At 37.8% G+C, this 72089-nt stretch overlaps 1 protein-coding gene and 1 pseudogene across 8 annotated transcripts; one reads left to right on the top strand and one right to left on the bottom strand.

Moving 5' to 3' along the window:
- Positions 1-21678: 21678 nt before the first annotated feature.
- LOC134489540 (core histone macro-H2A.1) lies at positions 21679-68201 on the bottom strand. Of its 8 annotated transcripts, none has more exons than XM_063292287.1 (9): positions 68100-68201; positions 57824-58024; positions 42005-42111; positions 41501-41698; positions 39141-39248; positions 34629-34728; positions 27304-27393; positions 24744-24918; positions 21679-22363 (listed from the first exon to the last, which is right to left on the bottom strand). In XM_063292287.1, exons 2-9 carry the CDS (start codon positions 57993-57995, stop codon positions 22198-22200), a joined length of 1116 nt encoding a protein of 371 aa, XP_063148357.1. In that variant the 5' UTR covers positions 57996-58024; positions 68100-68201; the 3' UTR covers positions 21679-22197. The 8 variants fall into 8 exon arrangements, 3 of the variants coding, with proteins under 3 accessions (XP_063148357.1, XP_063148359.1, XP_063148358.1); XM_063292289.1 differs by lacking the exon at positions 34629-34728 and adding an exon at positions 31790-31880; XM_063292288.1 differs by having other exon boundaries at positions 68001-68196.
- On the top strand, positions 49469-49641 carry LOC134492634 (U2 spliceosomal RNA; annotated as a pseudogene).
- Positions 68202-72089: the final 3888 nt, after the last annotated feature.

The raw sequence follows: 72089 nt of genomic DNA, 5'->3' as shown, positions 1-72089 counted from the left end.
AAGGCTGAATCTACTGCTATGCTATTCAGATGTCCATTATATACCCAATGGCAGTCGAAACTCATAGTCCCATTTGTCAGTAATTTTAATTGCTCCCAGGATTAGGAGGTTTCTGCTCTTCTTTTATGGCATCAGTCATCAGAAATGTCTAAGAAGGTTGCAAAACTCCTTTTGATAGCCACAGCTTCCAGAAAGGTCTGGTATCTCCTTCTTCCTATTGGGCTTTTTCAGGATGTTCATGTAACCTTATCTTTTTATTTACTGTATCCACTGAATTTCTTTTTTATGACTGGTCTTGGGCCCTAATTAAATAAATAAAACCAACATATTAGCCATTCTGCTGTGTCCTGCTTTAATAAAGGCAGAGGGGCATAACCTGAGGTCCCACAGTTGCATGTGACCCTGGACATCTGGTTCCAAGCTATACTGTGGGACATGGCAGAAGAGAGACAATGGCTATACGTGTGACTAGAGACAAATCATCATATTGACCATGCTGTATTTTAATTAAATATAAAGGAAAGTACAACAAATGCAATTTTGTATTGGCTACTCCCAACCTGGAAATTCCGAAGGCAGGAGTTGTGATGGGAAGACAGATGGGAGCAAAATCTCCTCTCTCCTGCTTTCTTTCCAGTGGCTGTGCTCGGTCAATTCATTTTGCCACACCTCAGTTTCAGTGGAAGAAATGAGCCATTTTGGCAATGGGTGGCGGGTGGGGATGGAATTTAAGCTGAGGAGTGCAGGAAGCTATTAAGAGAAAGGAGAGGACAGGTTCTGCCAGGGTCCCCTTTTGTTATAGGAATGTGGTCCTTTTCCAAGCAGTATTGCCAGAATATGATGGACAAACACCAACTGTCTAATTTGGTCCTAAAATAAGAACAAAACATATTTTTTCATAACGGTGAGTTTCACATAACCCACATGGAACATCAGTGGGCAGTCTATACATTCATACATGTGTTCAAACTAGTGTCAAACTTTCTTTTCTCTGCTGTAAGAAGAATAGAAAATGGAAGGTAAAGGCAAGCAAACTTCACTGGGTATGAAACTTTTGATTCCTTCTCAGTCCTATTATTTAGTGTCAAAAGAAGGCGATATTAAAAACACCGTTTTACCATTTAACATGCAGGGTTTTTTAAAATACAAATAGGATCAATAAATTGTGTTCTGTGTAAATGGAGGCATAGGATTAAGATGCCACTTCTCACACTATATTATGCTTGGGGATCCAAATAATATGAAGTTTATTACAAATAATTTTAAATTACTATTGTTATTATTGATAGAACAATTTAGCATTCCCTAGAGTAAAACTAATATAGATTTGAGGTTCCAAATTATAGCTCCCCACACTTCCTTTGCCCAACAGGTCATCTGTAAATTTCCCCTCCTAGCAACCCCTGCAAGGGAATGTTTCTAAATATAATAATAATAATTTTGATGAGCTGTTATTATTTAACCTTTTCCATATCTGCTATCATTCTGAAGAAACCCTCCTCCTGAAACTTCTTTTCCCACTGGGAAGCAAGAGGAAATCCCTTCTTGATGCCATAATATCATTTCTTCTAAAGCAAATTGCGCCTTCTTAATTACACTAGAAGAGAAAAACTTCAATTTCTTCTTCATATCTGCAGTTATGTCAGAAATTTCTATTTGCCTTTTTTTTGGGTAAAGTGTGTTAAATACAGGCCCATCTATAAAAAAAATGTCTAGTTTGATCCTTACCAGAGCATATTCTGTATGTGATGAGAGAAATTCTAAAAAAAATGTTAGCAAAGGGAGAACAGGGCTTCCAAAAGATAAAGGAAACTATTGAGATTTTACAGGTGACAACTGAAGTTAAGGTGATGAAACTCACCATCTTCAGGATCCAAAAATTGTGGAGCTGTATGTGATGGCAAAACACAATCTGGGATACCTTATTGAGATCCTTCAGTTAGTACTGCTATCTAAAAATGTATCCACATATTTTAAATTGTTAAATGTTAAAATAAAAAAATGTATCCACATATTTTAACTTAAGCATTAAACTAAAAAATATATCTACATATTTTAAAATTACTGACAGTATTAAAAAACATATGGCAGTATTCCTGAAAAATGTGTACTTGCTGATAATAAATTAAAGGAGATTAGCAAGCATAAGTATAATCAAGTTGGGTCTTGAGGTTCAGAAGAGACAGGCGAAATCTGTCATTTACATATACAAAGAAAATCAGAACAGATTGCCAATTAAGAATGACCAGAGTCACATTTAAAGCATAGGTGAAAAGGTCAAAAGTTTTTTAAAGGGAAAATACCGTATCCTAGTCTGATAAAACTTTACCACTCACTGTGTTTCTGTTTACATAATTTCTGTCAGCTTCCATGAAGCTATTCCTTCTCTATTGCGAGAAATGAGCTCATGCCTGAAGCTTCATTAAGAGAAAAGGGCAAATAAACCTTTGGAACGATGCACCAGAGTCCAACACAGCCTAGTTATTTTGTACTTACTGAGCTGTTAGGAGTAATGTTATCACAGTGTGCATTCGGTGGATTTATGGAGGACATGTGCAGATGTGGAGTTTAGACAAGTCGCTAGACTGAACAAACATCAGGCGGAGACAGGAAAGAGGAAAATGATGGAGTTTCATGTGCGCAAAGGAAGACTAATTGCTTGTGGAACAGCTGTGTGGTACTCGAAACTCAAGATTTCAAGTGTCTGCTACAGGCACTGTCTGATGACAAAAGGATACCTCTAAAAATCACTTGCGCCCACTTCACCACAGAGTCTAATTAAGAGGAGACAAACAAGAAATAAATGCAGAAACTCAACCTCCTTGTGGAATATTTAATATTCTGCTAACTGTAAGATGGTTAGGAAAGGGAGAGGTTGCATTCCATGAGACCAAGACACCACAGGCGCAACTCCTTTGCTCTAAGGACTGTCACAGCAAAAAGGGCTTTTGCATTCTCCAACACCATTGGATGCGGCATGCGAAATAGCATAACAAAGCCACATCTCCAGATTATGTCTGCTTGGATTCCGATCCTTTAGGTAACTTCCTCAAGAAAGAATTGTCGTTTTGCCTTCAGCCCACCTAACCAGACGACTTCTTGCAATGTTGTTAGTAAATAGATGTTTTTGTCATTTTTTAAAAAAAAATTCGTAAGCCGTACAAAAATTGCCCTTGTATTCTTAAAAAGTGCATGAGCAGAAAAAGCAACAGTGAATATAAAAAACTGTTGGATTAGAATATAGCAATTTAGAACATAAGGGGCCTATGGCAGGCATGTTACACTTGTCATTCTGATTTCCCCCCCAGAGGTACGTAATGAATTTAGGGGCTCTGCATAGGTTAAATTATAGAGGAGGGGGCATGTAGGCTCTCCCTCAATATCGAGGCACATAATTACTTTTAAATATTAGTATGAAGTGCAAGGAGCTTGTTAATGAATATTCAGACTGTTCATCATCAGGACCCTAACATATTAGATGGGCCAATCATGGTATTTTCTGCAATATATTTCTAGAAATGTTGTGAAATGCTAATAACAACAACACTGGTACTTTTCATTTTTGCGGAATCTGAACCCTGCTGACTATCTTGTCTTCTGGCAAACTGCCTAAACATATTGTGGCATTTCTATGGGAGTTCAGAATAAATGCCCATTCAAAGTTTCTGGTTGGTACCTGGATGGAGGTGGATGGTGAGAAAAAAATGACATATATTAAAAACGAAATGATAGATACTGAAACTCATTAGAACCTAGAGTTAGGGAAATTTAGTATTTTATTGTAGCTAAAGAACATCCAACTCTGTCTTGGACTGCATTATATACACATACCTGGTAGGGTTTAGGGAGGGGTGGGAACTGTGTAATGGAGAAAACCAATTCCGTTTGTTGTGTTTGTCTCTAGCCCATTTATTCCAAGGCTAACAGTCTGTTGCAATCAGACTGAAGAATCATAGTACTTCTGAATACCATAACATAGATCAATGCATATCACAACATTTTGATGCTAAGCCAATTCATTTTACTCTCCATTTTCTCCTGATTATTACATCCTGCTTTTATGGAAAACATTCATTGACAGTGGTACTACGATTTGGCAAGTTCCTGCTGACGAATACCAGATGAAGTGAAAAAGTAGCTACACCTGTTTCTGGGTTGTACCACTTCAGATTGGAAATGGGGACTCTCAGGGTTGACTTCTTTTCTGTGTAAAAATCTCTGTCAGCACTGAAACCTAGATTTCAAAGAGAAGGCCATAGCCTTTTTCAGGGCATTTGCTGAAGGTGATAAGTAGGTAAATTGAACATCTGACTTGACTTGCTGTACGAAAGAGGCTAGGAATTCTGCAGCACTGTGAGATGTTCAATTACAGTTTTCATAAAAAGTCTCTTAAAACAAATGATTAGTTTAGGAATCAACAGTGCAGCAAAGTTAGAGCTGGTGGGGGGAAGTCTTCTCCGGTTTGGAGTTATGACATGGGCTCCCTCTTCTGTGGGAAGCTATAATTATTGAATAGAGAAGATCTGGCAATTGTCTGGATAAATACGCTTTGAGAATGGATAGTTGTTAATGATGGACCAGGCAACCTTGTTCCTCAGGTTTTCATTTTTCCAAAGAAAGGCCAGTTTGTTTTTTCTGCACATCGTTGCAGCTGTTTTTTCTAAGGCCTTTTGTGTGCACTTTTCTTAATTTATGCATTCTTTGCATACAAATTTCTTGAAAATAATGAGTATTCTATAGAATATTTTCATGTCTGAACACATTTTCCTTATTATTTCCTCCCAATGTGCCCATTTCCAGATTTGGAAAACCAAATCAACCTGATTTTACATTTGGGATTGAAGCCTTGAATTGAATTTGCTTGGTTTTCCTAACTGATCTAAATAATTGAATTGGAGCAGATATATTGCCTAATATATGTTGAGAGTGAGGCTTCCAGATCAAGTCATATGCCTTCTAGTGAGGTTTATGCTCTAGCAGCTTTCCAAGAGAGGAATGTAATAGTCTCTTTTTTCAATATTATTGTCATCAGCTCACTCAATGACATCTCAGAGCTATGGGTTTTTCCATCAACACATGTCAAACTCCACATCTCATTCGTATCTGATTGAATGGTTTAGAGTCCACAGATCCTTATACCATCATATTTTGTTAATCTCCAAGATGCCATATAAAACTCTTTGTGAGTTTTGTTGCAAATACCACTATCCTTCAGGAAATGTTTACATCAGGCCATGTTATTTTGTCCAGTTTCCAACCATGGAGGAGATTTTGGTGCCTGCAAAATGCCTATAGGATACAAAGTGGTGGACAGCTCATGATTTCCTTCTAGCTGTGTGAATAAGATTGTAATTCAAGCCTAGTGGAGCTGTCAACAGTTGTTGACAAATACATTACAATAAAGTTCGGTTAAGTGAAAATGTACTTAACATTAATCCACACCTTGCCCGATATTTGTCTTTTGCATTGGAAAGAATGTGCCAGCAGGGATGACTATAATTTCTGACAACATTCTGAGAACCTCCTCAAGGTGGAAATTTGCAAATAGAGCTACTGTAGTAAGTAATGAGAAGCTGCAGGGCTTTCAATTATCCCACATAGCCTGTCTCTTTGCAACTTGACTGACAGCTAATTATGCTGGTGCCATTTTTTGGCAGTAGAATTTAATCTCCCAGATGGAAAGCAAATCAATCTGCCCATCCACTGCAGCTGAGGCATACTTTGGCTCAACTTTAATTTATTCTCCTAAGCCTAAGAAGCCTAGTCATTTCAAGGTACAGAAATATCAAATTTCCTGTGTTAACCAAGTTGGCAGAAAAACACATGCGGCAGAGCTGGGATTTCATAGGCTACACTTGGAGATGTTGTCACTATTCGTTTGCTATTAGAAAACAGCAAATATCATCTCGCCTTGATTCCTATTTGTGAGATCCAGCCAAAAGCAAAGACATTTATGAACCAGTTGCTAGTGAAAATGGTTAAACATGAGCTGCGAAGGCATTAAGTTGGATTCTATGGAGGAATGAACTAAATCTCTGAAGAACAAAACACAGAAAGGAACTTGTGGCAATTTTCAAGTTTTTTACCCATCGTGCACCAGCCTCGTTCCCTATGGGGTTCAGAGCAGGGATGTAAATACAATCCTTCTACTTACCTGCACTCTTCAGGCCTATCAATTATGCTGCTGTTGCTTTTGGGTTGCAGTTCCAGCTTTAGGTATTAGGGCTGTCTGCAAAGGACATACAGAATAAAGTATAAGGCTAGTTAGTGCAGAGAGAAATACTGATTCTTGAACGTTACTAACATCCAGACTAACATGATCACATTCCTCTCTCAGAAATAAAAAGTGTTCTCGACTTGCACGGTCTGAAAAAAAGGACACAGTTTATGCTCATCGAAGCAATTAAGTTCTGCAGTATAATATATTCATAGTACAGAGTTTGATGATGAGTTATCCCCATCAGGCAAAGTGGGCTCTGCCAAATTCAGGATATTACCAGGAGTGTGATGTCTTGAGATTCACAGGGTTCCTGACATTTACCAGCTGGAAAATCTCATTTATCTACAAGAGCCAGCCTATAATTTCTCTTTAGCAATAAGATTGCTATCTCCCAACCTGTTCACTTCTACACGGATAGGACTGTGCCTCTTCCTACACTCAGCCATCTAGTTCTGCTCACCCAGTGACTGCCCGATCCATTCACACACATTCTTAATCACCTCCTTGTCTAAACCATTAGATCAGTGTTTCTTCAAGGGTGGTCCAAAGACCCCTGGGGTCCCCCCAAGACCCTCTTAGGGGTCTGCAATATCAAAATTATTAGCCAGATATAGAAGATATTTGCAAAAATTTAAAACAATGTCACTGTTTTCATTATTTTTTATTTGCTAAAAATATAGGTTTTTTCATGAGAAATATTTTATTTATGTTAATATATAATGGGTTTAATATTGTTATTTTTACATGATTCAATAAATAAATATTCTATGAATGTGTCAATTTTAATTTTTAATGTAGTAAATATTGATAAATATAACCCATACCAAACAAAAAGAGCTTTTTGGGGCTCCTCCATAATTTTTAAAAATGGGAAGGATCCTGAGAGCAAAGACTTTAAGAAACACTACATTAGATAAACCTTTTCTATGAGTCCATCAGCTTCACAAATACTGAACAGCTATATTGGTTTTTTTGGGCCTCATAAATTTTCTTCCTGTACTTTTAGCTTTTATTAAGTAGACACTATGAGGAAAAAAATGCAAGCACTCAGGGCCTAACATTGCACAAGTAACAGTTCAAAGGGCATTGCCACAGATGATGCCTCAGTATTAATGATGTGGTTCCCTCTTCCCATATTGATGATGATGCTATCCATTCAATCATGTCTGATTCTTGGCAATTCTATGGACCTGCTGTCTCCACTTTTTCCAATCTTGTATACTTTCTTTTAGTTGTTTAATGCTCCGGCTGGTGTCGACTTTGATGGTGTCTAGCCATCATGTTTTTTGGCAGTCTCATTTCACTTTACCACTGACCATTCCAAGCATAACTGCCTTTCCAGTGAGTTAGATTGCATGACTTGGCTGAGATAAGTAAGGCAGATTTTTGAGATTTTGCCCACCAGTGATATGTCTGGTTTTATATGCTCCAATACTTGCTTATTTGTCACCTTTGCTGACCAAGGAATGCTCAGGAACCTTCTCCAACACCACAGCTCAAACAAGTCGATTTTCCTCCTGTCTAGTTTTTTCATGGTCCAACTTTCTCAACCTTAGGTAGCTATGGGGAACACAATAGTGTGGACTAATCTGCATTTAGTTGCCAGGCAGATGTCCTTGCTTTTCCATACTTGATTCATGCTCATCATTGCTGTGTGACCCAGTGCAATTCAACACTGTTTCTGGACTGCACTCACTGCCTGAGATAGTGTAGACTTTTGATAGAGTTACATGAACAAGTGATTTCCATTCACCTTTTTTATTCACTGAATTGCAAAATACAATATTGTAGAGGAGGTAAGAGATGATCTTGCAGAAGGAATTCAACAGCGGTTAAGTAAACACCAGCTGAGCCCTGAAAAGGAGGAGAGAATGAGGAAAAACTCAAGATTGCTCTGCTTTGATTCTCTTTGGTATAAGAGTATAGAGAGAGAAACTACTGTGTGTTGTACTTATTATAAAAGATAAAGGTTTCCTTTGACATTAAGTCCAGTCGTGTCCGACTCTAGGGGGTGGTGCTCATCTCCATTTCAAAGCCAAAGAGCCGGCGTTTGTCCGTAGACACTTCCGTGGTCATGTGGTCGGCATGACTAAACAGAACACCGTTACCTGCCCGCTGAAGTGGTACCTATTAATCTACTCACATTTGCATGTTTTCGAACTGCTAGGTTGGCAGGAGCTGGGACTAGCAACGGGCGCTCACCCTGTCACATGGATTTGAACCACCGACCTTCCGATCGGCAAGCTCAGCAGCTCAGCAGTTTAACCTGCAGCGCCACCACGTCCCTTCGTACTTATTATACCCTGCAACAAAAAAGTAGAATTACAGAATTTGTGGAGTGTATTTCCTGACCTGGCTTACTTTGAAGGGATGACAAAACTCTGTATGGGAGGAATTGGAGGAAGTTTTATACTTCAAGAAGACATTCACCCATCTCCAAAGAGTTGTCTGCCTTACATTTTGAAAAAAATTAAGAGAGTCACTCTTTCTAATGAACAAGCCATATCAGTTCTCAATTCACAGAATCTACAAAGGACATCAAACAACTACATAGTGCTTTGGAACCCTGTGATTTGAGTTGTTTTGAAGTACATCCCTTCTTCAGTTCATGAATCTGTTCACTTTGGAGGATTCAGTCAAGGCTTCATCAAGTCAGACCACTTTTTTGAAGTTTGGCACAGCCCTATTGGTTTTAATTCTGTAAAGCTTTGAATGTGGTATGTGCCAAATGTTCTCTCTATGCTAATAAATAATACAGAAATAAAATGAAAGGTATTAAGGGGAGGAGAAAATATCTATTCATAAAACTCACAAATAATAACACTGGTGTGTGTGTGTGTGTGTGTAATGATGGTGGGCCTCAGTGCATTTGGGTTACTAATGTTTTGGAAACAAGATTTAGAACAATGATGAGAAGGCAAATGATCTGGTGCAAGAAAGATTTATTAACCAGCAGAATTCCAAGGTTCCCAATGCACTGAAACATAAATTGTCTTTTCAGGGGAAAATGTCTCAATGAATAAACAAATCAATACTCTATTCTGATTGAATTAAATTTTGCTCAGCACACTCCTTGAGAATCAATGGACTCATTCAGCAATTATAAAAAAAATAAGCATTCCATTCAAGTCATGAAGAAGCTGATCTCCCCATGCTCGGCTAACACAAGTTCGGAACACATTGAGGAAATTTAGAAACCACCTTCTTAATACTTTTTCATGCATTAGTTGTTTTTGTCTTCTTGACAGAGGTTCCACAATTCAAAACATCTCTCTTTGCATCTGTAACAGCTGGAAATTTGTGGTTTTCTTTACAAAAGAAATACAAGGTTCTCAAGAGCAAATGCAGTTGTTTCCTCTTGCAGAATATAAAGTTCTGGTATAATATACAATATTTGTTTTAAGCAAAAATACCAAGAGTCTCCAACATTTGAACCAGGACTGAGGACATCAAAATTCAAGCCCTTTTTCAGTGAGTAACTTTATACCAGTCACTGTATCTTTTTTTAAAAAATTATTTAAAATTTATTTTAAAACATTTAAGGAACCAGATAATTGACTACATAAAAGGAAAAAGAAGAAATATTAAAAAGAACATAGTAGACAGAAAATAACATCTTAGTAAATAAACACCAAATTTACAATTGTCATAAAATTTAAAATTCATTATTTCATTGATTAAATAATTAATTGAGCATAGAAAGCTAGACTCATTATATCATTTTAATAAATAATTAAAATCACTAGAAAACTCTAAACATTAATATCACCAGTATTTATCATTATTCATAAAATAAATGCACATCTTTTTGAAAAGACAATAATAATAAATGTATTACTAATAATAAATAATAAAGAAGAATCAGTGAAAACAATATGACGTTCTAAATTCCATCCCACTGTACCTGACTGGTGATTATATCAAAGTATTTATAAACATTAAAATTGCTTCTGGTTACTATCTTTACATCAGACATTTCCCCCTTATTTAGACTGTAGTCTAAATATCTCAATTTGCCTTGTTGTGTGATATGTAATATATAGGGAAGCTTTTCTTGCTTAAATTTAGTCAGACCATTAATTTTGTCGTTCCTGCATATTCACCAAGTTTGCTTTCTGAGTCTGATATTGTCAGCAAGCTATTGCTTTTCCAATGTGGGGCCAAATTTGTCCTTGCAGCCATCAGCATATATCTTAATAAATTGTGATATTTTTTGTTTATTTGTTATGGAAAGATTCCTAGTAGAAAAAAAATGGGGCTTTCAATTCATTTTTTAAAAATTGAATAATGCTGTGTATTTCTTTCCAATATTTGCTGATATGTCTAGCAGTAACAGAGGAAAAATTGGACATCCTCATCTGGTACCTTTATTGATTGAAAAGTTCATAATAAGTGTTTCATTAGCTATGATCTTTGCTCTTCACCATATATATATATATATATACATATACATACAGTATACAGTACATATACAGTACATATACATATACATACATGCATAATCCGTTCAGTCGTGTCTGATTCTCAGAGACTGCCTGGATAAGTGCCTGCAGTTTTCTTGGCAAGATTTTTCAGAAGTGATTTGCCCTTGCCTCCTTCCTAGAGCTTAGAGAGAGAGACTGGCCCAAGGTCACCAAGCTGGCTTTGTGCCTAAGGTGGGACTAGAACTCACGGTCTCCTGGTTTCTAGCCTGATGCCTTAACCACTACACCAAACTGGCTCTATATGCTTTTAACTCAAGCTTTAAATTCTTCTCTGGGATTTATTTTATTCAATACTGCAAGTAGAAATGGCCATTCCAAACTCTCAAGGGCTTTTCTGCATCCAGAAAAATTATTGCTACCTGTTTCCATCTTCTTCTTCATATAATCTGTTGCATTTCTTGTACATCCACTGTTGCCCTTTTTGTTCCTCTTGGGAATATAACCTGTCTGATGCGTATGTACAGTATTATATCCAGAACATACTTCTTTAAGTGTTCCGCTAATATTGTAGTGAAAATTTCATAATCAACACTCAGTAGGGAGATTGGCCTATGTGACTGTGGTTTCTCCAGATAGTTCCCTTCTTTATGAACCAAAGTTATATTTCCTTCTTCCTGTCTACGTGGTATTGTCTTTGTCTCTGGGATTTCATTCATTGTGTTTGTCAGCAGTTCTAATAGTTCATCCTCCAGGTCTTTATGATATTGACCTATAAGCCCATCTGGGCCTGGTGCCTTCCCAAGCTTAATTTTGTTTTATTGCCTATCTGGTTTTTGAATAGTTACAGATTTACTTAATATTTGCCTATGATCTTCATTTATTTCTTTGACCGCAGAGTCCTTGATATATTTATTTAAGACTATACACAAGGATGGAAATTACAGAAGAACCTGCAGATGTTTTTTAGAAATTAAATGCAAAGGCTCATATTGATGTAGCAGGTTTCATACGAAGATAAATAAGGTGGTAAAAGGTCTTGAAGAAAAGCCAAGAAATAAATATTTTGAAAAAGTATCATGAAAAAGTATAATGATCATAAGAACAAAATATGTGCCATGTTGGTTACCATGAGAAATACTTATGTGAAGACTGGAACACTTGGCCATTCACTCAGTTACGACTCATAAGCTTTTGCTTATAAATCTATTTAATGAAGCACAGCATTCAGTACAGAGAAAAAATTGCAAATGGAATTTCCCGCAGATTTCTACATTTTAAAATCACAGTAACTTCAAATTCCCCCCCACTTAGGGGGAATACCCCTCTTAGGTATGTGCCCCTCCTTCAAGTGCTAGCATCTGGCTGTAACGGTTCTTCCTAGATGACCTTGGTGCAAGGAGCAGCTAGCCCAAACAAGATGATTCCCACTCCAACCATGCTCCCCCTCCCTGCTGGTTGACTCGCAAGTTGACACGGGTTTCTGGAAGATAGATGCAAGTCCAATAAAATGTTCTGTGAACATTTAATCAGGGAGCCTGACAGTTTATTTCACTGGGGAGAATAAAAAACAACTCACCCAGGAACCTGAATATCAGGCAGAGGGGTGTCCAAGCATCAGTATGATAAGAAACTCTTCCTTTTAAGCCATCTTTTTGTTCCTACAAAAGTCCACTTCACAGAAAAGCAAATGAATGAGAAGTAATTTGTTGAAGCTCCAGCAAAGGATCGTTACCTTGTCACGGTGCTGGAGCTTAAGCACCTCAATGATGCCATGAGCTAAACCGTGAAGGGCCACCCAAGACGGGAAGGTCATGACAGAGAGGTCAGACTAAATGCGATCCCTGGGGAAGGTAATGGCAACCCACCCCAATATTCTTGCCGTGAAAACTCAAAGGATCAGTACAACCAGAGATATGTTGGTATACCATCGGAAGATGAGACCCCCAGGTTGGAAGATGGTCAAAATGCTACTGGGGAGGAACAGAGGATGAGCTCAACTAGCCCCAGATGTGATGACGCAGCTAGCTCAAAGCTGAAAGGACGGCTAGCGGCCGACGGTGCTGGTGGTGAACGGCAAATCTGATGTTCTAAGGATCAACACACCATTGGAACCTGGAATGTAAGATCTATGAGCCAGGGCAAATTGGGTGTGGTTATTGGCGAGATGTCAAGATTGAAGATAGTCAGTGAACTGAAATGGACTGGAATGGGCTGCTTCACATCAGGTGACCACCAGATCTACTACTGTGGACAAGAGGACCACAGAAGAAATGGAGTAGCCTTCATAATTAATAGTAAAGTGGCTAAAGCAGTGGTTGGATAAAATCCAAAAAACAATAGAATGATCTCAATTCAAATTCAGGGTAAGCCATTTAACATCACAGTGATCCAAATATATGCCCCAACCACAGATGCTGAAGAAGCTGAAGTAGATCATTTCTATGAGGATCTGCAGCACCTACTGGACAATATGCCAAAAACAGATGTTATTTTCATTACAGGAGACTGGAATGCTAAGGTGGGTAGTCAAATGACACCTGAAATTACAGGTAAGCATGGCTTGGGAGAACAAAATGAAGTGGGACATAGGCTGATAGAATTTTGCCACGACAGCTCACTATGCATAACAAACACTCTCTTCCAACAACCTAAGAGATGGCTTTCTACATGGACTTCACCAGATGGACAACACTGAAATCAGATTGACTACATCCTTTGCAGCTAAAGGTGGTGGACATCTATACAGTTGGCAAAAACAAGACCTGGAGCTGATTGTAGTTCAGATCATGAACTTCTTATTGCACAATTTAGGATCAGACTAAAGAGATTAGGGAAGACCCACAGATCAGTTAGATATGAGTTCACTAATATTCCTAAGGAATATGCAGTGGAGGTGAAGAATAGATTTAAGGGACTGGATTTAATAGATAGGGTCCCGGAAGAACTATGGCAGAAATTCGCAACACTGTTCAGGAGGTGGCAACAAAATACATCCCAAAGAAAGAGAAAACCAAAAAGGCAAAATGGCTGTGCTGAGACACTAGAAATAGCCCAAGAAAGAAGGAAAGCAAAAGGCAACAGTGATAGGGGAGATATGCCCAATTAAATGCAAAATTCCAGAGGTTAGCCAGAAGAGATAAGGAATTATTTTTAAACAAGCAATGCGCGGAAGTGGAAGAAGACAATAGAATAGGAAGGACAAGAGACCTCTTCCAGAGAATTAGAAACATTGGAAGTAAATTCCAGGCAAAAATGGGTATGATCAAAAACAAAGATGGCAAGGACCTAACAGAAGAAGAAGAGATCAAGAAAAGATGGCAAGAATATATGGAAGACCTGTATAGGAAGGATAACAATATCGGGCATAGCTTTGACAGTGTGGTCAGTGAGATAGAGCCAGACATCCTGAAGAGTGAGGTTGAATGGTCCTTAAGAAGCATTGCTAATAACAAGGCAGCAGGAGATGACGGTATCCCAGCTGAACTGTTCAAAATCTTGCAAGATGATGCTGTCAAGGTGATGTATGCCATATGCCAGCAAATTTGGAAAACACAAGAATGGCCATCAGATTGGAAAACTTATATCCCCATACCAAAAAAGGGAAACACTAAAGAATGTTCAAACTATCGAACAGTGGCACTCATTTCACATGCCAGTAAGGTAATGCTGAAGATCCTGCAAGGTAGACTTCAGCAATTCATGGAGCGAGAATTGCCAGATGTACAAGCTGGGTTTAGAAAAGGCAGAGGAACTAGGGACCAAATTGCCAATATCCGCTGGATAATGGAAAGAGCCAGGGAGTTTCAGAAAAACATCCATTTCTGTTTTATTGACTATTCTAAAGCCTTTGACTGTGTGGACCATAACGAATTGTGGCAAGTTCTTAGCAGTATGGGGATACCAAGTCATCTTGTCTGCCTTCTGAGGAATCTGTGTAATGACCAAGTAGCAACGGTAAGAACAGACCATGGAACAACTGACTGGTTTAAGATTGGGAAAGGAGTGGGGCAGGGTTGTATACTCTCACCCTACCTATTCAGCTTGTACACAGAACACATCATGTGACGTGCTGGGCTTGATGAATCCAAGGTTGGGGTTAAAATCACTGGAAAAAAACATTAACAATCTCCAATATGCAGATGATACCACCTTGATGGCTGAAAGCGAAGAGGAACTGAGGAGCCTTATGACGAAGGTGAAAGAAGAAAGTGCAACAACTGGGATGCAGTTAAACCTCAAAAAGCCAAGCTTATGGCAACCAGCTTGATTGATAACTGGCAAATAGAGGGAGAAAATGTAGAAGCAGTGACAGACTTTGTATTTCTAGGTGCAAAGTTTATTGCAGATGCTGACTGCAGCTAGGAAATCAGATGATGTTTAATTCTTGGGAGGAGAGCAGTGACAAATCTCGATAAAATAGTTAAGAGCAGAGACATCATACTGACAGCAAAGGTCTGCATAGTTAAAGCAATGGTATTCCCAGTAGTAACATGGCTGTGGGAGCTGAACCATAAGGAAGGCTGAGAGAACGAAGATAGATGCTTTGGAACTGTGATGTTGGAGGAAAATTCTGAGAGTGCCTTGGACTGCAAGAAGATCAAACCAGTCCATACTCCAGGAAATAAAGCCAGACTGCTCACTTGAGGGAATAATAGAGGCAAAACTAAAGCACTTTGGCCACATAATGAGAAGACAGGACACCCTGGAGAAGATGCTGATGCTAGGGAAAGTGGAAGGCAAAAGGAAGAGGGGCCGATCAAGGGCAAGATGGATGGATGATATCCTAGAGGTGACGGACTCGACCTTGGGGGAGCTGGGGGTGGCGACGACCGACAGGAAGCTCTGGTGTGGGCTGGTCCAAGAAGTCATGAAGAGTCAGAAGCGACTGAACGAATAAGTGAGAATATACACAAGTAGTCCAACTGCCTGAATACAAAACACAGGTGTAGTATGAGACCCCAAACATAAACTTGCTTGTTTGAACTCTCATTATTTTTATTCCTGATGTCTCCAGGATAAGGAATCCAGCAATTCAGAATACCTTCATCTCCTCTGCCCCAGAACATGAGTGTGTAGCCTTCCCATTATCTGAGAGCTTAGACAAGGATTCCTCCATACTTCTTCTGCAGTTTCTCAGGCATGTAGGAGCCTAATCTTAGGAAGGGACAAGGATTTTTTAGTCATAGAGGTCATCAGCAACCAGGGTGGAGCTGAGGCATTACTTGGACTTTACAGCCTATGTAAGACCTCAGCTGATCACAGATAAGTGATGGAACAACAGCTCTATTTCTGAATGATAACACACTCTATAAAGTTTCTGCAGTAAATTCTCCAAGGCCCTGGTTCTACTGAATCTGCATTGTGTCTTCAATTATCTGTAAGTCATCAAGCCTTAGTTGGCTTCTTCAGTGTCCTCAGCAAGGCCAAGACACCTTATTGAGAAGCAGCCCTGAATGAACCATTAAGCAAAATAAGCATGTGCTTAGGGCACCAAGGGAAGGGGGGCAGCACAGCTATCATGCCCTTAGCTCTTTCACAGTCACACTTGACTTTAGTTTTCACCACTTACTGAGTGTTAATGTCTTGTCAGTCAAACAATGGAAAGGGTGAGGGGCACCACTGTTGGGCTGTGCTTAGGGCATCAGTTGGCCTTAATCTGGCCCTGTTGAGGAGCATGTTGTCCTCAAATTCTGTGGACATAAAAGAACTAAACACCCAGATAGTCCTGCCTTCAGTACCCAGTATCCATAAGTAAGACTGCACTACAATAGTATACTCCCTATCTGATTTGTAAACATCTTGTGTGGGGAAATATAGTGTCTTTGCTATTGGGAGTAAAATGTAGTCACAATAATCCTCCATGTATATGCATAATTCTCCCTTAAAATCATTTAACTTAGCAAGTATCATTATATCTGATGTTTATGACTCTGTTAAACAGCCTTTTTTTGTGAATATCCTCATCCACTTTTTCCTTACCATGAATGTTTACATATTCTGTCCCTACTTCCTAATCTGTTGTCAGATCTACTTTGAAGGGCTGTACTATTATTATTGTAAAGATGTTGTAACAGAATCTTGGAAGTCTGAATGTGCTTCCCTTCCCCCTCCCTTTATCTTCATGAGCACTAATAAGTGTCTTGCCTGAGATGTTTTCTCAGGTTACATTCCTGCTCCAGACTCAGTCCTCTTTTATCTGTCCTCTGTCTTGGTAGTGGCTCTTCCTTCTGTCCCTCAAGGCCATTCCCTCTGTCCTTGACACCTGTATTTTATGTAGAAAGTTGGACTCCTCATAGGAAAGTTGCATCTGCTTCTTAATAATTTTGCTTGCCACTTTCAGTCCTAGAGTTTCTTTCTTAAAATTGTACTTACAATTGTACATGTTATTTTAAGTGTGGTCACATGAAAAGAAAACAACTCTGATAGTTTTATGGTCAATATTTTTTTAAGGATCTCTAACATATAATTTGCTCTGTTTACATCAACTGCATATTGGATTAATATTTTCACTGAGCTATCTAGCCTGCAAGTTCAGTCAACGAAGTAAGGGATGTGCCTATCAGTAGTGCATAACCAAAAAGGCATCTTTTCAACCTGGGCTTTCTTTGCACCATTTCTAACTCTAGACAAGGGAAGAAGGGGGACACTTTTGCCACTGATCCAGGACTGTTGATCAGGATTGAAGTCCTCTAGCACAGGGGTCCCCAATCCCCGGGCCACAGACTGGTACCGGTCCATGGCCTGCTAGGAATAGGGCCGCACAGCAGGAGGCAAACGGTGGGCGAGCGAGCGAGTGAAGCTTCATCCGCTGGCATTGCCGCCTGAGCTCTGCCTCCTGTCAGATCAGTGGCGGCAGTAGATTCCGAAACCATCCCCCACCCCGGTCCGTGGAAAAATTGTCTTCCACGAAACTGGTCCCTGGTGCCAAAAAGTGCAGGGGGAAAAGAAGCAAAATTGTAGACCATAAATAAGAAATATATATAAATACAAAACAATTTTGCTGCTTTTATATACCTATTGTCCATCCTCCATATTTCCTGGAACTAATTAGAAACAAATTTAGAGCAGATCAAATAAAATTGATCTTTGGCAATTTAACTAAGCCTTTTATTGTTTGAATAATGCATACATTTGTAATTCATCAAATGCCATTCTTTTTTCAAGAACTATCAGTCTCACAATTTCTTCATTAGAAAGAAGAAAAAGCTGGTGGGACAGACAAAGTGCCATAATAATCAAGGATAATAGGAACTAGTGCACTTGATAGGATTTTAAAACTTAAAGTATATGAGAAAGAATATCTTGTCATGATTTTACAATGAAAGTAGTCACAGAAGCAAAGCTTTGAAGTTATTTTATTAATTATTTTTGTTAAATTGGTGCATTAGATTGAAAACAAGAACAAAAGATTTACAGGATAGTGTCCTTACTGGAACCCACAAAATTGTAAATTAGTCAGCCAGGTTTATTCAATTCTTCTTCAGGATGGACTAAAAATACTCCCCAAAGGAAAAATAAAATGCAATGTAATGATTTAATTTTAGAAACATAGGAAATGTAATTGCAGAATTGAAATAACATTTTCCTCTTTTCATAACATATTAAATTCTGTGAATAGAATTTGAAATATGAAGGCATTGTTGTCTGCATTTCATATGTATTCTGGCTCTGAAAAAAAGATGCTTTGATTTTGCTTACAATTTCATAGAAGAGGAATCCTGTTGTTATCTTCTTTGTTCTTACAAAAACTCATTCTCCTACTCAAGCACCTGAATATATCAAAATGGATATTGATACCCTTGCTTACTGTGCAAAAACTTTGTAGCCTGCTGAGGCACAGCTTCTGGGTATTCAGCCCAACACGTGGGACATTGAACATACAAAGGCAATGCCTGAATGGGGCTAAAATCACAGTAATAAATCTGCTTGGATTCTCCCAGTTGATTCTCAATCACTGGGTGATTGGTGGTGGGGGGCAGTTTTCAGTGATGTGATCTGGTCATAAATCTGTTTGAATGGGCTTGTATGTTATTAGTGTGTTGCCTATAACATAGTAGAAGGTGGGATATGTGGAAAAACATCCTGAGCTTTTACCATGACTGATAAAGGAATGTAAAAACAGCAGACCACCTTTCTCTTGAGTGTAACAGTCAACTGAATAATCTTGCAACCACAAGGCTTCTAGAGCTAATGCAAACTTCATTTTTATCCTTCTGTAGCTATTAAGCCCAATACGTTGATTTTACATGCACAAACTACTTCATTACTTCATTGGGCTGGGTGTGGCCTGTGCCAGTTGGACTTCTAGTGTTTGTGCAGACACTAGCAGATAATTCCTACCTCATGTACTTTCCCACTAGTATAAGGTTGGATACAATCCAAGAATATAAGGCTTGTTTTTACTAGATCCAACCAACACGTCTGACTCAGCATCTCATCTCCAACCTCAATAGGACAAACGCCTCTGCTTAGTAACAACATTTGCAGGGGAAGGCTTTCACCTCTTTTTTATGGTAGCATCTATTATGAGAATTATGTTGAATCCATTAGCCTCTTCAGCTAATAGGTGTTAAGAAAGCAATCCTTCGTTAATTTCCACAACTATTTCCTTTTAAAACTATCTAAAAGAGCAGCCATAAAGAAATCTAAATCCTGTAGGCCTTGTGTAAGGCAATTCTCTTGAGCATATTGCAAATCCTCTTAACTAGGTGGCCCCAGGTGTTATTGTGGACTGCCATTCTCCTACTCTCCTACAGAAACTGTGGCAACATCTTGATCATCTTGATTTCTTTTCAAGATGATCTTGAAATGCTTTTGCTTTCTTTGGCATAGGGTGAGGGTTAAAAATAGGAGTGGCCAAGGTGGTACACCTTGGCTTGAGTTTTATTTATTTGGTAAATTTATATAGCTGCCCATCTCACATACGCAACTTTGGGCAGTGTACAAAGTTAAAGCAGCGAGTTGAAGCTCGCTGACAAGCCCCATTTCATAAATGGTGAAGAGGATGGAAACCCCACAATTTCTATTCAGAAAGATATCCCCACAGCCCTCTCATTCTTGCTACTTGTGATCTCTAAGTATTGGTGTAAACTGGTGGAAGCCCACCCCTGAAAGCTATGCCCTCACCCCTAACTACACAAAAGGTTTGATTCAACTGCATTAGCTGTCGGTGTGCGTGAGAGAAATAGCGCATGCATATCCCTGTCAAGAGATGGAACTCAGTACAAGTTTCTGGACATACAGGTATTTTTAACTTGAGCCAAATGTCTGTTTCAAAACATATTCTCAATATCCTCACAGCCATTGTAAAAACAGAAATACGTGTATCTATCAATATTTTATTCAGGGTGAGGGATATTATAAACTATATTTTGTTCTTTATTGTATTTGAATTGCACAATGAGGCTGGGCTGAAGGAAGAACATTTGTTTTTCATTTACTGGCTGAAAATGATGCAAGATGGCATCCAGTCATTTCACAATTCTGACATCCAATATTATGGTGGTTTCAAATTCTCACACCCACAGCATTTTCTTCGCAAATAGCATACAAGGCATCTAATTCTCCATTTGTGTTTGGGAGATTGCAGATATAATGTTCATATGAAAGCTACTGACAAACTAAATTTGGCTTCTTATAGGAAATATTCCAAAGCAGTAATTGATGTTTTCCAGATTCTTACAATCCCTCTAGTGACATCTAGTGGAGTTTACAGGATCAAATACAGCACATATAAACACATTATGCTAGCAAATAATCTTCTACTTTTAAATATATATTTTAACATATATTGGCTTTTTGACTCTTTTACAAGGAGTAATATAATTAAAATCTCAGTTAATTTGAGCCACTATTTTCTGTATTTCATGGGAAAGTTTGCACAATCTTTTTATATAGCCAAAGTTAAAAGGCAATTGTCAAGAATTATTTTGTAGGCGTAAGACAACCTGGGCCACTCTGAGCATTAGTGCTTTCTTGTCAAAAGAAGGGCACTATCCTACCATTATACTAAACTGGCTAGGCAGGCTACAGGTTATAAAAGCTACAGATCCCCAATCCTGATCTATGGCTGGATCCAGTTTTTAAGTAGCTCCACTGAAATGAACAGAAATTTTAGTTAGGCATGTGTCTACAGATTGGATTCAAAGTTACTTGTACGTGGAGAAGACTCATAACAAGCAAAGGAATTTTAATTAGTTAGACCAACTAGTCATACTAAATTCAATCATTCTAAATAGAAAAGGGCTAGATTCCATTCTATATTGTTTTTATTCAATTTCACTGCATTTCAGAATAAGCAAGAGCCAAATAAGTTCAGGCCATCTGACTCCCAAATGGCTTAAATTGCTAATATACTGTTAATTTGACGTTATGAATAATAGGCTATAATTTTGTGATAATAAAAACAAATGCTGTATTTGTAGAGTACCAGTTACCGGGGACAAATAATAGGGCACCACTATTTCCAGTGTAAAGTTTTAAAGATATAGCTGATTATTGCATGAGTTGGAAAGAATTGGACTAGGTAGTCTTGTGTGACACCTAGAACCAGTTCATTAACTCTGCTGTGGATATCCCAGAAGCAACTGGGTGGCCATTCTGGAAGGATGCTTGATTAGATGGACACTTCATCCAAATTATCCTGCTTTGCTTCAGAATCTGGAGCGCATCTAATGGGCTCTTCTTTCAGAATTCACACCAGCCCAAGGACTCTCTTTTGAAGCAAGAGACAGGGAAAACAGAGGAAAAGTGGTCTTGATGTCTGTGTGTGTGTGTGTGTAAATCAAGATGATGGCCGTAACAGCATGATCAAAACCCTGTCCCTTTTTACATGTGTCACACATGCATTATCCTGGCAGGGTTGAAGATGTGATCCCTCAGCACAAAGCTCCCATATTTCCATGAAGTATGAGAATATGAGGACTTCACTGAAACGTAAGTGTATCGTTCAATCATTAATGGTTCAGTGACATCCAAACAGACAGCTTCATATTTATCTATGGCTTACAAATCATTAACTCAGACAACACCAAGACCATTTCAAACATTTTACTAAATCAATTCACACAAATTCCAAATTGCAAATATAATTAAGGGCAACAGGGTTCTTTTCTCCTTGGATTCATCATTAAGACATGAAATCAACACAAATCAGATATGTAGCATTTTTCCCTTCTTTAAAAAGATGAGAAAGGAATGCCACTTGATAAAAGCACCACAACACTGTTACAAAATAGGATCTGCCAGTTTCTTCCACAAATAAAAGACTATGTACTGCTAACAACTTTCCAATCAATCCATACTTCATTAAAATAAAACTATAAAATCTCCTAGATTACACTAAATTCAGACAATGCCTGGAATACAGTGCATTAAACAGCAGTAATGTCAACTATCAGTGCCAACATAAAACATTTTTAAAAGTTAAAAAAAAAAGGCCCATCTTTATTCCCTAGACGAATGAAATTTAAAATAAGGGGCTCTCTGTTTCACAATGAGGAATTTAAGGAGAGGGGACCGGGCAAGGAGGCAAGTATCATTCGCTTTCTAGACTTAGTTGGCATCTAACTTGGCCATTTCTTGCACATAAATCCCTATACTCTCACTATCAAAGAGAACAAAATAGACTGTCTTGATTGAAGAGGACATCGTTGATACGAAATAGCTGGAAATGGCTTTCAGGATCAGCTGAGCAGCAGTCTGCTTTGGGAAACCATTCCTATTCATAGAATTTTGGAGAGAAAAGACAATTAAAATTCACTTAATAAAAGCTGAAGGAGGCATAGGAATCTCACTGAATGTAAAAAAAAAAATGGCACAACATCCTAATGAGGCTTGCAACAAAACGTAGTTTCCTAGTTCCAAAGGTCCTGTCAATGAGTTCACTATGAATTCCTGAATCTACATGCTTGGGAGTACTACCACTGAAATCTCTGAGTAGTCATGTATAGGTATGTGCTATGCATCTTGCAGAACCTTGAAGGAAGAATATATGGAATGAGATTTAAAAGGAAATGAGGGGACCATGGTTTTTTTTTCACTTATCTGAAGAGCAGAAACAAAGAAAGAATGCAAGAATGCCAATTAATGGCAGCCCTTTCCTTCTTGACAAGCCCTATCTTCTCTTTGCAGGCTGGCTTCTTAAAGCACCACGGCCAGCACAGCAGGCATCAATAACAACCAAACCTAAGCTATGGAAGAGCATGTGAAATCATGGCTCAGTTCTGCTTAGGCAGCAATGTATAATCAGTGGACCCCTGGAGCTTTATGTTCAGTCCTCCCAAAACTACTCCAAAGACTCCCATTGAATTATAATCTTAAATGTGACAGAAGGGGAAAAATATTACATACAAAGTAAACTTTAATTAATTGCATTTAATGTCATTTTAAATTGAACATGTGAATTGATTTAAAAGAAATTATTTTTTTGCTGGACTTATTTTGGGGATTGTGGGATTCATGTCACTATCCTCTTGGCCTAAAAGTGTTGTGTACCACTATGCTATCATGTTGAATTCACAGTTGGAAATAACTCACATAATTTTTAGCATATTTTCAGGGCATGCCTAACTAACCAAGTGACTGCAATCCTGAGGAACAAGCAGAAAAGAAAGGGGACTCTTGATCAGCTCCAATAAGAATAGCTGAATAAGGCTAGCTTTAAAGGACTCTGAAGATACCGTCTGAAGCTAACATTTAAAAAACTGTACTTGTTGCTTTAGAGATGAGTATATAGAACTTAAAACTTTTTAATGCCATCCTACAGATTTGGTTTGCTGAAGTTGGACATCATAGAGCGTCTGGCGTAAGGATTATATATTGCCCACTGTGCCTCCTCCCACTTCCCCTCTTTTCTTGAAATACACACAGATGCACACACACATATAATGAATCACCCCATGTAAACTCATGTTTTATCCATAAAATTGGACAGAACTGTTTATATAGATTTAATGAGTAGTGTCTGCTTGACAGATGTCTGTCTTGGAACAGCTGCGTACATGTGTTGGCTCTGAGATAAATTCTGGTCTTAAAAACTTAATGTTTTAAGATTTTTATTTACCATTCTTCAGACTTGTTGAACTGAACTGACAGGATGAGCATGTTATTCTTTACAGGAACCCATTTTCACTTAGAATGTCAATCTGATTCAAATACTAGTAAACTCCCCTCTACATACAGTACACAAACAGCTGCACTCAAGGTAACTTTATTGAATGGGAAATACTTATTTTTGTCCTGCTTTATTTAAAAATGTTAAGACCTTCCTGTCCCTGGTCATTTGGGACAATTTCTTAAAATGTAATACTTCAAGAGAATGAGAGCAGTAACTCCATTCATCAAGGAAGTTGTATAATACTGTTTTGTAGACAATTTACCTGCAAAAATGCTTTTCATAATATTGGCTCCTCTAACTGCACAGTTTCCTAAAATTTAGTAACTCTAGCCATGGCTAAAAAGGTATGTTACCAAGGGTACATGTTTAACCTCACTAGAGATTGTGGACAGAAATGAATGGAATCATTATTGCTAAATACTGCTAAAAATAAAAAGAGCACTGCTGGGCCATCCAGCTTAATTGTCTCACACAGTGACTGTTCAGAAGCATGGAGAGGCGATAAGCCAGTATTAAAGAGTAGTGTATAGTAAATTGCAACATGAAAACTGCAAGGATTTAATCATTTTGCAACATAGCATTTATTGAGCCACAGCAGCAACTATAATACAGTATTTTAGGATCATCATAGCTATGACACATTTTTATGGATTTAGGTTTCATAGAAGAGAAAAATACCTTACAGCTCTATGTTTGAAAATTATAAGTAAGGACTTCATCTTAAAAGAACAGAAGGAAATGGTTGCTTAATATAATCCACAGTGATTATCAGTAAGAAGCATGCAAAATTGTCAGGGATCGTGTTTGACACTAAACCATGGTTTGTTGAATATCATAGAGACCTGGGTAATCTATTGTGCTACAACACAATCCTTGGATTACAAACCACAATTTTACTAAGCCACATCAAAGAATCACTTTATTGCCTAGCATGTTGTGTGAATGTACATTTGGAGACAAACTAGATGAAGTCCAGGTTTACCTGCCACTTCCAATGGAAGGAAATGCAATTGACTTCAGCTTCTTTTCATCTGCCAGTGCTAAGCAGTTTTTCACTGTCTTTTCCAACAGCTCCTCACATTTGTCTGAACCCCAAATGGGGCTATTGCAATGGATCACAAATTTTGCTGGCAATCCATGTCCTGAACTGACAACAGCTGGTTGAAGAAAAAAGAGGGTATTTAATATTTTGGAAAATGCAATTAGAACAGTATAATTCAGCAGTGAAGGATACATATAGTTTTTTACTCCAAATGGAACACTTATCCTGTATACTGAATGTGACTACATTTATACACAATGGCTAAGTTTGGACATAGGATTAAACCATGATTTACTGCTGGGGTGAGCAACCATGTCCTATACTCTACATACCAAAACATTCTTTGGGCCTCTTTCTATAAATCATGTTTATTACATTTCAAAAATGACAATGCAATTACCTGCCATTGTAAGTAGAAAAATAACACTGTAAGCTTTCTTTTGGGCACCCACAATATTAAATTCTTGAATAGAAATAAAAGCCCACCCCCTCTTCAATGACATAATCATGTCACCGCTCCCCTCAAAATGGTGTTCAGCCACTGCTCCTTTCCCCCCCGCAAAATATAGTGCAGCCTCCTGAATACTAAAACTTTGCCCAACCCTGGCATAGTGTCTCATGAGGCTTTCTACTCTCCTTTCATCTTCCAATATACCTTTTAGAAGACTAAACACTTTTGTTGTATTTTCAGCTGACAACAGTTATTCATTATATCAGAACCCCAAACTGTGGTTAGATTTAACCTTCCCTACCAGTGTGCCTCCAGATATATTGGAAATGAAAACCCCATAATTTCCAGCATACCCATGTGAGCTTGGGAATTGGGTTATGTATAGTACAAACAAATCTAGAAGGAATCAGGTTAAGGAAGTCTCATTTAGAGAGGGAAATCAACTTAAAACAATAGTTTATAGTTGAAGCTTTCCCCCTAAACCATAGTTATGAATGAAGGCTATGCAGTGCTTCAGATCTGAAAGCAAAAAGATGTTTTGGAGTATGTGTACCATTTCCTGGGATTGTGTAGCAATATCACACAATCTTGGGGAAAGATGTGTTTCAGTGCCCTCTGAAACACTGTTGAATCCAAACTGCTACACAGCCCTCTTATGCACAGCCACATGTTCAGTGGTGGTTAAATGAGGGTGGAAGCAAATTTTCCAACATTTTCCTTGTGGCCATGTTGGATGGAACGATGGCATGGAGAAGAGGCTGAGCACAAGACCTGTGACAAAATGACAGCTGTGTGTTACAGCAAATCCTATTCATGCACCCATTTGTAACTACACTGACTTTTGAACAGATGGGGAATCCCAGTCAGTGGTGATACATTGATCACTATGTTGTCTAAAAAACCACATTGACTGAAAATCCCTTAAATAACAAACTGAAAGATTTCCTGGAAATCCTAACTTAATGTGGCTACTGCTTTATCCTTTAGTTAGTCGCAGTATTAATATGAATAGCAAAACCTTTCTGATTTGTACAGTATGTGAAATTTGGTTGCTACCAAAACCTCAAGTTAAGGTTGACTTAAATAATATTGTTTTGAATTTTCTGGTGGTCTGCAATGTTTCTTACTTTTCTAGTGCTATGCAATCCTTTTTAGGTTCATGGTGAACTGCTGCATACCTCATCTCAGATGTTGTTTTGTGATATTCATATTTCAATCTTGTCAATGAAAGGAGGAAATCCAAGTAAGCAAGCAAGCAAGCAATTTCTAAGCACCATTTTGCTTTTATGTATATCATAACATATGATCAATACAATGTATGTACGAGCTACAGCTAATATTTGCGTGGCAGGGGTAGACATTTGTATGTTTGAGATACTGTTCCTTTACTCTGGGAAATAGAATGGGCTAATAGAATAAAATAATGCACTGCATTAAGAGTTAAGGGGGAATACTTGGAATCACACTGATGAGTTACTCTCTCTCTACGTTCAAGAAACTTCATTGGTCATACTCACATGAGCAAATCAGTTGTGAAATACAAATTAAAATACAAATACAAATTCACACTGATTTTCCCCCTCAGTGGCATAACGCTTACCATTAATACATAGGTAATACTTTAATCAGCAAGCCTCTATGAATGTTCCTAATAGGAAGCTCTACTTTTTTTTTATGTTTTAACTTTGATTACCTAGGATTCTATGCTCCTCCAATCATTCACACTTCCACATACAGTAGACCTGCATAGGACTATGTGGCTCTAAACGTATTTTTTTTTAATTTTACAAATTTAGCATTTTGAATTAGTGCATATACTACTGGTGATTTAAAACTGAATGTGTGCATAGTTTATTTTCTTTCTCCTGTTTCCCCCTTGTTTTATTATTTTCAGTGTGGTGTTAATGCCTTCTTATAAACCCAGGTCAGAAGGCCTTTTTGACAGAATCCTGATTTGAGGACATTCCTGATTTTCAAAAAAAAATTCAGCTAAATTGAACTTAAGTCATGGATAAAATGTTCCCCATTTTTCAAGGATTTAAACTGCACCTCCTGCTGTGTCCAATGGCCCGTTCTTTTTGCGAAGTTCAACAACAGCCTCCAGGAATTCTTTTCCACCCCTCTTCTCCAACGTGCTCCCTGTGCAAGAACAGAGCAGTGACTGTTCCACATCCAACAGAGCATTTATCACTTCAGGTGGCTATACATTGCAGATTTCTCTGAGCAAAAAATAGGGTAGGGGGGACTGCAAAGTAAGATCTAAACCTTTGGGGACTGGTCCATAAGTAACAATTCCCTCTTGATTTCCATCTTTTTAAAAATTCACCCTCCCACATGATTTATCCTGATGCAATTTGCAATGCCAACCAGCAGGGCAGTGACATTTCTTGCTGCTGCTTCCATAGAACCAGAGAGTAGACATGTCTTCTAGAAAACGGGCAAATGCAATGGGACTTGACTGTTGTACCGACGCTTTCCCATGGAGGGCAATGTCCCCCTTTCTGTTACAGACTGCTTTAAAGACAAAGTTGCCATAAGAAGAACTTGAAACTCACCTCATCTTCATCCCTGACCCCAACAGGTGGCCCCCGGGAGTGTAACAGTCTTGTGAGTGCAACTGGCTGCTTTACTTGACAACTGCCCGGCTTGTTGAACCACCTTTAACCAAGAGGAAGAGCCTCAGAAATAAGGAGATTTTCTAGGGTGCATCCTTCCCTCCACTGAATTGCTTCACTACAGCTACAGAAGTGTAACAAATGCTGCTCAGGTCAGGAAGGGAGCTGCATCATTTCAATTACTGAGGTTTGCGCAAAGGCAGTCCACCATGAACTGGTTTAGATCTTATTTTGCAGCTTTACTTTGATACAGAGGAAACAGAACGTAGCTGAAAAAGGTTCATTCCTAATGAAGCACCCAAATCACATTGCATTTTGTTTTATGATTATACAAGGAGCGAGGCAAAGAAACAGTGACAGTGATACTTGATTAATTCCGGATTAAAGAAGTAACTTTGTAAATTGATCTTTGCAGCCTAATCATAAACATATTTACCTAGTAAGTAACTCAGGCTTATTTCAAGAGAATTCATAAGGATACTTAGGCGCAATGCCTCAGGCTGCAACCTTTACCGAACTCAGCAAAGCTTACTCCCAGGTAAACATGTAAAGGGTCAGGCTTTTAGTATTGAAGGTCACAATATTCTGCAAAATGAATTCACTCAAGTGATACGGAGGAGGGAGCTGCAATTTCTAATGGAAGTCCACATATTATATGCTCATTGAAAAATACTTCTCAACTTGGTAGTACGTATCCAAACCAAGTATCAGAACTACTGGAAATCTATTATGCTGTCTTCGACATCACAGCCTAATCTGAGAAGATAATTTTATTTTGCCTGGCTGGGGAATCCTGGGAGTTGAAGTCCACACATCTTAAAGTTGCCCAGGTTGAAAAACACTGATTTAATACATGTATATCCTGCCTTCCTTCCATCATGGAGGCATTAAGGAGGGTCCCAGGTGGTTTTCCCTCCAAGCATGGACCAAATCCAGACCTGCCTCATCATGCATCCTCAGTTCCTCAAATACTGGCCTGGGGGAGTAGCAAAACCAAGGTATTGAATGAAAAAAAAATCTAAATTACTCATGCAATTTTAAAATATGAATTATACAGTAGTGGTTAATTAGTCCACAGCCCATAGGCTGCTTGTGGCTCCTGATCCTTTTTTTTGGGGGGGAGGGCTGCTTCTCTGCTCCTTAGAAATTACACTGCTAAACTACAGTGGGACACTCCAGATCAACCGAGACCTGATTTCCCAGCAATTTTTGCATTAGAAACAGGGACTGCACATCATACGGAAGGCAGTGTTTCTCTCACGCTGGCTGGGAAATTCTGGGAGTTGAAGTCGACACATCTTAAAGTTGCCGAGGTTGAGAAACACTGTCGTAAGGCATCTGTTTTGCATGTGAAAGGTCCCATGTGTTCTCCCTAATATCTGAAAAGAAGGGAGAGCCTAAGATCTGAAATGTGTGAAACGGCTGTCAGTCAATGCACAGAATACTAAATGAAATGCCCTGACTCAGCCTAAGACCATTTCAATAAACTTGACAGAAATATTTCTGGGAACAGTCACCATCAGGACGTCTGACTAATACATGATCCCAGTGCTTGTAAAGGAACTATGTAACTTCCCCAAAGATGGCTGAAAATATTCCTAGAAAAATGCTATACTGGCCAAATACGAACATTCAGCAGGCATTGGTTTCAAAAGTCTGAAATGAGTTTGAGGAAAATATATCTTCACTTTTGTTTCACTACTTTAAGAGGGTAGCTTGCTGATTCGAGGAATGTAGAGAGGGCTTTTATCTATTTCCTAAGGCAATTTTCACACACAAGTATTGCCAATTAAGGCTGGGCTGACAAGGTCTTTTAAATTATCATTCAAAAATCTTGCATGGGTCTATATTTTCATTTTGATATGACTTTAAAGTATACGAGCAATTTTTAGTATTGATGAACATATTATAATTGTCCTACAGAAATGTTAACTTGTACTTAAGGAATGAAATGCTCTCTTCATTTTAAATTAGAAGGGGGTCTTCCTGTTATTGTCATGTTCTGCAGCTTTCAGCTGAGTGGCTCTTTGCTCATCACAAGCATAGATATATGTGTTACTCCCATAGAATAATGTCACTATTTCATGCTGTCAAAGCAGGCATTGGTATAATGGTGACAACAGCAGATGCCTATAAAATTTGTGAAATATTTCCCCAACACACACTGCGGTTAGAAAGGTCTTTATATAAATAAAAGTTAATCATTTGAAGCTAAGCATGTATGCACTTCCATTCTTTCTTCCAGCAGCCACAAGCAATTAGAAGACCATATGATACTGAATGAAACAATCCAGGTCTTCCTCTCCCAAATCAAGTATCAAATCAAACACAAGCATGTCTTGCTATTTTTAGAAATTATGGGTTTTTAAAGTCAAAATAAAGGACATGTTGCATACATAAATTTTCCCACTAATTTCAATGGAAATAAACATAGCTAATTTAGACGGAATCAAACAATTACTTTAAAAATGTAGGAGGATTTCTGATCTATGATATTCCATGTGAAATTGCACAAAAGCTAGTTTTGGCAATTTCTCCTATGTCCTTAGAATATACAGGGAAAAAATAGGTGGATATAGTAACTTTATGAAAATTTACATGGTTCTCAAAATTGCAACTGATAAATTACAGGGATAAAACTTTTCCAAATATAACCAAAGTTATATTCCTTGTATCTTCTGAATAATCAGGTACCTATATATCAGGTGGCTATATATTGAAAATGTAGGTAGAAATACCATATGGCCTTTGAACTTTTTGATGGACTTTTATTTTTAAAGATTTTATTTGCCTCACTGAAAGGGCATCCCTGGTTAGCTTGTCATATATTTTCTAAAGTAATAGCTTCAGGTATTAAAGCATTAGAATACCTGGTAGTAAATGTGTTGCTTATGATAAAATTGTTAACATAGTTGAGTTAAGGAGAACATACTGTTATTAGCATTCAAAAACCAATCTTATTGTATTTTGGTCTGACAGTGGTTCCTGGCCTTGTGGGGGGCCGAGTCTTACATCATTGTAACTTGCTATGCTATGAATCCTTGCCTCCCAAATATTGTTACTTTAATATTAAGGGTCCCTTAATATTATAACACATCTGTAGGCTGTCAATCCATGCTTCTCACAGACTCACCTTTCCAACCATACTTCCAAAATCCTTCCCTCTTCAGTCCCCCACCCACCAAACATCGATTGGACAAAGGTACCTTGTATTATGATGCTTTGATGGTATTACTCAATCCTCACAATTACTAATGATTAATATTTGTATTGGAGAAAACCTATCTATGTGGTCTCTAAGAGTTGACATCAACTTGATGGCATATAATCAAACAATCAAAATTGGATTTAAGCCTGTGAAATTAACATTCTCTCAAAGAATTACACTTTGGTGAGATGCCTCTGTTAAATGGTGCCTCTGTTAGTGTTCCACAGATAGCTCTAGTTTCTAGGACAGGGAAGTCTCTCAAGCAGTATGCTCAGAGACTTAACTCCTTCTTACTAGACAACGAGGCAAAATCACTGTTTATGTAATAGAGGTAAAGGTGCAACCTCTCATGAATTAACTACTAGTAACTACAGGAACACATCTGGATAATTTTCTTGCCACTGCTTTTTTCAATAACTCTTTTTTTAAACTTGCCAGTTTATTCTAGAGAACTGAGGACTTCCGATGGTCTCACATCCATGCACCAACCATGACTGACCATGCTTAGCTTTTTTTCAAGATCAGTCAAGGTTGCTTTGCATTGATCAAAAAGCCTTTTTCACTTAACCATTTGGAATTTGCTCCAGTTGGAATTGAGGTGGACTGCTGGAAGTGAGAAAAGAATGCAGCTCTGCAGAGCAGGGACAAGGTTGCTGCTGCTGATTGGTCATGCATACACACACAAAGTCTGCAGCGCTGAACTCTCCATTACCTACTTCACCACCGATGTAGAAGTCAGAATTTGTCGGGTGAACGACAGCATCACTGTCGATTGTGGCAATGTCAGCCTGAACAACTTGCAACTACAACAGGTAAACAAATGTGTATCAACCATGTTGGTCAAAGACCTAGAACAGGATCTACATTTATGCACATACCAACATCCTTCTTTATCCTACCTTTTGGGCTCCAAAATATGTGCAATAAACCATCACAATAAAGCCTAAAATCTGTGTACAGGTGTATGCTGAGAAAAGGGGGAATGAAAGGAGAAGGTAGAGAAACATCAAATACATAACTTTTAGTACTTGACCAATAGGTCAAAGACACTGCAGTTCAGGAAGCAAGTATAAAGAACAGCTAGCATCTTCTTTTGCAGAACCTGTAAAAACGTAATCTTAAAGAACATGATGATAACACCATCCAATCTGGATCATCAAATTCAACAAAGCAACCGGTTTCTCCATTCTGATAGACTGTCTTTGCAATATTCCTTGATTTTTATTTCTCTCTAACGATGTATAATCATGTTGGGAATATTTATGCACTTTAAGGCCCAGAGAAATCAATGTGTAAATTAACTTCCCAGAGGTTACTGATAGCATTTTCAGTTTGCAATACTGTATTTACTTACTGAAGATTTAACCTCACTGACAGGGGCAGAGATAAATTCCGAATGGCAAGTGGGGAAGGAATGAAGTGAAAGATAGCTTTTTGCTTTGAAAGCTCTTTGGGTTCATGCTGGTCAGAAGAAGCAATGGTAGTGGAGATGCATGCAGTAGATATGTTAGTCTGAGCAAAATTCTTCTTAAATTCTCCCTCTGAAACTAATAGTGGGAAAACTATATGACCCAATGCTGGGTCTTTGAAGGATGTAGATATTTTGCAAACAATGGATTATAAGCTGCCTCTACTCTAGAGGTCCCACTGGTAGATTTATGACTAAGGAATTGAAGATCTAAGGATGAATATATGTAGAGATTTGAGCATAATGTTTGTTCCATTACTTCTAAATAAACAGAAGAATAGGATTTAGTTATTATTGTATGGAACTCACCATAATATTTGTTTCTTTAATGAGGAAAAAGTGCTAATTTTATAATTTAAGTCCCAAAACATGTTACTTTTATATTTTAATCATTTATGTTTAATTTTACTATGCATCTTGTTAGCTTATTTTTTAAAGAATAAAAAGAAAATTATTTTTTTCATCCCTTCCTTCTGCAAATTAATATACATGGTAGTATTCAAAAAAATGCTTATGTAATTGAAATTAAATTCACATTTTCATTAAAAAATTATTAAATCAGGATATACAATAAAATGCAACTTGATTATCCCTGGCACTGAATGTGAAGTGGCTTTTTTAGAAATCACAAATAGCAAGGCTTTAAGAACTATCTCAATGCTGTGAAACTGAGTGCTCCAACCAAATAATGCAATCTCTCATCCAAGATGGAAAATGTAGTTGAAGGAGTTATTCATAAAACATCTGGATCAAGGCAAACAACCTAGTATTTCCACTTTAACCAGCTCGATTGATACCTGGCAAATAGAGGGAGAAAATGTAGAAGCAATGAAAGACTTTGTATTCCTAGGTGCAAAGATTCTGACTGCAGTCAGGAAATCAGAAGACGCTTAATCCTTGGAGAAGAGCAATGACAAATCTCGATAAAATAGTTAAGAGCAGAGACATCACACTGACAACAAAGGCCCGCATAGTTAAAGCAATGGTGTTCCCTGTAGTAACATATGGCTGCGAGAGCTGGACCATAAGGAAGGCTGAGCGAAGGAAGATCGATGCTTTTGAACTGTGGTGTTGGAGGAAAATTCTGAGAGTGCCTTGGACTGCAAGAAGATCAAACCAGTCCATCCTCCAGGAAATAAAGCCAGACTGCTCACTTGAGGGAATGATATTAAAGGCAAAACTGAAATACTTTGGCCACATAATGAGAAGACAGGACACCCTGGAGAAGATGCTGATGCTAGGGAGAGTGGAGGGCAAAAGGAAGAGGGGCCGACCAAGGGCAAGATGGATGGATGATATTCTAGAGGTGACGGACTCGTCCCTGGGGGAGCTGGGGGTGTTGACGACCGACAGGAAGCTCTGGCGTGGGCTGGTCCATGAAGTCACGAAGAGTTGGAAGCGACTAAACGAATAAACAACAAAAAAACTACAATTAACCTAGACGATTTTAACATTAAAATAGCTATTGTATAACTGATAAGAAAGTTGACTGGAAAAAAAAGGAGGAGGAAAAAATGCTTATAGTGCAATCTCGCTCATGTGTATGCAGAAGCAATTCCCACTGGATTCAATGGTATTTGCTCCCATGTAAGTCTGTGTAGGATCCTTACATCCTTAACTATCTCTACCCATTTCTGTCTTTACCTGAAACAGTGAAAACAGACAACTGAAATCAGAATGGAGAAACTGCTCAGTTGGAAGGCAACTTGATGATATAAAGAGCTATTTCAGTCCTCCAAGAATTTATATGCAAAATATTCCCAAGGGAACCAACAGTCACTCTGATTATTATGGAACAACATTTAAATGATTTCAGAGTTACTCAGAGAGTCATTTTCATGCAAGTATTACCTGGAGAATGCTACACATATTAATAATCTTTCCACTATGTATTTTGAGAACTAAAGATCCACTCCTGTACCTTCTTACCTGCAGTAAGTCCCCGTGAAATCAAATGGGATTTATATCTGATGAACATGCATAGAGTTGCACGATAAAATATTAAATTTATTACACGAAAATAATCTGCAAATTCCATAATTTTCATGTGACTGTTAGTTAGAGCCACCCATTCCCCATTTACCTAGATCATCTTTAAGGTCAATGTCAGCATTGGTGGGATTGATAATGGCCTCCACTTCGAAGCCGGCTAAATTACTGATTTCACTGTGAATTAGGTTCAGCTGAAAAGAAAAGCATGAGGTGGGAAATAACAACAGGACAGTTGGGAAATCACAGAGAAGCTGCAGTAAAGTAAGCTTTGCAACACAGATGAGGATAGCATCTCTGCAGGCAAATGTGCAAAAATAAACAGCAGGTCATAAAGGAGGTTGTCTATAAATAAACCAACACAGAATACGTTTCAAACCCTAGACACTGACATGACTCTGCACATGGAAAGTCAGAATTTGATAGGACAGAGCTTAGTTTACAAACTGTAATGCCAGATGGGGATGGGGATGGAAAAGCCCAAGGATGCTCAGTTTCTAGGAACTGCTACTGCAACCTGGGACTTGGTACAAGTCAGCCTCATGCAACCTAGGAGCATCCTCTGATCATAATAGCTGGGATTACGCAGGACATCCATTTATACTGATGTAAAAATATCCTTCCTTCAGAATCTTCAGGTTTTATTCTTTGTGATTGGTAGAGAGGTCATTTTTGTTCAAATTTCTGGCAGAGTGCACGAGTATAACTATGTAGTTTTGCAAGGTACAGTAAAAGCGTCCTAAGGCTCCAAACTCAGAGTGATTCCAATTGAAGCCAGCAGGATGTACTTCACAGTAGACATGCATTGTAAACTGCATTGTAAACAAAGCAGAGATGTCCTGGAAGTTTGAATATAATACTTCCATTCTAAAATTTTAACTAAGATGTAAATGTCCCTTTTTAAACAACATCTGAGACATGATAAATTATTCTATTCATTTCTAATATTTTCTGAGGTTTTCCATGTTCTGCTGTTTGAAACTTGTGCTGGGATTGCCAAAAGGAAAAGGGGGGGAGGGAGAGGAAACAAAATCAGACTCATCTAAAAAAGAAATGAAACATTAATGAAAGAAGGGTTCATGCTGTAATATGTATGTATGTATGTATGTAGGAAATTCCTGCTGGCTTACAATCTTAATTATTATTTTAATAATGTCATTTATAACTAAACAATAGGTAAAGTAGTAGACTTGCCTAAAGCAAAAAAAGCATGGAAATGCTAATTCCAGTGATCTCCTCCTGCTTTCTGAACTTCAGTTATATTAACTCACATTATGTCTGAACCAATCCATTGCTTATAGTCCACTGTTTTCAATATACCATAAGTAATAAGCAGATACTGGAAGGCAGCCTATTGCACAAATCCAGCAAGACAAGGATGTTAATTTGCAAATAAATTTCCAATTATGCATTTAGACCCAATAAAAAGGCACAGGAGAAGAATCTGTATTTAGCCCTTAAGAATGTATGCGCAGTGCTTCTGGAGTGTTTGTACACTTAAACTTGTGAACAAGCAGATTGGCTATTTTGTGCAAAACAACTCTCTTTTCTCAGTATCCAGTGGATGCATAAAATTCCCCTGTCTGCCCCCGCAATTATACAGCAGAACATTCTCCTGCTTGCCAAAAGGACTTGTCACGGTTCTGACTGTGACCACGAAAGCATGGCAGATGGCAATACTGTCCCTTAGCCTCCCCCACCATCACAAAAACCATTTTTCTCTTCTACGTTAACACAAATTTATACAGTACATGATAGCTATATGGGTTCACGACTTCATGGATAAGCGTTAGTCTAAACCAGTCTGTACATCGTATAATTCCAATTATATAACAACTGAAAAAAGAGAGCCACTTCTACTGTGGTTGTTATCTGCTGCTACCATTTCAGACGATCGTCTTTCCAAGAGCCAAATGTTTCTTAGACTTCTTGGCTTCCATATATGTTACCAGCAGCTTGTGAAAAGAATACGGTTAGAAACCCAAACTCCTGATAACATGACATTAACAGGATTAAAAGGGCTGAGATTGCGTATGCCCACCGTAACAGAGGAAAGACATCACTTTCAGTTAACCACTATTGATATGTAACATGTACTTTTTTTTTTTTTGCCTCATGCAGACATTTTTAAAAGCTGCACTTCTTTCTAGGGCTTGGCAGTTAAAGAGATAATAAGCGTAATATTAGTCATTATACATTTAAGCCAAATGGTAAGGGAATAAATCTGGAATACTTCTCAAAAAACAGACATTTCATATTATTTGTCTCAGGTTCACCACATTATTTTCCAATAATTGAATTATTTTAATAATATAATATAATATAATATAATATAATATAATATAATATAATATAATATAATATAATAAATATATTTAGATCAGGATTCAAAGAGTTACTTTTGTGGTAACAAACACACAATAATACTTAGAATAGTAGTCAGTATGTCATGGAAAGTTTAGGATTAAACTTTGTAAATATGGCTAAACATATACCCAATGCCTTCCTAGACACAAAGAATTCACTGCTTGAATGTATGGGTCCTTGCTATGATACAGTCTCATATTATGTTGTATTTCTCCACATATCATTATTTATAAACCAGTATTTATTGCTCAACCTTTAGCAAATAGCTCTTAACATTTATGGATGTGTCTTGACATAGCAACTGAATTATCTTCACGCCAGTAGAATAACATGATTAGAAGCTGACTGACACCATATTAATATAAATCACGTTAAAAGGCAACGATTTTCTGTACACAATCTTCTCTATTCCTATGAAAATTTCTCTCTGGAGGTTTCATGTATGTATATCAAACCCTTTTTGCTTAAGGGAAAATCATACTATTTCAATGCAATATAATTAGCCAATGAAATACGACACTATGACAACTCTATTCCACAAATCTATCTACAATTTCTGTAACTAAGTGGGGCACACCTTGATTTTAATCGTTTTCTTGATGTAATTCAGGTTGGAGAAAGTTAGCCCTACCTTTTAAATTCCAAGGGAAATGTGTAGCAACATGTGAACTGTCAAATATGGAGTTTTTAAGTCCACATATGCCTTGAAACACCTAAGAAGTGGCGAGATCAGGTAGGAAGAATGCTTACACATCTCTTGCCCACCAATTCTTCCTTCCTTTGTTGTCCAAAATTCTATCCTCTATATGACTTGGGATTGGCCTAGGCCTGTGGTCTTTGGATTGGTTTTTGGATTGTGGCTGTAGAGAAAAACAGCAGCAGAATCCTCTTGCAATATCCCCCCTTTCCAGCATTATCATTTATCATATAGTAGCACATCTCTTTAAGAAACTGATGTGTGTTTCTTCTATTAATCTTAAATTCTATTCATGTGTCCCAGAGAAAAAAACAAAAATTGCTCAGGATTCCTGACTGCAGTGAAGTTGCTTAAACCCAAACAGTGCTGTTTCATTTCAAACTTTCATGTTCAGTGGAAACAGTAAAGCAGGAGAACATATGGGACCCTGGCACCAAGAGCAGCTTCCTTTCAGCCAAGCCATCTTATTGTCATCACATATTAGTTTGGCCTCTTAGAAGGACAAAGGAGGTTGAATCCAGTTGATTCAAAAACCTCCGTGACCTGTCTCTGGAGTGCTCCAGTTTAGATTGATGAGTTGTAAATCTACTGCTACAGATCTGCTGAGTGTGGGTAATTTGTAGGCTTCTATAGCAAGCAAATACTCCACCACTGGCAGAATTACTCTCTCCCAGTAAGATCATTCCACAAATGTTCATTTGTGACTGGGTACTATATTAAGCCCCCACCCCCTGCCGCCTCTATTTATGCTTGCAATTTATTCCCAGGAAGAGAACCTTAATTGTAAACTTGATTTCTCCCACCTTCCTTCTGTTTCTCTCCTGTGCTAAATTATTGCTAGTCTGGATTACTGAAACCTTTTCCTTACAATTATAGGTGAGGCTTTTTATCTCTATCAAAATCACTACCAAAATTATTCGGTTTTATGAGTCATTTTCTTGGCCAAATGGTGTTTCTCATCAACATCCTTTACTAGACTCTCATTCTTTTATTTCCAACACAAATTCCATGTCCTTAGTTCTTCATGGCGGTACTCTCACTCACTTTTTTCACTTTCTGGCCAGGCTTTGGTTCCTTCTACTCTGCCACAGTCACCCACTTGAAGACCACTTTTTCTTCCTGTCTATTTCTTCTTGGGTCACTCAATAAATATAAGGCAATATGTCTTCCTCTTTCAAATTCCTAGAGACCTACTTTTTCTGAGAGACTTTTGGATTAACAGCCAAATCTTTATTCCCAATTGTAACTAAGTTTTAAGTATACATAACTGTGTTCATTCACATTCATCAATTATTATTCTTACGTCTCCTTTCTGTTTAAATTTCACTCTCCTTGGGAGCAGTGCCTTTTTTTAAAAAAAATCCATTACATTTATATAGTGACGGCATTCTGTACTTAATACTTAATTTAAAATACATGTCAAATATGTTGAGGATATGCAAATGTGTTTATGGACATATATCTCTAGGCCCAATTAAGTACATGTACGTACACACACACAAACACACACACAGAGTATTTTGAATAAATGCACAAACCTACCTTTTGCCCAAGAAATAGACTTTTAGTTGATAAGACAGTGAAACCATCTGTTGGGGTGCCTTCTGTTGTGCTGTCAGCACTTGCTGATTTACTGACTTCTCCCTGTTTCTTTTCACATATAAATCAGTTAACCAATCAGTCTATTAGCAAGTCCAACTTTAAACATAACACAACTAAAATATATATTTATGTAGCAGCTGTATGGCAAGGTGAGTAGATTCCATAGAGGAAAGAAAGTCAGCAAAATCTCAATTTTTTTTAGAATTTATATGCTGAAGCCAGGTCATCCCTCCTACATCATATTTTCAAGAGCAGCATCTATTTACTTGTCGATGAAGATTCTCAGTCATCCAGGTGGAATTATCTGTAGGTTGAGTCATGGCAACTGGATTTCTTTCTTTTTGGTTGAAACGTTTTGCTGCTTCTTCAGACTGAAGAAGCTGCTTGGACAAGCAGCGAAACATTTCAACCAAAAAGAAAGAAATCCAGTTGCCATGACTCAACCTACAGACATCTATTTTCTTGTGCTGAAAAACAAATAGTAATTTGTGTAACAGCACCAAGAATAAGTAGCTTTTTGGACTCTCTCTATGGCTAGGAATGAACCAGCAGGCAAACTAGAATTGAAAATGTAAATCTATTTGGTCCTGTAGACTATCTATATATCTAAATCTATAAAAGAAGTTGAATTATTACCAATGTTTGTACTTGAAAGGCCAATTTAGCTTCTTTTAAAACTGTATATTTTTACATCTGTATAGTAAACTAAATATACATCTTTGACTGGAATTTATAGGCAGATAGAATGCTGAAGAGCCTCAACTTCTAGAACCATTCACATATTTCACATATTCACATATTTACTCTTTAAGTACCCAGATCTAATGTAGATGTCCTCCTGAACCAGAATCATTCAGTACAATTGCCTTTTACATTACATTAAACTGGGGGTGTTTTACCAGTCATCTAGCAAAGTTAATGGGAGTCTCTGACCAACTGTGGCTGACTTTGGAAAACATGAGGAGCCCAACCTATAACTTACTGGGATGCCCACTTCCTCCTCCTCTAGTCTTTAGTTTTATCAGGAACAGGAATCAGAAGTAAACTTTTTTAGATTTATTGCATCTCCTTCAGGGTACTGAAGGTAACTTTGTTATAGGTTCAGGTGCCACTGAACCTATAACAAAATCTAAAAAAATAAATAAAATGTGGGCACTCTCTGATGAGTAGCGCACAGAAGTATCCTGTAGACAATTCAGTATTCTTAAAATAAACCATGGGCAGTTGTCATAGAACTGCTGGTAGAAGAGCTGGTTCTCTAGTAAGTCACACTTATGGCTTAATCGTATTGTCCTAATTATAGTTTATCACATGTCACATGCTGATGAGGGACGACTCTAAATGTTCACTATTACAGGAAAGACAATATCATGATGCAGCATTGTGGCATTTTAATGGATTTTTTTTTCTTAACTAGCAAAGCGTAAAATCTATGATGCAGATTTAGGTATCAGTTGAAGATTTCTGTTTGTATAATCAACATAAAGAGACTTAAATTGAAAGACACTTATTGGAAACTCTGTTAGTTTTCCATTATTGATTATTTAAAAGGAAATAATATTCAAGGAATCAGCTGCCTCAATACCTTGAATAAAATAGATGTGCTTCTTTTCTATGCTCCTTTACCAAGAGTCAAGTGAGAAAATGGAGCGAGTGACCAACAAAATCCCTCACAAAGTCTACCTGCCACAGCCGATGTATTACTCAGAAAGCCTGTTATTATATTCCACTGCCAGTTCCCCTTGATGTTTATATACTAGAAAGTACAGGGTTTTGACCAAGTTCTCAGGAGAATGGGGTGAGCAGTAGAGCCCACTATACTGTCTACATGGCAATTTCTTACATGTACTGAGTAAGGATAGATTAGGGCCTAGCTCAAAATATCAGATCAAACTAGAAACAGATGAAAAATGTATACACTTTAAATTTTTATATAATTCTTATCCAACTCATACTTTCCAAATCTATACATAAATCACAAATTGCTTGTGCACAATGTTTATACATTCCTTATCTTTGGAATACAGTTTGCAGGTCAGGAAATAACCACAAGAATCCATATTAGGGGGAAAATGTACAAATGTACAAAAAGATCACAAACTTGAAAAGGTTTGACGTGCATTTTTTGTCTCAAATTTCCAGTGGAGGTAAAATCCTACTGAAACAAAATCTTAATGAAATTCTCAGATTTGCCTATACTTTAACTTACATTAGTTCTTCTTTGTTTATTTCAGGGCAATGAGAATTATTTCTGAGTAAAAATGCATAGGACTAGATGTAAGGAAAAAATATAACTATACCTTAGACTTTCTTGCTCCTTTCTTTCCACTTGCTTTCTTTGTTGTGGTTTTCTTCTGTGATGGTGACTTTGCTTTTTTAGCTGGGGGTGGAGTGATGATTGCTTCCAATTTTCCTTTTGATCCCCGCTTTTTTGCCAACAGCTCTGGGTGAATATTTGGTAATACACCACCGCTGGCTATGGTGACACCTTTCAACAGCTTAAAGGGAAGCGGAACAAAAAGGTATCTCTGAGAAGTTTTAAAACTTGAAGACACTTTGATTCTGAAGAAAAGGCTAATGAAATACCCAAATTAAGACTTGGGTCCTTACTTAGTGATGAGGCTCTGTGCCAATTTCAGACTTAACAACTGTTGATCTATTTTCCACTGATATAATTAAACTGAATCAATTTCAAATTATTTAACAGATCCTGAGTTATACATTTAGATAGAATAAGCAGGAATTTTAAAAAGAAAGAATTAATAATAATCCCTGACCCTTAAAATAATGGAATGTATTTTCACCTGATTTAACTCTTCATCATTTGCTACAGCCAACAAGATATGTCTAGGGGTGACACGACCTTTCTTGTTATCTCGTGCTGCATTTCCAGCCAATTCAAGAATTTCCGCTGCCAAGAAAAATAAAGTAGTCTTAATACTTCTTTTCTGGTTTTCAAAATGGAATGACAAATGCTATCCAGGAGTTGGAAAAGTGCAATCCTAAAATAAATAAAAGGACTATGACTCTGAGACAACCATATTAAGGATGGAATAAATGGGAAGAGACATTTGGTAAGAATTTATTGCAGATAATCTGGCAGCATCTCATTTCAGCATAGGGATGGAGGACAATACAGATCTGTGTGACATTCAGAGGTACTCATCTGTGCTAGTTTTCCCCAAAGATGTATTTCAAGAAGCATTTTAAATGTATTTAGCACATTTAAAAGGTCAACTAAAGAGACAGCCTCAGACATCAACCAGATTTTTAAAGTATTTTGCTAATAGTAACTTGATCTGGAAAAAGTTAATAACTGTGTATGGAGATTATACACAACATATGTAAGGGAAGGAGCAAGGATTAGTTGTCCTGCTGAAGAAGCAAATGGAAATACCCAAATTTTCTCTGTTTCGTGGCACTGTACACTAAAAAGCAACCGCAGGTAAAGGAAGCAAGAAGATTTAAATGCAAAGAGGCACACAGATGATTACAGAGGTAGTTTTTTTATTTCAGGTCCAGATCAAACTTTGCTCTGCCAGAATGCAGCCACCGCCACAGCTTTGTCATTAGCTTGCTGTAGGTCATTGACAGTACAAGGCTCTGGCAATAATCAGCACACCATCAGAGAAATAAAGGCAGTTAATATATCAAGAATGCAGAATCAGCAAGGCAGAATATTCAATGGATATAAAAGGTTTAATGAATAACTAAAGTATGCATATACATAAACATATTTATGTTACTGGTATATTTAAAAGCAATAATAGATTTTGTTTAAACAACTTCCAGTAAACACCCTATTCTGTCAGAGTTCTGTTACTTAATTTAATGGATGATTTTAATGATGCTTTTAATCATATTAATTTTGTGATATCTTATACTTATTTTCATTGTTTTAAGCTGCTTCAGTACTGGAGTATACTGAAAATTGAGGTATAAATTCAATAATAAATGAATATGGAGTACATTTAACAATGTCAGGGGGTGTATAGTTCTATCAGTTATACTTTTTTGGATTTTTTTTCACAAATAACTCTGGTCATTAAAGTTTATTGGGAAATCTATGCTTTTAAGACAAGCTGCAGATATATTTTATTAATAACAAAAACATTTTTCAATGCAATGAGAAGGGGGCAGCAGTGACTACTACTAAAAAATTGATGAGCACAGTTAAAATGACGACAGCCTCACTAATTCTATCTTCTGCCTAATTCATGCACTAGTGTACTTGTTATCAATATCGACTATAATTATTTGCACTGTCCAATTTGGGGGTGGGATTCTCTTCCAGAACCATATTAATAAGTACGTGCTAGTAACCAATTCCATTCACTGCATTTATTAGAGACCAGGAACAGATTTCCTTTTGGCATCTGATACAAATATACAACGAAGTTATATCATAACTAAAGGCTCTATGGGTATTGTTCTTTGAAATTCCGTAGGAATATTTTGTTTGCCCTTCGCCTATCTCTTAAGAAGCTGCTCCTCTGTAAAAAGGAAATTCCTCTCCCCCTCCCCCCACCTTGATCCTTTAGGTATCCCAGTATCTTGTCAAGCACAGGAAGCAAGTATGCTTGAAGAGGAAGTTTAAATTTGTGAGACAGCAAAAAGAATTCAAGTACAGAAGAGAAACACATGCATCCCACTCTCACAGTCCTTGGTTGACGCAATATAACAACAACACATTTTTACACCTGTTTGGGGACTTTTATAGGTAGTTTGAGGAGGTTTTTCTTTTCAATACAAGTGACCAATAGTTATATTTTTCACAAAACCCAAACCCACAACCCTACAGCTTAAAAATCTGAACCCCCAAGCCAGGAACTTCTTCTCGACAGGAAACAGACACACAGATCTTTTCCAACTTCTAGCAAACAGGAAACTTCACATGTAACTTACACCTGCAACTGTTTGACTGGTTCCCATGAAACATTCTGGTTTTTATACCAGATTTCCATTAATATAATTTGACACAGGTTTAGCCCAAATTTAAAGCATATATTAAATATGAGAGCAGGGAAATCCTAAGAGATTTAGAATCCCAAGGTTTACTAGGTGTATCTTGGTTCACAGAAAAGAGAAGACACATACATTTACAAGAAGCTGTTCTTCAACACATGCCTAAGGATTTTTCAGTAACAGACCTAACAGTTGCTGGGAATTATAACTTCCCTCCAAGCTCTTTTTTGTTGCCCAATTCTGAGGAGTTGGAGGTGGGGGCATTTTGCTTGGGGCTCTTGAACGGAAAGCAAATAACCAAATCAATTTTGCAGAAAGCCAGTAACAATAGTATTAGCAGCCAGTCAAATGCTCATATCCAGGGAGACATAAAAATCCCAAACCGTAGTCATGGTCAGTTCTCAAATAGTCAGGCTTAAACACAAAATTGAGATTGCAAGCTACGAGCAACATACTAGTGAAAGGCAAGGCTTGTGGCAAATGTTGAAAATGCAGATATTTCACAGTTCCATATAAAGCTCAACTGGAATGATTCCCACTCAGGAGTCAGATAACAATGTCACAATGTAGCTGCAGGAACTTACCTATTTTAAGGACTCATTTGTAAAAGGCTTAAATTTGCTAAGAATATTATGCACCCTCTTTTGCACACTAGCCTGTGTTTTATCCGTCCCATTTTTATTCATTTTTGTGAAAACAAATAGCAAATACAAAGTGGATATAATCATAGTTTGGAAAATGATAAACTTTCCTCAAGAAGAGTAATACTGTTTACAATGACTATGTTCTGGATTGTAACTAAGGTAAATGTAAAAGGAAGACACTTATGCTGATACTCTACCAGTTTCCTCTCTCACTATTTCCTATAGTCCCAGACAGCTGGGGGAATAATTTTCTGGCAACTTTGGTTAACACCCCCCCCCCAAATCTGTGATCTTCAACTGTGAACATTTTTAACATGCATAATAGATTTTTGATGAGCTTCATGATATATAGCATTAACCAAGGTCAGAGCTCTGAATGTAGTCCAGCCATTCTTTTTCACAATGATGTTCCAAATACTGTAGAACTCCCATGTTTTAAAGCAGGGTCTTGCATATAAAACATTAGTACTGAAATGGAAGTAACTGATGAAACTCAAAGTTTAATGTATAAGGAACAAAAAATTCATAAGGAATGATTCTACAATGTCATACTTTTGAAATTTAAATGTGGGCTAAATGTCAGCTCTCTTTCTTACACCAAGTCAAATCTGTTGTTCATTATGGAACATGAATTAAATTCTAAATTTGCATGATGGTTTCTTTTCTCAACATTTAGTTCAAGGAAAAAGTCCTTGGTAATTGTCAGGTGTTCAGGACCTGGACTTTTGCTATGCAAATGTGAATATACCTGACAGCTAGGAATTCTGACTTCATCCAAAGTCTGATTAGATTTTGCTTCCTCTTCTGGGTAGAAATTTTGTTTCTTGAGCAAAACCATTTCTCTGATTTCAAAAACCTTTGTCTTTCTTTACTTCACTGCAATGAAGTAATAATGTTGAGAATTTAGTTTCTAACAGCTAACAGATGACATGCTGAGCAGTTGCCAGCATTTCTAACACCCCCAAAAGCCAGCAAGAGAAAAGCAAGGGGTGTCTAAATAGCGTGTGAAACTCAACCCTTCAGCCAAAAAGAAATCTAAGAAAAAGTCCAGAAACTAAGAGAGGGACACTAGCATTCAGAAATAAATAGGTAATAAAGAAACCATAAATAGAATAAAGAATTTCTAAGCCATAAAGGTACTTTATTCTTCTTCTCTCTCTGTTACATACACACATCAGTTTTCTATTCAGATCATATAATTTTGAATTAACAGAATAATTTTCTGCATTATTTTTTTTGCACATTCTTTCATTTTGAAAAAAGGTATCTTTTTCCTACACATACTTCTTTAAAAAATGCCACTTACCTTTGACTTAGTTAACAGTCAACAATGATCACTCCAAGGATGTATCTTGACAAACCCGTTCACCCAGTTAATTGCCCATGTGTTAAATGTTTAAGGGATGGCTTTTAACAATGCAGCTGGTTGAATGGTATTTAATGGAATTTACATTTTCACTTTAGAAACCTCTTGGAATTAAACCCCCCCCAAAGCCAAATCTCTATTTTATCCTTTCCTTTTACAGTGCAGGTGTTTCTACAAGGCAGGCTTCCAGAAAGCAAAAGGCGGGAAAGGAAGGAAATGTTATTCTTCAGCACTGTGCTAAATAATTAAAAGAAGTGTTTTGTAAAACATGTTAGTGTGAACAAAGCATTTGAAGCATAAAGCAGTGCCTGTGAAAGCCCACATGCAAAACCAACCATGTGTAGCTTTTGAAGCAGCCATACAAGCCTTCCAAAGGACATGGCTGGTTTAATGCTTCAAGGAGACTGCTTTATTCAGGCTAATGCACTTTGTGAAGCACCTCTTTCAAACGCTTTGGTCAGCCCTCTTCTTCTTCTTTCCCTCCTTATTGGCTATGGAAGAAGTGGTGGAAAAATATATAGTGGGAATCTATGTTAGATGTCTGGTGTCAGTCTCGTGTCAATTGGATGCAAACACATACACACCAGTGAACTTCCAACAATGAAAACGGAAGGCCACACGGTACAAGTGCCACCTGGAAGCACCATCACACAAGTTTTGTAGGAGTCTCAAGTTGTATTTCGTTGATATATCTGATGCTGTAGCTTAATAACTCTACAACAGGAGTGTGATCCTATGCATATTTATTTAGACATTCAATTACTATTTATTGCATTTCCATCACACTTTTGCACTGGAAATTCATGACAGCATACAGAAATTCCAAATCCCCTGTTTTTATCCTCACAACAATCTTATGTGGTAAATTGGGCTTAGAGAGAGCAATTGGCCCAACATCATCCAGTGAGCTCCTTTTTCAAATGGGAACTTGACTCTTGAGCTTTCAGATCTAAGCCCAAACTTAAACACCATATTACATTAGCTCTCAATGGAGTTCAATGGAGCTTCTTCTCTCCTAAATGAATTTTGAACTGTAACTACAAGAAGAAACTTTAAAAACACAACTGAAAGAAGGAGCAAAAACTGAGATCAAATGTAAATATAAGCTGTTTTTGGGCCCTGATAGAAAAATCATCTTGATCCTTTCATACTAGCTTCCTCTGTCCCATTCTTTCTTTTTCCTTCTCTCAATCGCCCTGTAAAATGGTGTTTCCTTTGCCTACCAGTTTACACTTCATTGTTACTCTTTAACAGTTTACACATGCTTTCCCCCCCTTTTAAATGCATTTAAACATGATTAGACTAACCACTGCCAGATGTTGCTTGAGTGAAAGCAGTATGCAAGTTTTGGCTCAACTAGTTTACAACTCAAGACAAGTCTTGTGCTCTTAAATGTGTTCTTGGCTTACATTCTTAAGTTCCAAGGGCATTTACTATAAACTTGTAATTACACAAATTAGACACCAGTCACATCACATGTGTGTCCCCTCCATGTATTAACATCAACAATTACAAAGTATTAATTTGGATACACCACCAGATAACACCTTGTACTCTCTGCTGGAACAGAGGACTACCTTTCCTTTCTTATTGCTAATAAGGAACAATACAGGTAGAAAAGAAAGGGAGGCCTAACTTTAGCCACAGTCATTCATTCCTACTGTGTACCTGTTCCATGATTTGAACAAGCTAGTAATCTCCTCTCCCAGGTACCAGACTTGCCATCACACAATTGGGGATGGCTGGATTTGTTCCACAGTGGCAATTTTTTTCAATCATCTAAGCCACATGAAGGATGCTAGTCTTTGAACCTCATTTTCCATTTTCTTTTTTTCCCAAGCAAGAAACTTTTTAAAAAGAAGTTACCAGTGGCACAATTAAAGTTGGTGCCATCACAGGAGGATTTGGGGGGACCTTACCCACTTCTACCCTCATGGACCTAGTAAAGCATGTCATGGGAATAGGGGTTATGAGTGATTTCCTTACCTTAGGGGTCCAGGCTAACTCAAGAGCAGCAGAAACACAGAACGTAAATGTGTGGCAGGTGTGTGTGTGTGTGTGTGAGAGAGAGAAAGGAAGAAAGAAAGAATGAATGAAAGAGACTGTTTTCCCACAGCCTGTTTCTATCCTATTTCCCCCCCTGAACTTTACTATTGTGGCAGATATCTCAATCTCAATATCTTCAATATTTTACCACTTTTAAGAGTCGTTGCAATACAAGATCAGTGGCAAATAACTATGATAAATAAATAAATAACTTTGGAACTAGCTCTGAAAGGTATTTTAAGAACAGGATACATATTAATTAATATTACACTTCTAGAAACCATATATATGTGTGTGAGTGCATTTGCATGCCCAAACTAAAATAACAGCTATTGTAAAGGAAAGTAACAACCTAATTCCAATAGAACCCTGTTTTGTTTTATAAGCCCTACCGGACTTTGTGACAAAAATGATAGTAAACGGAAAGTCTAAATATAACCAATGACCACTGACCATATATTCCCCTATGTCAAAATTATAGTCGTCCCAGTTCTCCAAAGTGGAAAGGATATAAATACAGGTAGTTCTCACTAAATGATCACAACTGGGACTGGAATTTTAGTTGCTAAGCGAGGCAGTCATTAAGCAAATCCAGCCCGATTTTACAACCTTTTTGTGGTGGGTGTTAAGCGAGCCATGTGGTCATTAAGTGAATCACGCAGTTCCCCATTGATTTTGCTTGCCAGAAGCTGGCCAGGAAGGTCGAAAATGGCGATCGTGTGACCATGGGACACTGCAACGGTCATAAATGCGAACCAGTTGCCAAGCACCCAAATCGTGATCACGTGACTGCGGGGACACTGCAATGGTCGTACGCGTGAGGGTGGTTGTAAGTCGGTTTTTCAGCAGTGTCATAAGTCGAAACCATCACTAAATGAATGGTTGTTAGGCAAGGACTACCTTAAACTTACAATGCTTCTGAATGACTAAAAATGCTTCAATTTTCCAAAATCGGGTACAGAAAAGGAAAAAAAATAACAGTATGAAATATACTACTAAGAAATATGGTATATTTTATTTTTATCAAATAAAAGTCTTATTCAATAATCAATAGTAATAAATTGCTAAAAAAACCCAAGAGTCTGTAATTAAATTCAGATACAGCACTGAAATATCAAAGAGCATAAAAATATCAGAAAAAAATAAACCAAACTGAAATCAGTGATCAATCAAACCTTTATTGGCATTATAAAAGCAATAAAATACAAAAGGCATTAACATATCATGAGAGTAACAAAGAAAGGGTGATACTTCTTAGCCTTTTGGCTAAGATCAAGTGTAGTATCTGAAATCAGTGTTATAAATAAGGCTTTTATATCTGTTTTTGCAAAAGACAGATTTCTAAACACGATGAATATTCTGGAAGGAATCTAATACTTAACCATAGAGATGTGCTGATACTAAACACAAAGTGTCACTAGTTTAGATAGTAAGGAACATCCTAATCTCAAACATTTATACTGTTGCCTGCTGCCATAGTGACCACGAAACATTGGCAAGCTATCATGTTTTCCAAATACCCTCAATGCAGCATCCATCAGCATTTACTTACTGCAACCACAGAGTTAAAGACTACTGCTTCTTAGGTGGGATAAAATGAAGTTACACCAGCAAGCTCTGAGCTTTTGCTTCACAAATGGCAAATATGCTTTTGCTTCATTTTGACTGAGAAGAGAAGAGTACGCACCAATTACAAAGGACCAGAGATTTAACTTCTTTCATTGGATTACTCAACATCCTGAACCTGTATATATACTAGTTGTTGAAAAGACAGGAAGAAAGTTAAGGAAAAGATGAAAACAAATATTGTACAAGAATTAGAACTGAAATCCAAACAAGCAAAACATAGTCAGGAGGCAGAAAAGTAATGATTAAAACAAGCTGTAAAGCTCTTTGTTTTGTGCATTTATAAAGCTGTAAATGCACCTAATTTATTTTTTTTCACTGGCTTTCACTTAAAAGGAACGATCATAGAATAATGCTCTTCAAAGTATAGGTAAATGTCCTCTTTTTTTTTTCCAAAGATAGCAGCAAATCAATTTCAAAAGGTTTTAATTATAAAAGCGTTTTGCTCATTCTTGCCACATTAGAAAACAGCTACAGGCCCTGCATTTCCTCATCCTAATCTCACCTCTTCATTACCTTTTGTAATTTCCTTCTAATTTCTCTGTTTACTCTGCTCTCTGGTGCCTGCTTCATTTATGTGACCTCCCTCAAAACAGAGAGTCATCCGACTACAGTGGCAAGCCTCTTGGTAACAATAGGGAACTTGGATGGGCTCAGCGGTTCTGAGCTCAGAGGTCCTTCAATGACACTTCACTGTCACATATAATGTGGAGCCCTCTTCAGACCCTTTTATCAGAAAATGATCATTCTTGCTGCTTATGAAGGGGTTCATTGCTTGTACCAATCTGAGAAGGTTTCAAACTAAATATTTTCTTTTCAGTATTAGTCAAGTTCATCCCTTTAATTTGGACACACATAACATAAATATAAATTAAATATGTATCATCCATCCATCCATCCATCCATCCATCCATCCATCCATCCATCCATCATGCCACATATTCAAAAGGATACTGTCATTTTTCATTGTTTGAAAACTTTTTGCCCCCTCTTATGATGCATTTTAGGTAATATTCAAAACCTTTAAATGTGCATCAAATCGAAGTAGTTTTACGGAACACAGAGGTTACAACCAACATCCTTTTAGAAGAAAATCACACATAAAAAACTGCATTTTAAGACTCGGACACAGTTGCCCCGTGTTTTTAAATTATTGTAATTTTTCCAGAGAAGGAAAAAGTAACAGTGTAGGTTAAGTCAGTTCAAGATAATGAATTCTGACAACAAACATAATGAGGACTTAAAATGACTAGTTAAACACATGGGCAGGAGTGTCATGTTCGCTGATTCAATGTAGTTTATACATCGTAACGTTTCACATGCCATGGCGCTGACGCGCGTTTCTGTTTGGGAGAGAGCTGCTGTGAAACCTTGTACCAAGCTCTGTATCTGAATTCCTTACAATGGAATGTGTTTGGGTGATGTTATCTGTTCAAGGCCTTTTCCCGCAGACCATCAGAAACCATTAGGAGCACCTGGGATTGTGAACTTGGGAAGATTCTATGGGGGGAAGGATTTCATTTGCACCGAGGGTTTTTAGTTTGAATTTGGCGCGCTTTCATCATTCTCAGCTTTCTCTGTGATCCTGCATACTATTCTTTAATAAATCAGATATCTTTGAATTCCTGTTCATGACTCTGACAGTGTTTTAGAATAGGCAACCATTACAAGGAAAGAGCTTTACTGTTCATGCATTCAATGGCTTAGGAGAAGTCTCCATAAATGAATCGATTCAAGAGCAAGCTGGTGAGTTACAGCAGTATCTGAAACTTCTCAGGGTTTTGGTGATGCCATAAAGCACAAGAACAAAACCTAAAAATCAGCAACTCCAAGGGGAAGTTATGGTACTGGGATTTTTTTTGTTTTGTTAAGTGTTTTAAATTTATAAAATGCATGAATCAGCAAGTCACTTCCAGTTGAGTAACATGTTAACGGACAAAGCAGACAAGTTCCAGGGTTCTTCCTATTGCACTTTTCTAACAAACTATATCCAAGTATATCTGAGGAATGTATGTTTTGTTAATCACCTGCAGTTTTATAAACTTCACTCTTTCCGTGTGTTTTTCTTCAGCTCAGTACAGCAGCAAATTAACAGAAATTCCCATAAACTTAATTCCTGTTGTCTTTAAATTTTCTCTACAAGATTTCTCTACTTTCTGCCTGCATTTAAAAAAAATGTTTTACAAACACATGGGAGTCACTGTAAATGGAATTATATTAATACAGCATACTAAAACTCCTGTAAAATAATTAGTTCAGAGAAAAAAGCAAAAAAAAAAAAAATCATGTTTGGCTTATTCATGAATACAGTATGTCACAAATCCATTCGCCACGGACTAATGGCATTAAGGGCCTCTACATTTTGTTAATGTTCTAGAATTACAATAACCTTAGAACAAACAGAAAAGCATATGGAATTTAAGAAGCAAATAGACCAAGGCTATTTTGAAGGCTCTTGTTTGAACAAAGTTTAAATATTTCTTAACCGTCATAAGCTCCCAGTTCAAAGAAATAAATATGTTTACAATCACTTGTCTTCATTTATTGAATTCTTTCAGTGTTTTGAATTTTTAAAATCCATATTTAAGTTTACAAGCATCTAAATATGTCTGTTGAAATTAGCAGCTTTGATTAAGGTGCTGGACTAGGACTGGAGAAATCCAGATTCAGGTTTATTCTCAGTGATGAAAGGACAACTGGGTGACTATGGGCCAGTCACTCTCTCTCTCTCTATCCTACTTCACAAGGTTAGGGTTAGTTTAAAATTAACGGTGAGGAGACTTCCATGTATGTATCATGTGTTTCTGTGGAAAAGTGAGATATAGATGCGGTAAATGATAACTAAATAACTAAATTAACATGCATAGGATTTCATTGTCAATGCAGAATTATTAAAATACAGTTTCAGGCATATGCTGTGGGGGAAAATGGAAGAGGAAGTGTGTGTACCACCCTGAGCTCCTAGAAGAAAGCTGGCATATAAAACAAACACATAAATAACACATCGTGCAAGAAGAAGTGACCTTTGGAACATTAAATGGGTATCGATACTGTCATCACAAGAATACATAGAAAAACCTGATATTTAACTTTCAATGGATCATAATGAAAAGCAGGATTTATTACAAATATAGCCCACCACCACTATTACAAGACCAGTAAAGCTGCTTCTGCTGTTTAATCAGGACTGCAAAAACTGGGATTGTTTCTGTACCATTAGGCAGAATACATTCAATTTGCTAAATTGTGCAGGCCTAAAGGGAAAAAAAATGGAAAGATAAAAAATATAATGGAGTAGAGAACAAACTGAGTTATTCTATTAACTCAGAGTTAACTCGGTTACCTTAAAATAACTCAGAGTTATTTTATTCTGTAAAATACATATTCTGTAAAATACATGTATTTTATACATACATACATACATTTATTATGTAAAGTACACATTATGTAAAATACATATTCTGCCAGAGCTAGAGCATCCCCATGCCTGTTTATACCATCCCTTACTTTCCTCTATAAGATTATTTCTATAAGCTCTCTTTTTTGCTAAAAATATTTTACTATCACAACAGGCACTGAAAAATGGCTCAGAGCCCAGAGTCATTATAGGAAAGAGAAAGCAGAGGACAGCTATAGTCTGGCTAGCAATTTGCTTCATGCCATCACCCTGAAAAAGGATGCTGATAAGTAGAACCAACCTCAGGGGATTTTTGTGGAGTCCCATAACAAGCAGGGCTGCTGCCCCTGATCCGGTTTCTCCATAGCCCCTGCCTAAGGCAGCCAACAAGAAGAAAACAGTCTCCAACTGTTTTCAGCAAAATATACAACAGGGAGCTCAATCTCAAAACCACATCATGATAAAACAGTATACAGTACTGAGTGTAAAAACCTAAAAGGCCCAAGTCCTGCTGGAAACAGAAGAGTTTTGCTACCCGGGTTCTCTAGAGCAGGGTTCCTCAACCTTGGCAACTCTGAGCTGTGCGGACTTCAACTCCCAGAATTCCCCAGCCAGCAGCTGGCTGGGGAATTCTGGGAGTTGAAGTCCGCACAGCTCAGAGTTGCCAAGGTTGAGGGACCCTGCTCTAGACCGATGATTTCTAAGCTCAGTTGCAAAACTCAAATGTAGATATTGATCCAGCTTTCTCCTCCAAAATTATCCCAGATTTTGGAAGAATAGAAAGGAGCAAATTCAAGATATTAGCATTCAATTGTATACCTAAGTTGGTTGCTTGGCTCTGTTTGGCTTGAATTTCTTAGGTATAGTTTTATAGTTATCACTGACATGATACATCATCTTTAAATGGTAGAAATGGTTGCTTTTATATTGGAGATTCTAGAAATATTGCTTTGTTTAGGTTAGGAATGGCTGTCAAGAAAATTAACTTCTGACATGTTTAAGTAATAATAATAAAAAGAATGTGTCTAAATAATAGTGCTGGTGCTGTATGTCTGACTTGAGATTTCAAAGCAAGAATAATACATCAGTCGAAAATGATTACAGAGCATACTTAATTTCTGACTGCTTAATACCAAAAGCAGTTCAGAACTCTTTGTTGCTTTTTATATCTTTTATATCTTTATATCTTTTTATATCTTTTCAGATAAGAACAGACAATTATTAAAAGGAACCTCTAAGTTTGTCTTGCAGTCTCATAAACGTAACAGCAAACTGTGAATACAAACGCTTTGGTCTCTGGATTTAAATTCTACCAGACTTTATAGTAGTTGTAAGCAATTCTTGCTATTTCACTTTCTGTACGATAAACTCTGCTCCTCCATTTCCATATCCTTATGATATCCTCCTGCTTTGACTTTGCCAAAATCGTTTTCTTACAAACTTCTGGCTAATAAACTCCATTTGGATTCAGAACAAGCTCATCCGTCTCAAAGCATCCACAGGTTGAAGGTACTGTGTACCTTTTATCCCACAGCTGTGCAAAGAACAGATCAGGAAATTCTCTAGGTGTGATGTGTTCATGGAGAGATCCAGAAGTTCAACAAAAATCACAAAAAGTGATTCCCCCCTGCCCCCCCAGGATTTCTGTATCTGGCTGCCCAACTCCAGATGGCTACTAGATAGCAGCACAGACCTTTAGAAAAGTCTAATTGCCATTTAGAGTTAACCTGGATTTTTGTCCCCCAAATCTCAGCCTTAGTCACAATTCACAATTGAATCCAAGTCCACAGATGACACATGCAAAAAGTAAAATCAGGAATAGGACCCAAAAGACAACATCATCCAGAGGGATTAACAACCAATTCTCTCCCCCACCAGTGGAGATAAAAAAAACCACACCCCTCCCCCATCACCCTTCCCCAAGGCCAGGAGGAAAAGCCATGTTTTTAATGCTCTTTTAAACGCTGCCAAGCGGGGTGTGTGTGTGTGTGTGTGTGTGTGTGTGATCTAATCCTCTGAGGGGATGCTCTTCTAGAGGGCAGGTGCTGCAACAGAAAATGCTTGCTTGCTGGATCCTGCTAGGTGACATTGCTTAATTACAGGCCCAGGAGCAAGCTAACAAAGGAAACTATGAAAGCAGTTTACTTTGATCGTCTAGACAGACACTTCAAGGGAGCATGAAATGGCATACTTCGAAGTTGTTTGTTTGTTTCATAAAAGCAAATAGCCATAATGACACATTCTGACTGGGAATAAACATCTTCACTTTTGATTATAAGCATTTTAAATGGACACAGATATCAGAGTAATCAGTCAAATGAAAGTGTCTTTTTCTGAGTTCTGCTTCTTTAAAAATTAGACCGTAAAACCATGCAAGCAATTAAAAGAAAACATGTGCATACATACACACAGAGAGAATAATCACAGTTCCTCATAATGGAACTAATTAGAAGTAGAGAATCCCTTCTCAGTTTTTGCCTTAGTGATTGCAGACCATGTTTACAAATTCCCAAATTGCTGGATTCTTCTCCCCAATCCTTGCCAGCCCCCAAATATGATCTTCATGCTTCATTTTATTTCTCTGCTCAAGATACTTCAGCTGACAGAAGTGAGGAAATCAGTTATATAATTGGAGGCATGTGTTGCTCATAAACATTTCTAGCAATACGTCTAGTTGCAAGCTGTTGTTTTAAATAAAACACACAGTGAAGACTATTGTATAAAAGAACGTGCAGTATTGAATATTCTGATTCAAGATTTCATGCCTGATAGAAGTATTCCATTTACTTCCTGGGAAGATGCATAACAACACAAATCTAGACTTTTAAATCAAGAATATACTATTTTGATCTAAAAGGACAGTGACTACATTTAGAGACTAAGAGAAGACCTGGCAGCCCTACCAAGTGGCATGCTTCTAGATGACCATGGCTGGTCTTCAAAAGTTAAGCAGAGTCAGTCCTGATTAGTACTGGATGGAAGACCTAGGAAATCTCAGGGCTATGGACTACACTGAGAAGTTGAAAAAAAAAATTGGACAGAGAAGATAAGTGGTTTGAGAGACAGAATCCATTCATGCCAAAGTGGAAAATCCTTCCCTCAATAGAGGTGGAGGCCTCAGACACAATTTGTCTCCCATTTTTCATGCTGCTCTTTCATCAGTCCCCAGGAAGTTTAAGACCACCAGGAAGGCCACTCTTAACGATCCACTTGGGGATGAACAAAGGATCTAGGAGTAAGACATCCCAAAGACAATCCACACCTCCATGGCACAATTAACAGCCATCCAGGTGTAGGGACAATGCAGCCACCCTGGAAGACATACATGGGGTCCCCTCACCAACCTTTGCCCAGACTGAAGCTGCTTGAACAAGCAGCGAAACGTTTCTACCAAAAAGAAAGAAATCCAGTTGTCATGACCCAACCTACAGACATACTGTGTATAAGGGATTTAAATTTTAAAAAACACAACGAAAATGTGGGATAGAAGTGTACAAATAAATATTAAATAAAACTAAAAACTCTAGCAATGTTCTTCACTATCTGTAATATCTTATATTAGGACCAAAACATGCCTTTACAGTCGGCTAAATGCAGCATGCTTCATTTATACACCATTGGAAAAGCATTTCGTTGAATAGAATATGGACGAAATGTAAAGATCATAACCAAACTGTATCATTCTTAATATTTTACCCCTTTAGAATAGATGGTGAAAACTTGATTCATAAATCCAGATTATTTATTGCTTGAACTCCAATTTCCATCCCTTTTCCCTTCTTTTTCAAGCCCTGATGAACTGTTCCATAGGATTAGTGGAACCTTAGAATAAGGTAAATGATGGAACAGTGGAAGCAGAAGAGGGAGTCAGCAAAAATAGTTGCTCCTCGCCCTTCTCCTGGACATATTTATGGAGGACCACACCTAGATCCAGCGGATAGTTGTGCACTGGAATCACACATTGTTCTAGTTTCAAAAACTTGCTCCTGTGTCCATTTTGGCTCAGGAGTTGTCATTCTTGCCCATGGCCAATAATGAACTCACATGAATTTAGCCCAAGTAAAATCAACAAAACTTCATTAAAGATATTTACAATAATTTTTTACTAACACCATGTTTTTAAAATGTTACTTCAGTTGCTTTTATTTTAAAAAGTTGACTTAAATTTCTAATCATTGTCTTTTTCTTTTGTAAAATCACATTATGAGAAGAAACACTATGTGCATTAAATATCAGCGTTACATTCTGAGCTTGATTCTTATTAGCAGCTTCCCTGCTGTATGGGAATAGCAGTTATGTATGCATTAATTAAATATTACCAACAATTATTCAAAATCTACTAATCTTAACAGAAATCTATTGCAAATTCAGTTTTAAAAAGATCACTTACAACTGCTCAAATTCTATGGTATAATACCTCCAAGAATTAGAAAAAGGAACCAAGATTAAAACTTGACATAAAACTGGATTATGTAGACAATGTTTCTATACCAAACCTCCTCATTTTGTCACAAATATTCTTTTATCATTGTTTTTAATTTTTATTGCTTTCTTGTGGCTCTTATTAAAATGAACTTACCAGTCAGGTATTCAAGTACTGCTGCCATATATACTGGAGCACCGACCCCAATTCTGTATTTTGGATGACCTTTCTTAATATAACGAAGCATTCGTCCAACAGGGAATATGACCCCAGCCTTTGCTGAGCGAGATGTCTTGGTTGACTTTTTCTTTCCACCCCTGCTGGACATTTTTTTTCAAGTGGGTCTGGATCAGCACACTAAAAATAAAGAGGAAAGTAAGGTTACCTATAAGTTCTATAATATTTATTCCAAGTAATAAATAAAACCTTAATACAGTAGTATTATAAATCATCAACAACTACATTTCTAAGTGCATTGTGCAATTTCAATTGCCATACATATTATCACCAAATATAGGAAATTTAGTGTATTCCAGCAATGGTAATGGAAGTAAGCACTGTCAGTATGTAAGCAAGATCACTCTCTGAAATAATCAATATTTCAGTGCATGATGCATCCTGAAGATTCCCACATTAATTTTTTTGGGTAGTAAATTTTTAAACTATATGGCTAAGAAGATATAATTTCATTTCATGCCTTAGGCACGAAAGCCGGCTGGGTGACCTTGGGTCAGTCACCCTCTCTCAGCCCAACTCACCTCACAGGGTTGTTGTTGTGGGGAAAATAGGAGGAGGAAGGAGTATTAGGTATGTTTGCTGCCTTGAGTTATAATACAAAAATAATAAAGGCAGGATATATATATATATATAGATAGATAGATATAGATATAGATATATAAAAAAGGCCTGATAAAATCTCTAAAGCAAAAGTTAGGTTTAATTCAAGAGGGCATAGGAAGAATGAAATATTGTACATAACTCTTTTTTGACATGCATCCAGCTTCTGGAAGTACATTATGAAAAGCAAATATATGCAAATGATTTTTTGCAAGATAATATAATTCTAATTCTGAATCTGGATTTATGTCCATGATCACGATTTCAAGATGTTTCAACTGTGTTAGATAATGTAATACAGGTAATCCTCAATTAACTATGGTAATTTGGACTGGAACATCAGTCGCTAAGCGATGCAGTTCTAAAATGCAATGTCATGAGACCGCATTGCTTAGCAACAGCAATCCCCGAAGTCCCCATTCCCACCATTAAGCGAGGATCGTGGATTGTTAAGTGAGGATCTCCTCACAACTTCCTGCCAGTTTCCAACAACCAAAGTCAGTGGGGAAGCCAGCAGGAAGCAGGCCAGCAGGCAGATAAGTGCTGCTGCCGGGTGGGGGAGGGTGCGCAAGGGTGCACAGGTGGCTATCGAGGCACGGCAGGGCTGGGGGTGGCTGCTGCCAGGTGGGAGAGGGTGTATGGGCGGCCAGTGAAGCAAGGTGCAAGCACAGTGGGGCTGGAAGAAGGTGCACAAAGTGTGCAGGTGGTTGGCAAGATGCAGTGGCGCTGGCTGCTGCCAGTAGGAGAGGGTGCATGAGGGTGCAAGCAGCCCCAGAGCTGTGGCACCTCCCCGCACATGGCCAGTATGGAGGGGAGGCAAGCAAAGACGATGAAGGTCAGCTGGGGGAGTGGCGGAGGAGGTGGACGTAAAGCAGGCTGGCTACACTTTTTATCACGTGACCACAGGGGCATTGCAATGGTTGTAAGTTCAAGGAGTGGTTGCAAGTCAATTTTTTCAGCACTGTCATAACTTTGAACAGTCACTGAATGGACGTTAAGCAAGGACTATCTTTGTAGGAATAGTAATATGTGTACATAGATGCATATACTACATACCTATCACTTTGTTCCCTTTGAGGACAAGCAACATTGTGTAAAGCACAGAAAAGGAGTACAAAATAGTAAGTAAACAAAATTAAAGGCATGAAAGAATAGAAAAAGAAACTATAGCTACATGTACTTTACACCAATACCATTCACTAAACTTTTCCATATTTTTCTGTCCTTTTAAACCATTACAGCTTTCATCATGTCCATACACCACTTCATAACTTCCTTTTGAGGATCTCATTAACTCTATCCAACCATGAGTTACATAATTTTCATTATCCATCTCCAGCCATTTACTCTTCCTTTATATATTTGTTTTGGGTTATAAGTCTCATTCGTTCTCTTTAGATGACCATACCACTTCAATGTACTTGTTTTGTTCTGGTCACTCACTTTTATATTCAGTCCACATTTATTCAGCACCCATTCATTCTTGATTCTAGTTCTTGTTTTACAATATACTTCTTAAAGTGCTCTATTCCCACTGCATTCAGTGTAACGGTTATGCTTCTCCTTCTATATAAGAAAGTGGCAGAAGCCACTTTTGCTTCCTTTGACATTCATTCCTCACAACCAACCATGTACTACCCACTACATTTTATTAACAGCATTTGCATGTTTTAACATTTCCCCATTTACTGTCTCATTTTTAGCAAACATTATATCAAGGTATACAAATGTATCTATTTCCTCTAGATGTTGCCATTTATGTAGAACTTGCAATTGTTCACTCCATTTTCCCAGTAAAACATGACTACCATAAATAAGACAACACCATGACACTAGCAGAAAGCACAAAACAGCTAGTTGTGGATGGCTACATATGTTTTTAATAATGTATTAATTGCAGATTAATTGATGTTTGCATTTTATTGTTAGTATCTTTGACAGATGGGACTTTAGAGTACTGCTTATTCATTAGATTTATAACAGGATCAGATCAGAATCAACAGTTACAAGCATACTAAACAGCATGTTTCCCATCCAGGTATGTTGTGGCATTTTAAGAAACCTGAAGATTATTGCAACAGCAAGATGTACATCTATAATGACATATGTAGGAGAGAAAAAAAGCAAAACAAAAATAGAATAATAAATCTGACATTTTGACAGTACAATTCAGTGCTTCTTCACTCAGCAAAGCATCTCAACAGTTTTCATCTCCAGGAAATGTGCATCTTATTTTCTTAAAAACAACCACAGTCTTAATAGGGACCTTGAAAATATCTTTCAGGGCCTTCATTATTTTCAAGGCTGTCCAAGTTTACCTATCCAATTACATAAATGTTATTCAGATGAAAAGTATGGCTTCAATCCTGTTATACTTTTCTGCTTACATTTGATGTTTTATTTTCTCACAAAAGATATATAACTGATAATACGCAGTTGTTCAAAACAACAGACTTCCTGTATTATTATTTTTAACAGTTCTACTGCACTGAAACAAATATATATTTATAATGGTGAAACAAAAGTTGTAAATACACCACTCAAAATGCAAACTTGCACATAAGTCTATACATGTGCATCTAATACATAAAACATGTCTGGGGTTTGGAAAATGTGCCAATAGCATTCCCAATCAACTTCTGGATCAGAAAAGCCTGTTGGTACAAGAACACTCTTTTTGTCTGGCATATTTTTCCACATACTAGTTCTTTCTAGAGCTGGGTAAGTAACCTTGCTTCCTGTTTTTACAAGGACATGGAAACTTCCATGTCCTTGTAAAAGATTGTTGTAAGAGATCGGGAGGAAGGGACAGAGATAGGATGTATGGTTCTGGTTAGTCCCACTTGAATAAAGTTTGCTACAGGCACTTTTCACTTGAAAAGTACACTAGTCTTCCATATAGCTTTACGTTTTTGGACTGACCTTAAAAGCAAATTTCAAGGCTAGCAAGGCCTACTTCATACCAAGCCTTGTAAACAACACTTGCATATACAACATACAGTTCTTTTATCTTTTTGGAAAGGATAAAGAGCTGCAATTAAATTCCTGGAATGTGGAATGATGGAATTCATCTCCTTACCAACCAGGCTTTTTTATGCCATTCCCCAGCTGGAGTTTCATAAACTTCAGTCTGACAACTTCTTTCCACAAACATAATTGCACTTGACACCCATGAAGGATGGCCAAAACCTGCAAGTTAATTTACTGCTACACACAACCTTTTGACGGATAATTCTGCAGAGTGCCTGTAATTTTTAACTTGCATTTTTCTAAGAGTATAGGCATTACCATAAAATGCTAAAAAGCTCTATGTGGAGGGGTAGTTTACAAGCTCAGAAAACCATGGCTCTGCTGGGAACTGGTGGTTTAAAAAACCTTTCCAAATACTTAAACTTTTGATTTCCTGTTGTGGCTTTTTCCTTTACCCATGTGGAGATAGACAGTTCCATAAACAAAATTTTATAAACCAAAGGAAAACCTATTGGCATTTATTAGCCTTAAGAAAACCTCCTCCTCACCCAAAACTGTTCTGACATCAAATGATATTTTTTCACAGTAATTCATCTCGCTCTTTCATTTCTCTTCCCTATTATTAAATTGTGGTATCTCTGTTTTGAATGTTTGATTTGCTTGCTCTCCATTCCTTTTTGTCCCCACATGGTTCTATTTCTCTCACTATACGTTTTGTGTATTTGGAACCCAAATCTATCAAAACACAAGTACAAGACATCTTCAAATAAAATAGTTTATCCAGGTCAATCCAGTATTTAACCATTTCTATGAATGTTTTCATAGAAAACTAAATTGTCAGACATATTTTAGTTAAATTTTTAATTATTCAATATATGGAAAATTGTCTACATTTCAGAACAGACTACTTTTTGACTGAGGCTGAAGCTATCATGACAGTCCTACCTGAATATGTCCTATATATTATAATACACAATATTATCACAGAAGCAGCAATTGTTCAGAAACTTAAGAAAACATTGTAAATAAAAAAGTTAAGAACCTTCAGCCCATCCCATTGTTCTCTTCATTTTGGAATTAAAACAAAAATGAAAAATGGCATGTCACTAACAAAACCATCTGGTTAATTCTGGCTTCTCTACCAGCCCTTAAAAACAACAGAGGCCTCAGTAACTCTGGAAATTGAGCATTATAAAACAGTTCATCTCCAATTAAAATAATAGTAATGGACATTTTTCATATTTTGTATTAGAATTTCAATCGAAATTCCTCAAACCAACTTTAAAGCTCCATCTATTACATTTTTTTAAAAAAAACTGTCAGTTATTGGGAACAGGCCAGTTTATTAATCACAATTACAAACTGAGATGCCACCTGAATGTTAAATTGTTTCTTTCCTTGAAAATTAATATATATATAACTGTATGTAACAATACTACAACTGTAATGTGACAATTTTCATAAAGCTGTCCAACCTAGCATTTTTCAATAGAATCACAGAATTGGAATAAGCCATTTCAATAATTACAGTAGTATTCTTCAAGTATCAGCCACAGCTGCATATATTTAGCCAAAAGATGCTAAGCCCTTGCTGGTAGCCCAGAAATGAAAGACTGGAGATGAAGGATGGGGAAAAAATGTAAGATCTAATCAGAAGTGCTCCAATTTCATTGAGTCTGCTATGTTGGACCCACATCAGTGGTAGCATGTAGCTGACCTTGGCTCATCTTGAAAAGCTAAGCAGAATTGGACCAGGTTAGTACCTGGATATCCCATGAATTACTAAGACTATAGGTCAGAATGGGGAAAAAAGTCTTAAAGAAGATAACATTATTGTTACAAAAACTATATGGCATGTCCATTAAATCACCAGAAATCAAGCTCAACTAGAAGAAGGGTGTTAGCCCTGCAAGGTAGTCCAGGCAAGAAGCACAACCAGTAAGAGATGGAAGGGTCCCTCAGGGCCCTAGGCCATCAAGTCCAATCTTTTGTTTAGTGTTTATTCTAAATCTTAATTAAAGCATCCCTGCCAGAAAGGCATCAAGCTTCTTGAACTTATGTAATGAAGGGGATCCCACCATTTCTTTAGATCCACTGGTCCCACTGTCAAATTCTTTTTACTATTATGGAAGTTTTCTAAAATTTGATCAGAAACTGCTTTCCTATAAAATAACCTCATTATTCTGGTCTTGACTTTCTTTGGTGTGTCTTTTTAGTCTTCTCTTCTCAAGGCTAAACATTCCCAATTCATAGGGCTTATTTTTTAGTGCCCTGGTTATCCTCACTGTTCTATGAATCTTTCTGAAGCATACCCTGAACTGGAATCAATATTCAAGATGGGATCTGACCAATAGTTCTCTTGATGTCACCTACATTGCATTTACTTTTAATGTGCAGCTACATTATACTGCTGACTCATATTCATTTAGTAAGCATTCGCCTATACTATTCCAAGAAATTTTTCCTAAGTATTATTACCAAGCTGTTTATTCCCTAACTTATGTCTGAGAATTTGATTTTTTTTTTTTTTATGTGACCAGCTAAGCATATGTCTCAGTTAAATACTTATTCTGTCATTTCAGCCCATTTCTCTATCCAATCAAAATAATTTCAAATTTTACTTCTGTCTTCTAATATATCACGCATCCCACCCAATTTGGTGTCATCTGCAAATCTGTTAAGTGTTTCCTCTACATCTTTGTCTGAGACATTAATAAAATAAGGTTAATAAAATGTTAAAGATTACCAGATCCAAGCCTGAACCTGTATATCCACTGAATACCACACTCAGTTGGACAAAGAACCATTGAAGAACACTCTTTGAGTATGATTTTTGAGTCAGCTATCATCTATTTACTAGTTAGACTATCAGGCCTACACTATCTGGCTTCATAATCAGAATGTTGTGGGCTGCTTTGTCAACTGTTTAGCTGAAGTCAAATTACAGTGTAGTACTATAGTATCCATAGTATTCCCATAAACTACTAAGGGAGTTACTGCTTTTGACAAATCCATGCTGACATGGTAATTACTGCATTGCTTTTAAGGTGCTCACATATAAATCTCTTCATGATCTGGTCTAGAATCTTCCCAGGTATTGATTTGAGACTGACTAGACACGTCAGCCTTTTCAGGTAGGCCAAGTCATGAAACAGCACAAGGATTACAGGAATGGTACATTATTATAGGGTATATTAACAGAATCTTGAGAGTCTGCCAGAGTTTCCCTCTTCCTCCTCTTATACCAAACAGAATCAAGGCGAGTTTGAGTTTCTTTCTTACACCTTCTCCTAGGACTGAGTTGTCTTTTATTTTTCCTTACTTGTTCCTGCATACTTTCTTCACGGTTATTTCCACATTCCTCTACAAGTTTATAGTTCTCCCTTTTCCTGATTTTGAAGACAGAGAATTTTACGCTTTCCATTTATCTGGTACCCCACCACTTCTCCAGATTTCTGAAAGATAATACGTAACATTTTGGCCAGACCATCAACATTCCTTCAGTATCCTAGGATGCACTGAAATTTAAATTCATTCAAAAGAAATAAATATTCTCTGCCCATGGTTCTATCAACCTCAGCTTACCCTCTTTGTTGAAGAAGACTGAACCAAAAGCAAATCCGTTTAACTAAACTCAGCTTAGTTAACTCAACTTTCCCTTAAAACTAATAAACCAGGATTGAGCAGGCTTTCACTTGTTACCCACACCTAACCACTGATTCTGTTACAGTGTATACATAAAGCTCTTAGGCAAATGGTTTTCAAAAAGTGAATGAATTTGGAAGTAATTATGCTCTTCTCGCAATCTTTTTTTTAAAGCTTAGTATAAGACTGCCTTTTTGAAGCTGTAAACACAGCATTAATGACAAACACACAGGCAGGCAGGAAAACACTGTAGTTGCAATAACAAAGGTTTGGCCCACAATTCAGATAAGTGGAACTGGGCCTTTCCATTTTACTGCTTTAAGATGAAGTGAAAACATGTTATGCTAATAAACATAACCAAGTATAATCAAGGAAGCAAAGCGAAAGAAGACGTTGATTGGCAATATTTAGTGTTGCAATATTTAGTATATATGCTATGTACTTCCTCATTCTGCAGTGTTTTTGTATTCTTCTGTAACCATTTCATAGGACTGCTCTACCTGAAGATATATGTTGGCTACTTGCCTACTTATACATGCACTTCTCTTAGTGTAAGATCCTGCTTACCTGTACTCTCAGCATCAGAGTACAACATAAATATACAGAGTACAGGATGAAGCTTAACACAACGCCTGTTACTCTATATTTGTTCCTCCTCCTCCTTGAGTTTGTCAAGCAATTTTTATTAAACCATTTTGATATTCTGGGGTGCTGCTTACAAGCACATACACACTTTTGTTTCAACTCTTAAATGGTATGCCACTTTTATTTCCAATTATTTTCTTTTAATGTGTACTAATACCTCTGGCAGAATTCCAAACTGTATGTTATAAATTCCTATGACTCTAACTGCTGGTATATTCCCTAATCAAAGGCCATGTATCACACTGCATTCAGATGCAAACTCCAAATTTGTCACTGTCACTTGAACCAAGTCATTCAGATTCTGTTCTCAATTACACCAGTGTAAAGCTACAATACAAGTCGAGATATATATGGCAGTTGAAAATAATCAATACTTATCATTAATATTTTAATTATACAGAAACTACAGGCATTGCTATACTTTTCTTATTTTAGAATCTGGTTGGGGGGAGAGAGAGAGAGAGAGAGAAAAGTACAGCTTTAGTCAGTAACTGCTACTCTGGTCAACCCCAGGTAGATTTAAAAAAAGGCAATTGATTTCCATTTGTCTTAAATATTAGGGTTATGCAATGTTTTGGATTTGATTCCAAAAATCTGTTTTGAATTATGGAGGGACATGAAGATAGTACCTATCTACAACTCTTTAAAGCAGCCACATCTTTTCCAGGATTCATATGGCAGTTACAGAGAACAGCCATGCAATACCAGAAGATGCAGCTGCTTCAAAAAGTTGCAAACAGGCACAATATTTATTCCTCTGTATGCTCCAAATCACCTTTTTGAAATCAAATCTAAGCGCTATAGAGTCCTGTTAAAGATCTCTCATCACCTACACAGGAGATTCTTGCCTGATTACAAGACTGACTGGCTCTGGGATTTGTTCTTTTCAAATCCTAAGAAACAGAAGGGGAAGCATGTGACCTAGAGTAATCCCTATACACCTGTTGCCAAGTGACATTCTCACAATAAGCACAGGCATAAATGTTAATACTCTAGTGAGACGAACAACATCTCAGATCATGAAAAACTGATGCAACTTGACACTGCAAAAATCTACACATGGAGTTATGAATTAAGTCAGGGTACAATTTGATCCCCAAAACAGATACAAAATGACAACATATGTTTGCCAGGAAGTAAGTTTAAAATTTCATGCATGTACACTGCAGGGAAACATACACAATCAGTGAGATCTGTAATTCATACTTTGCATAGATTCAAACAGTATCCTATTAATTAACCCTATTAATGGACCATATGCAAACCAGCAGAGCAATCTCAATTTGGACTTTATTCTCTTGGATGGGCCATGACTGGCTTTGTTATTTAATATTTATTTCCCCAATTCACCTTCTTCCAAGTCTTTTTATAAACTGCATACATCATAGTTCAAGAAACAGCTCTTTTAACACATTTATTATTTATTTTACTATGGCTGCCAGCTCCAGAAGACAGGGCAAATCTTGCAGCTCCACCATCATAGCTTTGTTTCAAATTTCTAAAATACCCTCTAACGGTGTTTTTTTGGGGGGGGGGGGGTTTGCGCCTTCCTGATGTGGTATTTTCTCCCATATTATATTATTATATTTTATCTTTACCGTTGGTAACAGTTTAAAAGGCTCTTTGAGGGTAAAGAATTTTGGGCCAGGAGTGTCCTTTGCCCTGTAACAGGAAACACGCCACCCACCCAGTTCGTTATCTGTTCATGTCCAATGATCCGAGATAAGATGAAAGAGGAAAGTGAAGGACGGTCGGAGGGAGGGAGGAGAAACATTATTGGAGCAAGCCAAACCTTTTTTTACTGTTTAACATTATGGTGCAACAAAGCTATTTTCCTCGGGATTTGCGGATCGCTTCCCAATCCTACCGTGCCCGGGATGAAATCAAAATGAGACAGATGCAACGACCCTACGAGGGAAGAGTGTTTATTTCCTGGTTCTCTTTAAGGGCACAGCAGGGAAGTCTTCCAGCTCCCCCTTAACCCTGTCGATCCCGTTCCCAGCCGGATCGAGAGGGATCTTTTCTCTCCTATGCCCCGCCCCCTACTGAGATCCCAGCTGCCAAAAAAAGTCGCGGCTGGGCTCTCCCAGCGATCGCTTAAGAGCTTTACTTGACGGCGACTCCCCTGCACGCAAGACAGGTGTTGCTGCCTGCAAAACGGCCACCTCCAGTGCTGCACCGGGAAGAGAAAGAGATCGAAGACCCAGCCGTTCCCAGCCCCACCTTCCCAACCGACCGGGAAAAGATCGGTGGGCATAAACGGATCAAGCCCCGCCGCGGAGCAGCGTTCGCGTCCTGGAGGCTCCGAGTAAGAAACGCGGCGTGGAACACTTACAGCGCAGGGGCAGCGGCGGCGGCAGCAGCAATATGTCTCCCGGCGTCTCTCACTCCCCTCTGGGCTCCGTCGCGTGTGAACTGGAACAAGTCGGCCGAACGTGCTGGGCGTCCCACAATGCACAGCGCAGCGCTCGTCGTCACATCCCCTCCTTCACCGAGTCGGGGGCCACGGCGCGCTGGCTCGGTCGGCGGCGGACTTGGCTGCGCAGCGCAGGCAGCGCCTCCTCTGCTTCCGACCTCCCACCTGCCCCGCTGCTGCTGCGAAGAGCAAAACGCGACCCCTCCCCGGCCCACCTTTCCACGAGAAGAAGCCGCTCGCCCGGGCCTGCGGTCTTAGCCGCCGCCGCGTTGCTGCGCAGCAGCGCTACTTCAGCGGACCCAAGGAGAGAAGGCTCTTCCCTCCCTCCTCTCTCACCTGCCTGTCTCCCAGCGGGAGGCCGCTCACGGAGGGCCCCTCTGCCGCCTGCCCTCTCTCGGGGGACGAGCGCAGTGGGCGCCCCTTGGTCCGGCAGGGGAGCGAATTGCGGGCAGTGGCAAGGAAGCGCCACTGCCGGGCCTCCGCGCGGAGGCAACCGCAGGTAAGCCCCCTGCTGGTTGCTCGACGGCCGCCTGCCAGGGCGCCGCTGGGGTCGAGGAGAGGAAGCTGCGGCTTGGCCACTGGATGGAAAGGCTTCCTCGAAGCCCCCCCCCCCACCCCCGGAGGGGACCCACAGGCATCTTTGCTGCTCGGAGCCTTCTCTCATTTCCTGATCTCTCTCTCGTCGGTACAAGAGTTTCAAGATCGCTCCTTAGTTTAAATGTCATCCAAGGCATTAATAAAAATATGAAGAGTTCACCGTCTAGGACTGAACTTTATAGTTCCCCATGTAATACCTCACATCAGTTTAATGAGAAACCGTTGCTGAAAAAAAAATAGATAGAGGTTTTGGAATGAGCTATGTAGTCTTTGTGTGGGCGCGCCTGTGCCTTCTAGTCAGTTTTTGACTCCTGGCCACTGCCTGAACTAGTTCCTGCCACTTTTTGGCAAGGTTTTTGGAAGTGGTTTGCCATTGCCTGCTTCCTAGGGCTGAAAGGGAGTGACTGGCCGAATGTCACCCAGTTGGGTTGTGCCTAGAACTCATGGTCTCCCAGTTTCTAGCCTGGTGCTTTAACCACTACACCAAACTAGCTCAACGTAGTAATTTAATTGGTCACAATTAGCTAGCTTGTTGAGCCTAACAGCAGAATAAGTGGAAACACTGGAGTACACTTTGCCTTCTTACAAGACAGTTGATTGTTTTTCCACATAGTTGTTTATATGTCCTTGCATGATGATAACAAATATGGATGTCTTTATCAGTAAATAAAATAAGTTTATATCAAAGTGTAATGATATGGGCACACTTGCATGTAAACAAAGAGCAATTTGTTTTTCAATTAAATATTTTATTTGCAGTAAAATGCTTTTTTGTTTTCATTGTAGTTTTTAACCTGTTACAATTGATTGTAAGTTTAAAGAGGGATGAAATTAGTAATCTAAAGTAGAAAATGTGCATTCCCTGGCTATTGCAAATAAATTAAATCTATCAATTATAATTAGGCACTCTTGTTTATGTAAAAATGTAAATACCTTTTTTAAAACTAAATATTACTACAAAATACTGTTATAATGAGGCTGCTGGGCAAAGCAATAGTGAAGGTGCATCAAAGAGAAGAGGGATTCAGCCATTCCAATATCAATGCCTGTGTCAAAATCACAGCTTCTCTTGGACTTCTATTCCATTCTTTCCAAAAAAATTTTGGGAGCTCACAAAGTAAGCAGCAGAACCATTCATAAAAAAATAGACCAATTATTTGTTGTTAGCAATGAATGAAACACGTTAGTCCCAGAACAACTATCTAATGCAGGGAACTTTACATGGAGTGCAGATGATTCCAATTTCTATTTGTAACCTTTCCGTAATTTCCTACTGCTTCATCTACAGTATCTTCTTTAAAAAAATGGGGGGGACCTCTTGATCACTAGCAGTCTGGTAGCTCTTCCAAGAAGTCATTAAATTAATGATGCAGTTGCTTCAGATGGCAGGTGCTGGGGAGAAATGGTAGGTGAGCTACTGAAACATGAGTGGTCAAGTTTCAATCTTACCACTGGTGTGTTGACTAAGTTGACTATTACGTCCATTTGGCATCTGTATATGGAAATAATACAATAGAAGATATATAGCATTCACATGAATTTCAACATGAAAATGTTACCAATGAGGACCAGCTAATTGATTTTGAAATAGATGCTTTCAAGTGCCACAGCTCCAAAACAGACAACCAGAAATACATATTATATTTATTTTTTCCCCATGAATTGATTTAAAAATGAAAGAGTTGATTACCTCACTTTTTTCATCAGACTTCTCTTTAGAAAGAGAAGAAGGTATGGAATTAATAGATCTTGTTACTACAAGTGGCTAATGATTGCTGTACAAATTGCATGTATTAGAGACAGGTTCAAAATGTTATTAGGGAGATGTGCTCATCGAGTCAGAACTGAAGAAGATGCTGCACCTTAGGAAGACATTTGGAATCTACCTGTTGCTAATACATTCACCAGCATACAAAAGAAGAAACATACTAGCTTTTTTTAGATTCTTAGGATAACGTGTTGAATTATTACAGCCACAAAACATATACCACTATTGTTGGCTTCCTCAATTGGTGGATAATATTACCATTTATCAATGAATATTCTGCAAATGCAGCTGAAGACCCAGTATCGCTTTTGTCACACATCTTTAAGAAATGTAGTTGAGTTCTGTAATGACAAAATTGCATTATAAAAATGATGGAGCTGATCCTAATTGGATCATTCAGTTTGAGCATGATTCTTACATTTTATTTCATACCAATAGAACCATATATGAATAGCAGAATTCCTTATCCAAAGCATTTTGGGATGTTATCAGTACTTCTAAGTATGAAACTATCATTTTAATTATGAAAAAATTGGATATTAGACCAGAAGGTCAAATTTTAATAAAATATAGCTATAAAATGTCTAATTACATAAAAAGAATGTCATTAAACCTGAATTTTAAAAAAATTAAGGTTTGGCTTTACTGTTCAAAAATAGAAATCTACTAAAGATCATACTCTAATCCATCAAATGTCCATAATTTTTTCCAAACTTAGAAATGAAGTCCAGTCATTTGATCCATACATAGAAATGAGAATGCACAGAAGTACATAAAATCATCTATGTGAGTTTTGTTTTTGTATTCTAGGGTGCTTCACTAGAGAGGAGATTTATGTATGATTTTTCTTACAATCAAGGTTAAATTATGCTCATACAAGAGTTGAACAAAAATCTTAGTAAATTGATTCATAGGCATCAAATTTTTGAAAAAGTTTGAAGCAGCCAATTTTCCCAGCACTGAGTGAACAGAAAGGTAAAAAAGAGGCAGACAGGCAGCCTATATATGGTAAAAATAAATAAAATGCAAAATTGTTAAGGTTATTACATGGGGCCTCCATGCTGGACCAGTCAGCTCTCATTCTGTTATTTAGGATTTGTGCCTCCAATGAACACATCAGCACCAGAACATAATAGCACATGATCAGCAGCTATTTACCCAGAGAGTGATTTCAATAAACCTGCTCCTTTCCTGTGCTTGTCATGCCCAGAGATATTCACAGTCAATCACACTCCTTTTTCAATGAGGTAAACTTAAAGGTAAGTGTCCTAATTAGGAAGGGCTGGTAGGGGTGTATCTTGTTGTCCTCTTCTAAGCAGGTTCCAAGACTAGGCTAGTAGTTCACTCAAGGAAAAAATGTGTTCATTGTTCACCAACGTCGTTCATTCAGATCTTCCCACTTCAGCCAGTGCTTAGCATGAAGCAAATCCTCTTGCCTGCCTCCAGCCTATTATGGTCAACCTGTGCTGGAATCATAGTATTCAGAACTTAAGGGTGTCCCTGTCTCAGAAAATCTTACATGGTTGTGATTACTGTTCCTTGTT

Source organism: Candoia aspera, chromosome 2 (genome assembly GCF_035149785.1).
Source record: "Candoia aspera isolate rCanAsp1 chromosome 2, rCanAsp1.hap2, whole genome shotgun sequence".
In the NCBI taxonomy this organism is placed as follows: domain Eukaryota; kingdom Metazoa; phylum Chordata; class Lepidosauria; order Squamata; family Boidae; genus Candoia; species Candoia aspera.
This window is presented reverse-complemented; position numbering and strand designations above follow the sequence as displayed.

Excerpts from the sequence above, each read along its gene's own strand:
- LOC134489540 (XM_063292287.1), bottom strand. The coding sequence starts at position 57,995 with ATGTCCAGCAGGGGTGGAAAGAAAAAGTCAACCAAGACATCTCGCTCA. Across the intron at positions 39,249-41,500 it reads AAGGAGCAAGAAAGTCTAAG|AAACAGGGAGAAGTCAGTAA; the intron begins GTATAGTTATAT and ends ATATGTGAAAAG. Across the intron at positions 34,729-39,140 it reads GTCTATTTCTTGGGCAAAAG|CTGAACCTAATTCACAGTGA; the intron begins GTAGGTTTGTGC and ends TTTTCTTTTCAG.